Source organism: Pleurodeles waltl, chromosome 6 (assembly GCF_031143425.1).
Source record: "Pleurodeles waltl isolate 20211129_DDA chromosome 6, aPleWal1.hap1.20221129, whole genome shotgun sequence".
Lineage (NCBI taxonomy): Eukaryota > Metazoa > Chordata > Amphibia > Caudata > Salamandridae > Pleurodeles > Pleurodeles waltl.
The window spans coordinates 1160122598-1160194686 of record NC_090445.1 but is presented as its reverse complement, the minus strand read 5'-3'; positions in this window follow the sequence as shown (position 1 = coordinate 1160194686).

Sequence of the window (72089 nt, the reverse complement as noted above, 5' to 3'; positions counted from 1 at the left end):
CAGGTTCCGGTGCACCCATCTAACAGGTGGATCACTGTGCTACTCACCCAAGAAGGTCTGCCAGATAGTAGTGGCATGCTGCATGTTGCACAACGTTGCCCTGAGACTCCATGTGCCTTTTCTGCAGGAGGAGGAAGCTGAAGATACCCGTGTGGCAGCAGTGGACACTGGACAGATGAGGATGAGGAGGCAGAGGATGAGGATGAGGACAACAGAACATCAGTGATCAGGCAATACTTCCAATGACACATAGGTAAGACAGTGTTACTTCACATTTCAATGACATTTGTTTGAATTTCTGTGGCACTGGCATGCTGTTTTTTACACTTCTAGGCCCACTTACTGAACCCTTTGGCAATTCATTTTGCGTATGTTGGTGACCTCACATATACTCCTGGTGTGATCACTGCAGCCAGCTAGAGGTCATTAATCTATGCTCATGTTTTGTACAGTTGAATTGCAATGTTTGTACCTGTTTAAATGAATACATACTTGAAAAATTTGACATACTCTAAATGTCTTTTTTCCCTAAAGGGTCTTTATTGAAGTGAAAATATGGAGGGGCAAGTGCAATGGGGTGTGGTGATGATGAAGGAAATCCAGGGTATTGTTCCAGTCTGTTTGTATCACAGGTGTATTGTCCAAGGGGACATAGGAAGGGGAGCAATGGCAGTTCAAGGTGGAAAGGGTGACTGAATGGGACACAAGGGTGACAATCAGGAGAGTCTCATTTCCTGGCGGGGTCTTGGCAAGTGTCTCTGGCTTCTGTCTGGATCACAGGGAATGTTTGCGGAGTGGTTCTCCTTCAGCAAGGGGAGAGATGCTGGTGGTCTGTGAGTCCTGTGGCGTGGCCTCCTGGCCACTAGTGGCAGCAGAGGTGGAAGGCTGTTCAGATGTCTAGCTAGTGGCAGGGGCCCGCTGGTGTGTGACTGCCTCCCTCATAATATTGGCCATGTCTGCCAGCACCCCTGCTATGGAGATCAGGGTGTTGTTGATGGCCTGCAAGTCCTCTCTGATCCCCTGCTACTGTCCTTCTGGCAGCCGCCTGTTCTCCTGCACGTTGTCCAGGATCTGGCCCATCGCGTCCTGGGATGTTGCTATGCTCCCAGGATCTCTGCAAGTGCCTCTTGGAGAGTCGGTTCCCTGGACCTGTCCTCCCCCTGGTGCACAGCACTCCTCCTTTCAGTTTCCCTGTTGGCCTGCGCCTCTGTCCCCTGAACCGTATGTCCACTGCCACTGACCCCAGATCTCTGACTGTCATGGGTATGAGGTGTGGCCTGGGGTCTCTGTAGAGGTGGACACACTGCTGATTGATGTGTCCTGGGGAACAAGGTATGGGTACGCTGGGTGGGTGCTGTGGTGGTGTTTCTTGATGGGGGAGGCTCTGTGGTGGTGTGTTACTGGGCCTGCGTAACCGGATGTCCTGAGGTCCCTGATGGGGCAAGTTGGTCATCCAGATCCAGAAGACCTGAGTTGCTGTCATCAATGTGGGCCTCTTCTGTTGGGGGACTGGATATTGCTGGCACCTCCTCTCCGGTGACATTGGCTGGGGTACCTGTGGGGATGTAAATGATGTGCTATGGTTTCTCTGTCTGACATATTGTGTATCCGTGGCTTGCCTTCTTTGGTTGGATTTGCCCTGGCAGCTTTCACTTGTGTATGTTGGTGTGTGGTGGGATGATTAGTTCTCTATAGTGTGCATGCTTTTGTGATGAGTGTCCATGCAGGGCTGTGAGTGGTTTCCATGCATTGGTGGAGCAAGCAGGGCTTGGCATTGGGATGAGTGAGATGTGATGGTGTGTGTGGGTAGTGATGGAGTGATGAGAGTGAGGGTGGGGGTATGTGATGCATGCAGGTAGGGGGGTAGTAGTAGTATAGAGTTATCTTACCAGAGTCCAGTCCTCCTCCTACTCCGGCCAGGCCCTCAGGATGCAGGATTGCCAAGACTTACTCCTCCCATGTTAGTTGTGGGAACGGAGGTGGGGGCCCACCGCCAGTCCTCTGTACAGCGAGTTGGTGTCTTGTTGCAATAGAACGTACCTTCCCCGTAGGTTGTTCCACCTCTTCCTGACGTCATCCCTAGTTCTTGGGTGCTATTCCACGGCGTTGACCCTGTCCATGATTCTCCTCCATAGCTCCATCTTCCTAGCTATCGATACCTGCTGCACCTGTGCTCTAAATAGCCATGGCTCTACCTGATTATTTCCCCCACCATGACCCTTAGCTCCTCCTCTGTGAAGCGGGGTGTCTTTGTGGTGCCATGGTTGTTGTGTGAGGTGTGTAGATGAAGGTGTGTTGGGTAATGTGTTGGTGTGTGATGTGGGGTGCGTTAGTGGTGTATAGGTGTGAGTAGTGTGTGGCTCTGGTTGTGTCTGTGGTCTTGCTGTCTCTGTATAGGCATTGATTTGTAATGGTAAAGGGTTGTGGGTAATGTGGGTGTATATTTTATAGTGATGTGAGTGGGTGGGTGTGGATGTATTTGGGTGTCAGGTGTGTATTGTTTGAATTGTCGAATGTGGTGTTGTTTTGTATGTGTGTATAGATTTTGAGTATGGCAGTATGTACCGCCCATGGTTTACCACATTTAAATGTCCCCCGTGGTGATTAGTAGGTCATAATGTGATGGGCATTGTTCTGTTGGCGTAACGGTTTGTGTTTTGATACTGTCAGTTTCTCACTGACCTTTGGGCTGGCGGATTTGTGTATGTGGCTGAATAGTGACATAGTATGGTGAACGGATATCCGCCGCGGCGGAAAGCTGGTGGCAGTCAGAGTGGCGGTAAGTGGGATTTACTGCCAATGTCATAATGAGGGCCTAAGTGATTTGCCCAGAATCACAGATATTGAGCTGACACCTAGAGGGTTGTTGGGAAGGTTGGTAGACATGGACACAGAGGAGATCATATTTCTGCAAAAGGAGACATTCCATTGGGAGACCAATCAATCTTAAGTGCTCTTGTGAGACCCTGGAACTATCTGTTTTCAGTCACACCTGAATTAGACGCCAGCTTCAGGGTAGAAATCCAGCTGTAACAGAGCAAAGAAATACACAAAGGGCCTCATTACGACCGCCAGGGTGGAGGCCGGAGGTAGCACCGCCAACAGGCTGGCGGTGCTACAAAGCCGCGGTCGCCCAGCATGGTCCGGCGGTTTCCCGCCGGATTTCCCCCGGCTGGGGGAATCCTCCCGCCATGGGGATTCCGTGCCTCTTCCCGCCAGCCTGTTCCTGGCGGTTTACACCGCCAGGAAGAGGCTGGCGGGAACGGGTGTCGTGGGGCCCCCTAGCAGGGCCCCATTAAGATTTTCAGTGTCTGCTTGGCAGACACTGAAAATCGCGACGGGTGCAACTGCACCCGTCGCACCCCAGCAAATCCGCCGGCTCCATTCGGAGCCGGCTTCATCTTTACTGGGGCTTTCCCGCTGGGCCGGCGGGCGATCTTTTGAATATCGCCCGCCGGCCCAGCGGGAAAGTTAGAATGGTCCCCGCGATCATTTGACCGCGGGCGGTGTTTGGGCGGTTTCCGCCCGGCGGGCGGTGCCCGCCGCCCGCCGGGGTCGGAATGACCCCCAAAATCTAAACCAAGTTGTAAGACTTGGCATCCTTAGCGTATTCTCCCCAAACTTTTTGCCTCTGTGTCCCAGGTTGTTGATGTGTGCTGGACTCTGTTTGTCCTGTTTTTTATTCTCTGGGTACTTTACCACTTGTATCCAGTGCTAAAGTGCAAGTGTCCCTATGCAAAATGTATGTTTAATTGGGTTTCCATGATTGGCACATTTGATTTACTAGTAAGACCCTAGTACAGTGCATTAGAGGTACCCAGGGCCTGTAAATCATATACTACTAGTGGGCCTGCAGCACTGGTTATGCCACCCAAATTAGTAGCCCTGTAAACATGGCTCAGACCTGCCTCTGCGGTGTCTGTGTGTGCAGTTTTAAAGTGAATAGTCGACCTGGCAAATATACCCACATGCCTGGCCTAAACCTACCCTTTTCATTCATGTAAGGCACACCTAAGGTAGGCCAATGGCAGCCCCATGGGCAGGGTGCTGTTCATATTTAAGGTAGGACACATATTAGTGTGTTTTATATGCCCTAACAGTGAAACACTTCCAAATTCAGTTTTCACTGTGAAAGGCCTATCTCTCTCATAGGTTAACATGGGACTGCCTTTAAATAATATTAAAGTTCAGAATCCCTTTAGGAGCAAATAGAAATTTGGACTTTAGGGTCTCTGAACTCACAATTTTAAAATGCCACTTTTAGAATGTAGGCATTTTCTTGCTTAAACCATTCTGTGACTCTGCCTGCATGTGGATTCCCTGTCTGGGTCAGTTTGACAGTTGGGCTATTTGCACCTCTCCTCTAGACAGTGACTCAAAAGGAGCTAGGGTGCAGCCTGCATATCCTGACGAGCCATCTGTGTTGGAAGGGAGGGGAGGAGTGGTCACTCACACCAGAAAGGGCTGTGCCTTCCCTCACACAATACAGTCTCCAACCCCATTGTGTGTGTCTAGGGCCTGGCCAAGGAAGAATCTTATAAACAACAGAGACTTTCTTTGAAGTAGGCCCACTTCAAAGACAGAAAGGGGTATAAGTAGTGGACTCACAACCCCTGAAAATTAGATCACTTCTGGAATCAAGAGGAACCTCTGCCAAGGAGAAGAGCTGAATAGCTGAGGAGAAGTGCTGCCCCTGCCTGTCACTGTGTTTATTTGGGCTATCCTGCTTTGTTGCTTCTACCTGTGAAAGGGGACAAAGACTGGATTTCTTTGTGCATTCCTGCTTGAGAAGAATCTCTAAGGGCTTGAACTGACCTTGCCTCCTGTTGTTGAAGTCTCCGGGCCATCAAAGACTTCCCCTGCCAGCACTTGGACTGTCTGCTGGGACTACTGCCCTGCCAAGTGGTACCCTATCCAGTCCCTGGGCCCTTGAAAGGTGAAGTTGGCAGCCAAGAACTGAAAATGTACACACAGAATGCCATGTGGGGACATTTTTGACGCACCTATTGCAATGCGGCTAAAATCAACGCTCAACCTGCATTGATGCTGGGAGATCGACGCCTCGCAGCTGGAGAAACGATGCACAACACACGCTTACAGAGGCTGATAACGATGCAAACCCCACACAGCACGTTTTTCATGACACACACACCAATCTGACAGAATACTGCCTCATATACAAATCCGCCAGCCCAAAGGTCAGTGCTAATGTGGCGGTCCCACCACCTATACTGGTACGCCAACAAAACAACGCCTACCACATTATGACCCACGAATCACCAGGGCGGACATTCAACGGCAGTAAACCATTGGCGGTACATAACGCTGTGCTCAGAAAGTACACCCACATACAAAACAACACTACATTGGCCAATACTAAACACACACCTGACATTCATACACACACCACACCCACCCACCCACAGCACTATAAACACACACCCACAGTACCCACAACCCTATACGAACAACAATTATTGCCAGGAGATTGACACGAACAGCACAGAGACAACTAGACGCACACATCACATACACCAATACATCCCTCATGTGCCCCACATCACACACACCACCACATTACTCAACGCCCTCTCACCAACACACACCACACAACACACATGTCCCCACTAAGGCACCCCTGTTTCACTGATGAGGAGTTAAGGGTCCTGGTGGAGGAAACTGTCAGGGTAGAGCCACATCTGTTTGGAGCACAGGGACAGCAAATATCCATTGCCAGGAAGATGGAGCTATAGCGGAGAATCGTGGGCAGGGTGAACGCCATGGGACAGCACCCAAGAACAAGGGACGACATCAGGAAGAGGTGGAACAACGTACGGGGGAAGGTACATTCCGTGGCAGCAAGGCACCAGCTAGCCATACAGAGGACTGGCGGTGGATCCCCACCTCCTCCCCCACAGCTCACAGCATGGAAGGAGCAAGTCTTGCCATTACTGCATCCTAAGGGATTTATTGGAGTTCACGGAGGACTGGACACTGAGAAGTCAACATTTACCATTTATCACCACCCATACCTGCATGCCATCTCAACCCCTCCCTAGCATCACTCCACTCCATCCCACATACTTCACCTACACATGTGACTAACCCCAATGCCAAGCCCTGTATGCCATACCAATGCAAGGATGCCCCTCCCAGCCCTGCATGGACACTAATCACCAAAGCATGCACAGCACAGAAACTAAGAATCACATAATACATCATCATACACAAGCAAAAGGTGGCAGGGCAAAACCAACGATAGAGGGGAAGCCAGAGATGTACAATATGTCACAGACATGAAGCATAATATATCACTTACATCCCCACAGGTGTCCCAGCCAATGTCAGCAGAGAGTAGATGCTATGACTATCCAGTCCCCCAACAGAAGATGCCCCCAGTGATGACAGTAACTCTGGACTTCTGGATCTGGATCAACAACCTGGCCCATCAGGGACCACTGGACAGTCGGTCACCCAAGCCCACGCACAGTCCACCACAGAGCCTCCCCCATCAGTATCCAACACCACGGCTCCCATCCAGTATACCCACACCACTGTCCCCAGGACACGTCAATCAGCAGTGTGCCCACCTGTACAGGGACCCCCGGAAACACCTCAAACCCAAGACAATCAGGGGCCTGGGGTCAGTGGCAGTGGGCACACCGTTCAGGGGACAGAGGCACAGGCCAACAGGGACACTGGGTGGACCACTATGCACCAGGGGGAGGACAAGCCCAGGGAACCGACGGCACTCACTAAGATCCTGGGAGTGTACCAACATTCCCAGGACACGATGGGACAGATCTTAGACAATGTGCAGGAGAACAGGTGGCTGCAGGAGGGACAGTATCAGGGACTTATGTCCCCTGGGCATGGTCATTGGGCATAGTGGCATGTAGGGGGGCACAAATCAGGCCCCCTTATGCCACAAAAAAAACAACAAAAAAACACTTACCTGAACTTACCTTAATGTCCCTGGGATGGGTCCCTCCAGCCTTGGGTGTCCTCCTGGGGTGGGCAAGGGTGACAGGGGGTGTCCCTGGGGGCATGGGAGGGCTCCTCTGGGCTCCTTCAGAGCCCACAGGTCCCTTAACGCCTGCCTTTTGCAGGCGCTAAAAAACGGCGCAAAAGCGGCCGTACGTCATTTTTTTTGACCCGGCCACTCCCGGGCGTGAATTTTGCCCGGGAGCATAAATACGACGCACATGCCTCGGAGTCAATTTTTTAGACGTGAACGCCTACCTTGCATCTCATTAACGCAAAGTAGGTGTCCACGCTAAAAAATGACGCAAACTCCATGGACTTTGGCGCTAGACGCGTCTAAAAAATGGAATTATGACTGTGGCGGAAACCGCCAACATAGACAGCCACTTTAACACTCCCACCGCCAAGGCGGTACAAACAAACACCGCAGCGGTAACCGCCAACAGACAGACGGAAGACAATGTACCGCCCACATTATTACAAGCCCCCAATCCGCCACCTTTTCCGGGGCAGATACAATGCGAACAAAAACACGGCGGAAACAGGACATGGAAGGGAAAACGCTCACCTCTACATATCCCACGAGGAACCAGGACGCTATGGAACCGGAACTTCAGATTCTTCCAGCCTTTATCTTCCTGTTCCTCTACCAGGAGCACGAACGCCGGCGGCGAAGACCACGGTGAGTACTGCACCTACGAAACAGGGGAGGGGGAGGGAAAAAACTGTGACAAACTGTAGGAAAGTACCATCTTGCCTGGCATGTTACCCCCATATTTCACTGTATATATGTTGTTTTAGTTGTACGTGTCGCTGGGACCCTGCCAGCCAGGGCCCTCGTGCTCATAAGTGTGCCCTGTATGTGTTACCTGTGTTATGACTAACTGTCTCACTGAGGCTCTGCTAATCAGAACCTCAGTGGTTATGCTCTCTCCTTTCTTTCCAATTTGTCACTAACAGGCTAGTGACCAATTTCACCAATTTACATTGGCATATTGTGTTGGACCTGGCTTTTTGACAGGGACATCCCCAAACTTTTTGCCTCCTTCCTCCTATTACCACTGCTAACCAGTGCTAAAGTGCATATTCTCTCTGTGTAAATTGTACTACTGATTGGTTTATCCATGATTGACTATTTAATTTACTTGTAAGTCCCTGGTAGAGTGCACTACATGTGCCTAGGGCAGGTAGATTAAATGCTACTAGTGGGCCTGCAGCACTGGTTGTGCCACCCACCTCAGTAGCCCCTTAACCTTGTCTCAGGCCTGCCATTGCAAGGCCTGTGTGTGCAGTTTCACTGCCACTTCGACTTGGCATTTAAAGGTACTTGCCAAGCCTAGAACTCCCCTTTTTCTATACATAAGTCACCCCTAATGTGTGCCCTAGGTAACCCCTAGAGCAGGGTGCTGTGTGGGTAAAAGGCAGGACATGTACTTGTGTGGTTATATGTCCTGGTAGTGTAAAACTCCTAAATTTGTTTTTACACTACTGTGAGGCTTGCTCCCTTCATAGGCTAACATTGGGGCTGCTCTCATACATTGTTGAAGTGGCAGCTGCTGATCTGAAAGGAGCAGGAAGGTCATATTTAGTATGGCCAGAATGGTAAAATAAAATCCTGCTGACTGGTGAAGTCGGATTTAATATTACTATTCTAGAAATGCCACTTTTAGAAAGTGAGCATTTCTTTGCACTAAAACCTTGTGGTGCCCTTCAATCCACGTCTGGCTAGGTTTAGTTTACAGCTCCTTGTGCATTCACTCAGATACACCCCAAACACAGGGTACTCAGCCTCACTTGCATACATCTGCATTTTGAATGGGTCTTCCTGGGCTGGGAGGGTGGAGGGCCTGCCCTCACACAAAGGACTGCCACACCCCCTACTGGGACTCTGGCAGACAGGATTGAACTGAAAGGGGGCTTGGTGCATTTCTTAGACACTCTTTGAAGTCACCTCCACTTCAAAGGCACAACTTAGTATAAAACAGGGCCTCTGCCCTACCTCATCAGACACTTGCTGGAGAAGAAACCTGAACCAGAAACTACATCCTGCCAAGAAGAACTGCCTGGCTGCTCAAAGGACTCACCTGTCTGCTTTTCTACAAAGGACTGCTGCCTTGCTGTTGGCCTGCTGCCTTGCTGAACTCTTGTCTGGCTGTAAAAGTGCTCTCCAAGGGCTTGGATAGAGCTTGCCTCCTGTTCCCTGAAGTCTCAGGACCAACAAGACTTCTCTCTTCCTCTTGGACGCTCCGTGCGCCAAACTTTTCGACGCACAGCTTGTTCCGCGGCAAGAAAAACGCCGCACACCGACGCTGATCAACGCGATGTCTTTGGGACGACCAAAACTTTGACGCACGGCCTCGCAAGGACAACGCCGCCCGACTTCCCGGGAGAAATCGACGCCACGCCTGCCGTGAGATCAAAACTTTGACGCATGGCCTCGCAAGGACAACGCCGCCCAACTCCACAGGAGAAACCGACGCGACGCCTGCCGTGAGATCGAAACTTTGACGCATGGCCTCGCAAGGACAACGCCGTCCGACTTTCCAGGAGAAATCGACGCGACGCCTGCCGTGAGATCAAAACTTTGACGCACGGCCTCGCAAGGACAACGCCGCCCGACTCCGCCGGAGAAATCGACGCAACGCCTGCCGTGAGATAAAAAGTTTGACGCACGGCCTCGCAAGGACAACGCCGCCCGACTCCACAGGAGAAATCGACGCGACGCCTGCCGTGAGATCGAAACTTTGACGCACGGCCTCGCAAGGACAACGCCGCCCGACTTTCCAGGAGAAATCGACGCGAAGCCTGCCGTAAGATCAAAACTTTGACGCACGGCCTCGCAAGGTCAACGCCGCCCGACTCCGCCGGAGAAATCGACGCAACGCCTGCCGTGAGATAAAAACTTTGACGCACGGCCTCGCAAGGACAACGCCGCCCGACTCCACAGGAGAAATCGACGCGACGCCTGCCGTGAGATCGAAACTTAGACACACGGCCTCGCAAGGACAACGCCGCCCGACTTTCCAGGTGAAAGCGACGCGACGCCTGCCCTGAGATCAAAACTTTGACGCACGGCCTCGCAAGGACAACGCCGCCCGACTCCGCCGGAGAGATCGACGCGACACCTGCCGTGAGATCGAAACTTCAACGCGCAGCCCCGCAGAACGACGCACAGCCGGAAAACAAGCAGGAAAATCCACGCACAGACCCGGGACATCTGGTACTCCCCGCAAACCACAGTAAGAGACTGTCCGCGCGCCGGAAGACGACGCCCGACTCCCCGCGTGGAAAATAACGACGCAAGTCCGTGTGTGCTGAGGAGAAATCGACGCACACACAAGTTTTCCTCGCACCTCTTCTCCTGTGGCCCTCTGAGGAGATTTTCCACCAGAAACCAGGTACTTTGTGCTTGAAAGAGACTTTGTTTACTTTCTAAAGACTTAAGACACTCTCTATCACTTTTCAGTGATATCTTTACAAATTCGTATTGCAACTTTGATCGTTTTGACCTGAAGATACCCAGATAAATATTATATATTTTTCTAAACACTGTGTGGTGTATTTTTGTGGTGTTATGCTATGGTGTTGTATGATTTATTGCACAAATGCTTTACACATTGCCTTCTAAGTTAAGCCTGACTGCTCGTGCCAAGCTACCGGAGGGTGAGCACAGGCTGATTTTGGATTGTGTGTGACTTACCCTGACTAGAGTGAGGGTTCTTGCTTCGACAGAGGGAAACCTGACTGCCAACCAAAAACCCCATTTCTAACATTGGTGATCAGCGGTGAGGATAGGACTTGTGTTTGTGCAGTGACATACAATAGCTAAGTATTTCACTACCTACCCACAGTTGAAGGTCAACTTGATTTTTCATCTTTTTTTGGCTGTTGGTTCTCTGATGTCCTCCTGGATATACTATTGATATTTTGGACTTTGAATTTTGTTTTTTGCTGATAAGATCTTATCAGAATGGGATTGTGTACCTACTCATTCTTTGTTCGTACTGACCACCTCACTAAGGCTGACCTAAGGAAGCTTTGCAGAAAATGGGGCCTTCCTGTAGCAAGGAGATCTACTAAGGCAGAGATGCTCCATCACTACATAGTCTGGGGGGAGGAAAGATGGGCAGAGAGAGAGGCAGCAAGAAACCAAATGACTAAGTACCCCTCAGATGAGGAGGAGGACTACGCACCTGAGGAGGAAGACTACTCAGATTTGGACAGTGACCCAGAAATAGATGAATGGCTCCGAGGTCAAAGGCGACAGGAGCAACAATTAGAGGAGTATCTTGCAGAGGTTGAGGCAAAAAGACTCTTAGCCCTGGAAGAAGAAAAGATTGCAGCTCAAGAGCTGAGCTGTAAAGAGCTGAAACTGGAGGCCGGAAGGGCTGAGTCCAGTTCAGATGGTGGCAGCAAAAATCTTGCATCTAGTACTGCTGAAGAAGGGCACAAGCCCAGAGATGTGGTGCCCAACTTGAAGAAGGGAGTTGACACACCCCAGGCGGTTCAAGGGTATGAGGTAGTTCCCGTTATGGACAGGGTCCCTGAAAAGGATTGGGGAACTGGCACAGGAAGTCCTATTCCTACTGGGGGGAGGGACACTTTACTGACTCTAGCAGAGAGTGACAGAGAAAAGGTTTCCCCCCTGGTGGACGTCCTGGATATAGAGTGTAGAGACATCCCAGAAGAGTATGGGTTGAGTGTCAGGGACAGACAGATACTGTCTCACCAGTCTCAGGAGGGTGAAGTAGAGTGCTTTTCCAAGGTTGAGTTACTGGGTGGTTGGGTGAAGGGTACTGTGGTTAATACATGTGAAGGGCAGAGGGATGTAATTGCGGGAGAGCATATGTCTGGTCCTTATTTTCCAGAGCTACGCCAACACCAGGTGGAGTGTGAGTTCTCTGACCCCAGGGAACTTACAATGGAGGCAGACTTCTGGGTGAGTACCAGAGAGTCTGAAGAGGCATTTGGGGGTGCTCCTGAAGGGAGTGGTCTAGGTGGTTCCCAACCGAGTGAGGTGGGAAAGGATTGTAGTGTCCCAGGTAGGTCCCAGGTCCTAGAGGGTTCCATGAGGGAACACCAGGAGGGAAGCCTAGCCTGTACCGTAGGGCCACCTTTTGAGGGAAGCCCCGCAGTGTCAGAAGAACTTGGGGGGGTGACTGTAGCCAGCATCCCAACAGTTCTGGTGTCTGGCAGTACCCCTCCCAGTGAGGGGGTGCAGAAGTCCAGACATAGGGTTGAGAGGGGGTTGCAGACCCCAGTGGAGGACCTTGAGAGTCAGGGGACAGCTCTGAGAGCAGAGTCCCCCAGGAATGACCCAGGTGAAACCGTTTCTGGTTTGGGGGAAACCCAGACTCTGCCGGATGGGCAGAGGTCGGGAGACCTGCGCCAACCAGACTCTTGTGTGGCCCTTGGGAATGGTGTGTCCCTTGTGGGGGGTGAGAGTGCCCCCCAGGAAGTCCTGGCATGCCAGGCAAAGATTCAACCTCAGGGTGGTGACTCTGGGTTGGATACCCAGGTTCAGAGGTTAAACTCTGACCTGGTGGGAGGTAGATGTGCCTCCCAAGAAGTCCTGCTGTGCCAGGCAATTGTCCAACCTCAGGGTGTTGACTCTGGGTTGGATGACCAGGTTCAGAGGTTAAACTCTGACCTGGTGGGGGGTAGGTGTGCCCCCCAGAAAGTCCTGGCGTGCCAGGCAATTGCCCAACCTCAGGGTGGTGACCCTGGGTTAGGGAACCAGGCTCAGAGGTTAAACTCTGACCTGGTGGGAGGTAGGTGTGCCTCCCTGGAAGTCCTGGCCTGCCAGGCAATGGTTCAACCTCAGGGTGGTGACTCTGGGTTGGCTAACCAGGTTCAGGGGATAAGCTCTGACCTGTTGGGGGGTAGGCGTGCCCCCCAGAAAGTCCTGGTGTACCAGGCAGTTGTCCAACCTCAGGGTGGTGACTCTGGGTTGGATGACCAGGTTCAGAGGTTAAACTCTGACCTGGTGGGGGGTAGGTGTGCCCCCTAGAAAGTCCTGGCGTGCCAGGCAATTGCCCAACCTCAGGGTGGTGACCCTGGGTTGGGGCACCAGGCTCAGAGGTTAAACTCTGACCTGGTGGGGGGTAGGTGTGCCCCCCAGAAAGTCCTGTCATGCCAGGCAATTGCCCAACCTCAGGGTGGTGACCCTGGGTTGGGGCACCAGGCTCAGGGGTTAAACTCTGACCTGGTGGGAGGTAGGTGTGCCTCCCTGGAAGTCCTGGTGTACCAGGCAGTTGTCCAACCTCAGGGTGCTGACTCTGGGTTGGATAACCGGGTTCAGAGGTTAAACTCTGACCTGGTGGGGGGTAGGTGTGCCCCCCAGAAAGACCTGGCGTGCCAGGCAATTGTTCAACCTCAGGGTGGTGACCCTGGGATGGAGAACCAGGTTCAGAGGTTAACCTCCGACCTGGTGGGAGGTAGAGGTGCCTCCCAGGAAGTCCTGGAGTGCCAGGTAATTGTTCAACTTCAGGGTGGTGACTCTGAGTTGAATTGCCAAGTTCAGAGGTTAAACTCTGACCTGGTGGAGGGTAGGTGTGCCTCCCAGAAAGTCCTGGTTTGCCAGGCAGTGATCCAGTCTGAGGGTACAGACCCTGGGCTGGAAGACCAGGTTCAGGGTGTCCCCCCGGACCTGGAGGGAGGGGCTACTGATAACAGTGCCCCTACCGTGTTGTCTTCTGAGGAGGCCACTCCTAGTTGGAGGGTGCTGGACCCCAGAAGGGAGGGCAGGGGGAGGGAAGCCTCACCCCGGGCCCTAGTCCAACCTGAAGGTACAGACCCCAGGTTGAAGGGCCAGTTGCATGTTAACAGCCCTGCACTGGTGGAGGAATGGTACAGGGCGACTTCTGTAAGCACCCTGACCATGTTGGACTCTGGGGGTACCGCTCCAGGAGGGAGGGTACAGAGCCCCAGAGGGGAGGACCAGGTTCAGGCTGTCATCCCTGACCTGGTGGAAGGGAGAGTGGTTAAAGGGTGCCCAGCACCTGGGGCTAACGCCCCCCACTCTCCACAGCCACAGTGGTTGGAGAGCTTTGAGAGGCCTGGGGCCTGGCTCTCATCCCTGGCAGCTGTCAGTAATCACTGTGGCTTGCTGTCCGGGTGGACAGAGTTATCCCTGGGGAGGGGACAAGTGTCACACCCCGGGGGTAGAGTGGGCAACACCACTGTGTTGGTCATGGTGGTACTATCCTGCTCCTGGGATACATCTGTGAGCAAAGTAAGGTTAGGTGCTGCACAGATGGGATCCGCAGGTAAGGAGAAAGGTTCCCCATGGGTTGGCTTAGTGGGCCCTGAGAGTATGGACAGAGTGATCCAATTGGAGTCAGGAAGGCGAAGAACTGGAGCATGCCCCTGCTGTTGTGGGCCTGGGTCCTTGTTCTGTCGCCTCAAACAGGGAAGTACATCAGGATAGTGATTGTTCTCCCCTGGCTTTAGGCTGGTAGGGGGTCATGTTGGACCTGGCTTTTTGACAGGGACATCCCCAAACTTTTTGCCTCCTTCCTACTATTTATTTCTGACCTGTTGTTGTTGGCTTTTGACCTCTGGGCACTTTACCACTGCTAACCAGTGCTAAAGTGCATATGCTCTCTGTGTAAATTGTACTACTGATTGGTTTGTCCATGATTGACTATTTAATTTACTTGTAAGTACCTGGTAGAGTGCACTACATGTGCCTAGGGCAGGTAGATTAAATGCTACTAGTGGGCCTGCAGCACTGGTTGTGCCACCCACCTCAGTAGCCCCTTAACCTTGTCTCAGGCCTGCCATTGCAAGGCCTGTGTGTGCAGTTTCACTGCCACTTCGACTTGGCATTTAAAGGTACTTGCCAAGCCTAGAACTCCCCTTTTTCTATACATAAGTCACCCCTAATGTGTGCCCTAGGTAACCCCTAGAGCAGGGTGCTGTGTGGGTAAAAGGCAGGACATGTACTTGTGTGGTTATATGTCCTGGTAGTGTAAAACCCCTAAATTCGTTTTTACACTACTGTGAGGCCTGCTCCCTTCATAGGCTAACATTGGGGCTGCTCTCATACATTGTTGAAGTGGCAGCTGCTGATCTGAAAGGAGCAGGAAGGTCATATTTAGTATGGCCAGAATGGTAATATAAAATCCTGCTGACTGGTGAAGTCGGATTTAATATTACTATTCTAGAAATGCCACTTTTAGAAAGTGAGCATTTCTTTGCACTAAAACCTTGTGGTGCCCTTCAATCCACGTCTGGCTAGTTTTAGTTGACAGCTCCTTGTGCATTCACTCAGACACACCCCAAACACAGGGTACTCAGCCTCACTTGCATACATCTGCATTTTGAATAGGTCTTCCTGGGCTGGGAGGGTGGAGGGCCTGCCCTCACACAAAGGACTGCCACACCCCCTACTGGGACTCTGGCAGACAGGATTGAACTGAAAGGGGGCTTGGTGCATTTCTTAGACACTCTTTGAAGTCACCCCCACTTCAAAGGCACAACTTAGTATAAAACAGGGCCTCTGCCCTACCTCATCAGACACTTGCTGGAGAAGAAACCTGAACCAGAAACTACATCCTGCCAAGAAGAACTGCCTGCTCATAGGACTCACCTGTCTGCTTTTCTACAAAGGACTGCTGCCTTGCTGTTGGCCTGCTGCCTTGCTGAACTCTTGTCTGGCTGTAAAAGTGCTCTCCAAGGGCTTGGATAGAGCTTGCCTCCTGTTCCCTGAAGTCTCAGGACCAAAAAGACTTCTCTCTTCCTCTTTGACGCTCCGTGCGCCGAACTTTTCGACGCACAGCTTGTTCCGCGGCAAGAAAAACGCCGCACACCGACGCTGATCAACGCGATGTCTTCGGAACGACCGAAACTTTGACGCACAGCCTCGCAAGGACAACGCCGCCCGACTTCCCGGGAGAAATCGACGCGACGCCTGCCGTGAGATCAAAACTTTGACGCATGGCCTCGCAAGGACAACGCCGCCCGACTCCACAGGAGAAATCGACGCGACGCCTGCCGTGAGATCGAAACTTTGACGCACGGCCTCGCAAGGACAACGCCGCCCGACTTTCAAGGAGAAATCGACGCAACGCCTGCCGTGAGATCAAAACTTTGACGCACGGCCTCGCAAGGACAACGCCGCCCGACTCCGCCGGAGAAATCGACGCAACGCCTGCCGTGAGATCAAAACTTTGACGCACGGCCTCGCAAGGACAACGCCGCCCGACTCCACAGGAGAAATCGACGCGATGCCTGCCGTGAGATCGAAACTTTGACGCACGGCCTCGCAAGGACAACGCCGCCCGACTCCGCCGGAGAAATCGACTCAACGCCTGCCGTGAGATCAAAACTTTGACGCACGGCCTCGCAAGGACAACGCCGCCCGACTCCACAGGAGAAATCGACGTGATGCCTGCCGTGAGATCGAAACTTTGACGCACGGCCTCGCAAGGACAACGCCGCCCGACTTTCCAGAAGAAATCGACACGACGCCTGCCGTGAGATCCAAATTTTGAAGCACGGCCTCGCAAGGACAACGCCGCCCGACTCCGCCGGAGAAATCGACGCGACGCCTGCCGTGAGATCGAAACTTCGACGCGCAGCCCCGCAGAACGACGCGCAGCCGGAAAACAAGCAGGAAAATCCACGCACAGACCCGGGACATCTGGTACTCCCCGCAAACCACAGTAAGAGACTGTCCGCGCGCCGGAAGACGACGCCCGACTCCCCGCGTGGAAAATAACGACGCAAGTCCGTGTGTGCTGAGGAGAAATCGACGCACACACCAGTTTTCCACGCACCTCTTCTCCTGTGGCCCTCTGAGGAGATTTTCCACCAGAAACCAGGTACTTTGTGTTTGAAAGAGACTTTGTTTACTTTCTAAAGACTTAAGACACTCTCTATCACTTTTCAGTGATATCTTTACAAATTCGTATTGCAACTTTGATCGTTTTGACCTGAAGATACCCAGATAAATATTATATATTTTTCTAAACACTGTGTGGTGTATTTTTGTGGTGTTATGCTATGGTGTTGTATGATTTATTGCACAAATGCTTTACACATTGCCTTCTAAGTTAAGCCTGACTGCTCGTGCCAAGCTACCGGAGGGTGAGCACAGGCTGATTTTGGATTGTGTGTGACTTACCCTGACTAGAGTGAGGGTTCTTGCTTGGACAGAGGGAAATCTGACTGCCAACCAAAAACCCCATTTCTAACATTGGTGATCAGCGGTGAGGATAGGACTTGTGTTTGTGCAGTGACATACAATAGCTAAGTATTTCACTACCTACCCACAGTTGAAGGTCAACTTGATTTTTCATCTTTTTTTGGCTGTTGGTTCTCTGATGTCCTCCTGGATATACTATTGATATTTTGGACTTTGAATTTTGTTTTTTGCTGATAAGATCTTATCAGAATGGGATTGTGTACCTACTCATTCTTTGTTCGTACTGACCACCTCACTAAGGCTGACCTAAGGAAGCTTTGCAGAAAATGGGGCCTTCCTGTAGCAAGGAGATCTACTAAGGCAGAGATGCTCCATCACTACATAGTCTGGGGGGAGGAAAGATGGGCAGAGAGAGAGGCAGCAAGAAACCAAATGACTAAGTACCCCTCAGATGAGGAGGAGGACTACGCACCTGAGGAGGAAGACTACTCAGATTTGGACAGTGACCCAGAAATAGATGAATGGCTCCGAGGTCAAAGGCGACAGGAGCAACAATTAGAGGAGTATCTTGCAGAGGTTGAGGCAAAAAGACTCTTAGCCCTGGAAGAAGAAAAGATTGCAGCTCAAGAGCTGAGCTGTAAAGAGCTGAAACTGGAGGCCGGAAGGGCTGAGTCCAGTTCAGATGGTGGCAGCAAAAATCTTGCATCTAGTACTCCTGAAGAAGGGCACAAGCCCAGAGATGTGGTGCCCAACTTGAAGAAGGGAGTTGACACACCCCAGGCGGTTCAAGGGCATGAGGTAGTTCCCGTTATGGACAGGGTCCCTGAGAAGGATTGAGGAACTGGCACAGGGAGTCCTATTCCTACTGGGGGGAGGGACACTTTACTGACTCTAGCAGAGAGTGACAGAGAAAAGGGTTCCCCCCTGGTGGACGTCCTGGATATAGAGTGTAGAGACATCCCAGAAGAGTATGGGTTGAGTGTCAGGGACAGACAGATACTGTCTCACCTGTCTCAGGAGGGTGAAGTAGAGTGCTTTTCCAAGGTTGAGTTACTGGGTGGTTGGGTGAAGGGTACTGTGGTTAATACATGTGAAGGGCAGAGTGATGTAATTGCGGGAGAGCATATGTCTAGTCCTTATTTTCCAGAGCTACGCCAACACCAGGTGGAGTGTGAGTTCTCTGACCCCAGGGAACTTACAATGGAGGCAGACTTCTGGGTGAGTACCAGAGAGTCTGAAGAGGCATTTGGGGGTGCTCCTGAAGGGAGTGGTCTAGGTGGTTCCCAACCGAGTGAGGTGGGAAAGGATTGTAGTGTCCCAGGTAGGTCCCAGGTCCTAGAGGGTTCCATGAGGGAACACCAGGAGGGAAGCCTAGCCTGTACCATAGGGCCACCTTTTGAGGGAAGCCCCGCAGTGTCAGAAGAACTTGGGGGGGTGACTGTAGCCAGCATCCCAACAGTTCTGGTGTCTGGCAGTACCCCTCCTAGTGAGGGGGTGCAGAAGTCCAGACATAGGGTTGAGAGGGGGTTGCAGACCCCAGTGGAGGACCTTGAGAGTCAGGGGACAGCTCTGAGAGCAGAGCCCCCCAGGAATGACCCAGGTGAAACCGTTTCTGGTTTGGGGGAAACCCAGACTCTGCCGGATGGGCAGAGGTCGGGAGACCTGCGCCAACCAGACTCTTGTGTGGCCCTTGGGGACGGTGTGTCCCTTGTGGGGGGTGAGAGTGCCCCCCAGGAAGTCCTGGCATGCCAGGCAAAGATTCAACCTCAGGGTGGTGACTCTGGGTTGGATACCCAGGTTCAGAGGTTAAACTCTGACCTGGTGGGAGGTAGATGTGCCTCCCAAGAAGTCCTGCTGTGCCAGGCAATTGTCCAACCTCAGGGTGTTGACTCTGGGTTGGATGACCAGGTTCAGAGGTTAAACTCTGACCTGGTGGGGGGTAGGTGTGCCCCCCAGAAAGTCCTGGCGTGCCAGGCAATTGCCCAACCTCAGGGTGGTGACCCTGGGTTAGGGAACCAGGCTCAGAGGTTAAACTCTGACCTGGTGGGAGGGAGGTGTGCCTCCCTGGAAGTCCTGGCCTGCCAGGTAATGGTTCAACCTCAGGGTGGTGACTATGGGTTGGCTACCCAGGTTCAGGGGATAAGCTCTGACCTGTTGGGGGGTAGGCGTGCCCCCCAGAAAGTCCTGGTGTACCAGGCAGTTGTCCAACCTCAGGGTGCTGACTCTGGGTTGGATAACCGGGTTCAGAGGTTAAACTCTGACCTGGTGGGGGGTAGGTGTGCCCCCCAGAAAGTCCTGGCGTGCCAGGCAATTGTTCAACCTCAGGGTGGTGACTCTGGGTTGGATGACCAGGTTCAGAGGTTAAACTCTGACCTGGTGGGGGGTAGGTGTGACCCCCAGAAAGTCCTGGCGTGCCAGGCAATTGCCCAACCTCAGGGTGGTGACTCTGGGTTGGATAACCGGGTTCAGAGGTTAAACTCTGACCTGGTGGGGGGTAGGTGTGCCCCCCAGAAAGTCCTGGCGTGCCAGGCAATTGTTCAACCTCAGGGTGGTGACCCTGGGTTGGAGAACCAGGTTCAGAGGTTAACCTCCGACCTGGTGGGAGGTAGGTGTGCCTCCCAGGAAGTCCTGGAGTGCCAGGCAATTGTCAACTTCAGGGTGGTGACTCTGAGTTGAATGGCCAAGTTCAGAGGTTAAACTCTGACCTGGTGGAGGGTCAGTGTGCCCTCCGGGAAGTCCTGGCGTGCCAGGCAATTGTTCAACTTCAGGGTGGTGACTCTGAGTTGAATGGTCAGGTGCAGAGGTTAAACTCTGACCTAGTGGGGGGTAGGTGTGCCTCCCAGAAAGTCCTGGTTTGTCAGGCAGTGATCCAGTCTGAGGGTACAGACCCTGGGCTGGAAGACCAGGTTCAGGGTGTCCCCCCGGACCTGGAGGGAGGGGCTACTGATAACAGTGCCCCTACCATGTTGTCTTCTGAGGAGGCCACTCCTAGTTGGAGGGTGCTGGACCCCAGAAGGGAGGGCAGGGGGAGGGAAGCCTCACCCCGGGCCCTAGTCCAACCTGAAGGTACAGACCCCAGGTTGAAGGGCCTGTTGCAGGTTAACAGCCCTGCACTGGTGGAGGAATGGTACAGGGCGACTTCTGTAAGCACCCTGACCATGTTGGACTCTGGGGGTACCGCTCCAGGAGGGAGGGTACAGAGCCCCAGAGGGGAGGACCAGGTTCAGGCTGTCATCCCTGACCTGGTGGAAGGGAGAGTGGTTAAAGGGTGCCCAGCACCTGGGGCTACCGCCCCCCACTCTCCACAGCCACAGTGGTTGGAGAGCTTTGAGAGGCCTGGGGCCTGGCTCTCATCCCTGGCAGCTGTCAGTAATCACTGTGGCTTGCTGTCCGGGTGGACAGAGTTATCCCTGGGGAGGGGACAAGTGTCACACCCCGGGGGTAGAGTGGGCAACACCACTGTGTTGGTCATGGTGGTACTATCCTGCTCCTGGGATACATCTGTGAGCAAATTAAGGTTAGGTGCTGCACAGATGGGATCCGCAGGTAAGGAGAAAGGTTCCCCATGGGTTGGCTTAGTGGGCCCTGAGAGTATGGACAGAGTGATCCAATTGGAGTCAGGAAGGCGAAGAACTGGAGCATGCCCCTGCTGTTGTGGGCCTGGGTCCTTGTTCTGTCGCCTCAAACAGGGAAGTACATCAGGATAGTGATTGTTCTCCCCTGGCTTTAGGCTGGTAGGGGGTCATGTTGGACCTGGCTTTTTGACAGGGACATCCCCAAACTTTTTGCCTCCTTCCTCCTATTTATTTCTGACCTGTTGTTGTTGGCTTTTGACCTCTGGGCACTTTACCACTGCTAACCAGTGCTAAAGTGCATATGCTCTCTGTGTAAATTGTACTACTGATTGGTTTATCCATGATTGACTATTTAATTTACTTGTAAGTCCCTGGTAGAGTGCACTACATGTGCCTAGGGCAGGTAGATTAAATGCTACTAGTGGGCCTGCAGCACTGGTTGTGCCACCCACCTCAGTAGCCCCTTAACCTTGTCTCAGGCCTCCCATTGCAAGGCCTGTGTGTGCAGTTTCACTGCCACTTCGACTTGGCATTTAAAGGTACTTGCCAAGCCTAGAACTCCCCTTTTTCTATACATAAGTCACCCCTAATGTGTGCCCTAGGTAACCCCTAGAGCAGGGTGCTGTGTGGGTAAAAGGCAGGACATGTACTTGTGTGGTTATATGTCCTGGTAGTGTAAAACTCCTAAATTCGTTTTTACACTACTGTGAGGCCTGCTCCCTTCATAGGCTAACATTGGGGCTGCTCTCATACATTGTTGAAGTGGCAGCTGCTGATCTGAAAGGAGCAGGAAGGTCATATTTAGTATGGCCAGAATGGTAATATAAAATCCTGCTGACTGGTGAAGTCGGATTTAATATTACTATTCTAGAAATGCCACTTTTAGAAAGTGAGCATTTCTTTGCACTAAAACCTTGTGGTGCCCTTCAATCCACGTCTGGCTAGGTTTAGTTTACAGCTCCTTGTGCATTCACTCAGACACACCCCAAACACATGGTACTCAGCCTCACTTGCATACATCTGCATTTTGAATGGGTCTTCCTGGGCTGGGAGGGTGGAGGGCCTGCCCTCACACAAAGGACTGCCACACCCCCTACTGGGACTCTGGCAGACAGGATTGAACTGAAAGGGGGCTTGGTGCATTTCTTAGACACTCTTTGAAGTCACCCCCACTTCAAAGGCACAACTTAGTATAAAACAGGGCCTCTGCCCTACCTCATCAGACACTTGCTGGAGAAGAAACCTGAACCAGAAACTACATCCTGCCAAGAAGAACTGCCTGGCTGCTCAAAGGACTCACCTGTCTGCTTTTCTACAAAGGACTGCTGCCTTGCTGTTGGCCCGCTGCCTTGCTGAACTCTTGTCTGGCTTTAAAAGTGCTCTCCAAGGGCTTGGATAGAGCTTGCCTCCTGTTCCCTGAAGTCTCAGGACCAAAAAGACTTCTCTCTTCCTCTTGGACGCTCCGTGCGCCGAACTTTTCGACGCACAGCTTGTTCCGCGGCAAGAAAAACGCCGCACACCGACGCTGATCAACGCGACGTCTTCGGGACGACCGAAACTTTGACGCACGGCCTCGCAAGGACAACGCAGCCCGACTTCCCGGGAGAAATCAACGCAACGCCTGCCGTGAGATCAAAACTTTGACGCACGGCCTCGCAAGGACAACGGCGCCCGACTTTCCAGGAGAAATCGACGCGACGCCTGCCGTGAGATCAAAACTTTGACGCACGGCCTCGCAAGGACAACACCGCCCGACTCCGCCGGAGAAATCGACGCGACGCCTGCCGTGAGATCGAAACTTCGACGCGCAGCCCCGCAGAACGACGCGCAGCCGGAAAACAAGCATGAAAATCCACGCACAGACCCGGGACATCTGGTACTCCCCGCAAACCACAGTAAGAGACTGTCCGCGCGCCAGAAGACGACGCCCGACTCCCCGCGTGGAAAATAACGACGCAAGTCCGTGTGTGCTGAGGAGAAATCGACGCACACACCAGTTTTCCACGCACCTCTTCTCCTGTGGCCCTCTGAGGAGATTTTCCACCAGAAACCAGGTACTTTGTGTTTGAAAGAGACTTTGTTTACTTTCTAAAGACTTAAGACACTCTCTATCACTTTTCAGTGATATCTTTACAAATTCGTATTGCAACTTTGATCGTTTTGACCTGAAGATACCCAGATAAATATTATATATTTTTCTAAACACTGTGTGGTGTATTTTTGTGGTGTTATGCTATGGTGTTGTATGATTTATCGCACAAATGCTTTACACATTGCCTTCTAAGTTAAGCCTGACTGCTCGTGCCAAGCTACCGGAGGGTGAGCATAGGCTGATTTTGGATTGTGTGTGACTTACCCTGACTAGAGTGAGGGTTCTTGCTTGGACAGAGGGCAACCTGACTGCCAACCAAAAACCCCATTTCTAACATACCGGAACACCCTTATAATTCCCTAGTATATGGTACTGAGATACCCAGGGTATTGGGGTTCCAGGAGATCCCTATGGGCTGCAGCATTTCTTTTGCCACCCATAGGGAGCTCTGACAATTCTTACACAGGCCTGCCTCTGCAGCCTGAGTGAAATAACGTCCACGTTATTTCACAGCCATTTACCACTGCACTTAAGTAACTTATAAGTCACCTATATGTCTAACCTTTACCTGGTAAAGGTTAGGTGCAAAGTTACTTAGTGTGTGGGCACCCTAGCACTAGTCAAAGTGCCCCCACATTGTTCAGGGCAAATTCCCCGGACTTTGTGAGTGCGGGGACACCAATACACGCGTGCACTACACATAGGTCACTACCTATGTGTAGCTTCACAATGGTAACTCCGAATATGGCCATGTAACATGTCTATGATCATGGAATTGCCCCCTCTATGCCATCCTGGCATTGTTGGCACAATCCCATGATCCCACGGGTCTCTAGCACAGACCCGGGTACTGCCAAACTGCCTTTTCAGGGGTTTCACTGCTGCTGCTGCTGCCAACCCCTCAGACAGGTTTCTGCCCTCCTGGGGTCCAGCCAGGCTTGGCCCAGGATGGCAGAACAAAGGACTTCCTCAGAGAGAGGGTGTTACACCCTCTCCCTTTGGAAAAAGGTGTTAAGGCAAGGGAGGAGTAGCCTCCCCCAGCCTCTGGAAATGCTTTCATGGGCACAGATGGTGCCCATTTCTGCATAAGCCAGTCTACACCGGTTCAGGGACCCCTCAGCCCTGCTCTGGCGCAAAACTGGACAAAGGAAAGGGTAGTGACCACTCCCCTGACCTGCACCTCCCCTGGGAGGTGCCCAGAGCTCCTCCAGTGTGCTCCAAACCTCTGCCATCTTGGAAACAGAGGTGCTGCTGGCACACTGGACTGCTCTGAGTGGCCAGGGCCAGCAGGTGACGTCAGAGACTCCTTCTGATAGGCTCCTTCAGGTGTTGCTAGCCTATCTTCTCTCCTAAGTAGCCAAACCCTCTTTTCTGGCTCTTTAGGGTCTCTGCTTTGGGGATTTCCTTAGATAACGAATGCAAGAGCTCATCCGAGTTCCTCTGCATCTCTCTCTTCACCTTCTGCCAAGGAATCGACTGCTGACCGCGCTGGAAGCCTGCAAAACTGCAACAAAGTAGCAACGACGACTAATGCGACACTGTAACACTGATCCAGCCGCATTCTCGACTGTTTTCCTGGTGGTGCATGCTGTGGGGGTAGTCTGCCTTCTCTCTGCACTAGAAGCTCCAAAGAAATCTCCCGTGGGTCTACGGAATCTTCCCCCTGCAACCGCAGGCACCAAAGAACTGTATCACCGGTCCTCTGGGTCTCCTCTCAGCATGACGAGCGAGGTCCCTTGAACTCAGCAACTCTGTCCAAGTGACCCCCACAGTCCAGTGACTCTTCAGTCCAAGTTTGGTGGAGGTAAGTCCTTGCCTTCCCATGCCAGACTGCATTGCTGGGAACCGCGTTTTTTGCAGCTACTCCGGATCCTGTGCACTTTCTGAGGGAATCCTTCATGCACAGCCAAGCCTGGGTCCCCGGCACTCTGACCTGCATTGCATGACCTCCTGAGTTGTCCTCCGGCGGCGTGGGACTCTCTTGTGCAACTTCGGGTGAGCACCTTTTCACTCCACTTCGTAGTGCCTGTTCCAGCATTTCTGCGGGTGCTGCCTGCTTCTGAGAGGGCTCTTTGTCCTGCTGGGTGCCTCCTCTGTCCCTTGACGTAATTGGCGACTTCCTGGTACCTCGTGGGCCACAGCAGCACCCAAAAACCCCAACTGCAAGCTTTGCAGCTAGCAAGGCTTGTTTACAGTCTTTCCACAGGAAAACATTTCTGCACGACTTTCCACGGCGTGGGACATTTATCCTCCAAAGGGGAAGTTTCTAGCCCTTGCCGTTCTTGCAGAATCCTCAGCTTCTACTGTCCAGTAGCAGCTCCTTTGCATCCACAGCTGGCATGTCCTGGGCATCTGCCCACTCTCGACTTGATTGTGACTTTTGGACTTGGTCCCCTTGTTCCACAGGTACCCTCATCTGGAAATTCATTGTTGTTGCATTGCTGGTTTTGGTCTTTCCTGCAGAATTCCCCTATCACGACTTCTGTACTCTTTGGGGAACTTTAGTGCACTTTGCACTCACTTTTCAGGGTCTTGGGGTGGGCTATTTTTCTAACCCTCACTGTATTCTTACAGTCCAAGCGACCCTCTACAAGGTCAGATAGGTGTGGGGTCCATTCGTGGTTCGCATTCCATTTTTGGAGTATATGGTTTGTGTTGCCCCTATCCCTATGTGTCCCCATTGCATCCTATTGTAACTATACATTGTTTGCACTGTTTTCTATTACTATACTGCATATTTTTGGTATTGTGTACATATATCTTGTGTATATTTGCTATCCTCATACTGAGGGTACTCACTGAGATACTTTTGGCATATTGTCATAAAAATAAAGGGGGTCATTCTGACCCCGGCGGTCTGAGACCGCCAGGGCCAGGGTCGGCGGGAGCACCGCCGACAGACTGGCGGTGCCCCGCAGGGCATTCTGACCGCGGCGGTTCGGCCGCAGTCAGATGCGGGAAACCGGCGGTCTCCCGCCGGTTTCCCGCCGCCCTGCAGAATCCCCCATGGCGGCGGAGCGCGCTCCGCCGCCATGGGGATTCTGACACCCCCTACCGCCATCCTGTTCCTGGTGGGTCTCCCGCCAGGAACAGGATGGTTGTAGGGGGTGCCGCGGGGCCCCTGGGGGCCCCTGCAGTGCCCATGCCCATGGCATGGGCACTGCAGGGGCCCCCGTAAGAGGGCCCCACAAAGTATTTCAGTGTCTGCCATGCAGACACTGAAATACGCGACGGGTGCCACTGCACCCGTCGCACCCCTGCAACTCCGCCGGCTCCATTCGGAGCCGGCATCCTCGTTGCAGGGGCATTTCCGCTGGGCCGGCGGGCGCTCTTTTGGAGAGCGCCCGCCGGCCCAGCGGAAATGTAAGAATGGCCGACGCGGTCTTTTGACCGCGGTGCGGTCATTTGTCGGCGGGACTATGGCGGGCGGCCTCCGCCGTCCGCCATAGTCAGAATCAGGGCCGAAGTACCTTTATTATTAGTATATCTGTGTATTGTGTTTTCTTATGATATTGTGCATATGACACTAGTGGTACTGTAGGAGCTTCACTCGTCTCCTAGTTCAGCCTAAGCTGCTCTGCTAAGCTACCTTTTCTATCAGCCTAAGCTGCTAGACACCCCTATACACTAATAAGGGATACCTGGGCCTGGTGCAAGGTGTAAGTACCCCTTGGTACTCACTACAAGCCAGTCCAGCCTCCTACATTGGTTGTGCAGCGGTGGGATAAGTACTTTGCAACTACTTACCACTTTTGTCATTGTACTTTTCATAAGAGAAAATATACAAAACAAGTTCAGTGTATGTACACCTAACCAAAAAGTTTTGCTTTTCTTTTCTCACTTCTTTTCTAAAGTGCTGAAAAGTACCTCTAAACTTTCTAAAAAGTTCTTTAAAAGTTTAAAAAGTTTTTTCTGTCTTTCCAAAAGTTCTGAAAAACTTTTTTCTCACTTTTTCTATCCCTTAAACACTTTCTAAAAATGTCTGGCACAGGCCAAACTGTTGATCTGTCCAAACTTGCTTATGACCACCTTAGCTGGAAAGAAGCAAGGAGTCTCTGCATAGAAAGAGGTTTAAGTGTAAGGAAGAATCCCTCTAGAGAACTATTGGTTAATATGCTTGTTGAACAAGATAAAGCCAGAGGTGGCACTTCTCGTGAGAAATTAGCTGATGGTTCCCAATCGGACCCTGGGGCACCCCTAGCAAAAGATTTAGAAAGGAAACTTCCTAGCCTGCCCATTAGCAGACAACCTAGCATAGCTGGTACTGATGTAGAGTCACATCACACTGATAGTGTTGTCTCACATCACAGTAAGAGTATTCCTTCTCATCATAGTAGAAGTGCTGTTTCTGTTAGCCAAGCTGTTAGGGTGCCATCTGTTAGGGACAGGTCTCCTTCTGTTCATTCTCACCATACTTCTGTTTCAAGGAATGCCCCACCCACCCACCCTGATGACAGAGTGTTAGAAAGGGAGCTCAATAGATTGAGAGTGGAAAAAACCAGGCTGAAGCTCAAGAAGCAACAGCTGGATTTAGATAGGCAGTCCTTAGAAGTGGAAAGAGAAAGACAGAAATTGGGTTTAGAAACCTATGGTGGCAGCAGCAGTATTCCCCATAGTCATCCTGCAAAAGAGCATGATTCTAGGAATCTGCATAAGATAGTTCCCCCTTATAAGGAGGGGGATGACATTAACAAGTGGTTTGCTGCACTTGAGAGGGCCTGTGTTGTACAGGATGTCCATCAAAGGCAGTGGGCTTCTATCCTATGGCTATCATTTAGTGGAAAGGGTAGGGATAGGCTCCTTACTGTGAAAGAAAGTGAAGCCAATGATTTCAAAGTTCTTAAGAATGCACTCCTAGATGGTTATGGCTTAACCACTGAACAGTACAGGATATAGTTCAGAGAAACCAAAAAGGAGTCTTAACAAGACTGGGTAGACTTTGTTGACCATTCAGTGAAGGCCTTGGAGGGGTGGTTACATGGCAGTAAAGTTACTGATTATGAAAGCCTGTATAATTAAATCCTGAGAGAGCATATTCTTAATAATTGTGTGTCTGATTTGTTGCACCAGTACCTGGTGGACTCTGATCTGACCTCTCCCCAAGAATTGGGAAAGAAGGCAGACAAATGGGTCAGAACAAGGGTGAACAGAAAAGTTCATACAGGGGGTGACAAAGATGGCAAGAAGAAGGATGGTAAGTCTTCTGACAAGGGTGGGGACAAATCTAAAAATGAGTCTTCATCAGGCCCACAAAAACACTCTGGTGGGGGTGGTGGGCCCAAATCCTCTTCTAATCAAAACAAAGAAAATAAACCATGGTGCTATTTATGTAAAATAAAAGGCCATTGGACAACAGATCCCAGTTGTCCAAAGAAAAGCACCAAGCCTCCTACCACTACAACCCCTGCTGCTACACCTAGTGCCCCTAGTAATAGCAGTGGTGGTGGGAACAGACCTACTAATAGCCAATCCAAGGGAGTAGCTGGGCTCACTTTTGGTAACTTAGTTGGGGTTGGTCTTGTTAGGGAGACCACAGAGGCTGTGTTAGTCTCTGAGGGGGCTATTGATTTAGCCACATTAGTTGCTTGACCCCTTAACATGGATAAGTACAAGCAACTACCCCTAATAAATGGTGTTGAGGTTCAGTCCTACAGGGACACAGGTGCCAGTGTTACAATGGTAATAGAGAAACTGGTCCACCCTGAACAACACCTACTTGGTCACCAGTACCAAGTAACCGATGCTCACAACAACACAATTAGCCACCCCATGGCTGTTGTAAATCTCAACTGGGGGGGGGGGTTACTGGTCCAAAGAAAGTTGTGGTTGCCTCAGATTTACCTGTAGACTGTCTACTAGGGAATGATTTAGAGACATCAGCTTGGTCAGATGTGGAGTTGGAGGCCCGTGCAGCAATGCTGGGCATTCCAGGGCATATTTTTGCTTTAACCAGGGCTCAGGCCAAAAAGCAAAAAGGACAGGGTGACTTGGATCCTGGAAGAATGGACCAAGTGCTCCTAAAGCTAGGGCTAGTAGAAGTGAAGCACTACCTACTATCCCTCCCTCTACAGTGGATTCTACTTCTGAGGAAGAAGAATTTCCACCCTGTGCAGAACCTACACCAGAGGAGCTGGAAGCAGACACTGATGAGCTTTTGGGTGAAGGGGGGCCTGCCAGGGAGGAGCTGAGTGTGGCACAGCATACCTGTTCCACACTAGAGGGTCTAAGGCAGCAAGCTGTCAAACAAGCAAATGGGGATGTCAGTGACTCTCACAGAGTTTACTGGGAGGACAACCTCTTGTACACTGAAGCAAGGGATCCAAAACCTGGAACTGCCAGGAGATTGGTGATTCCTCAGGAGTACAGAAAGTTCCTCCTAACTCTAGCCCACGACATTCCTTTAGCTGGACATTTAGGGCAAATGAAAACTTGGGACAGGCTTGTTCCCTTGTTTCATTGGCCTAGAATGTCAGAGGACACAAAAAAAATTGTAAGTCCTGTGAAACCTGTCAAGCCAGTGGCAAGACAGGTGGCACTCCAAAGGCACCCCTTATCCCACTGCATGTGGTTGGGGTTCCCTTTGAAAGGGTAGGGGTTGACATAGTTGGCCCCCTTGACCCTCCTACTGCTTCAGGCAATAGGTTTATCTTGGTGGTAGTGGACCATGCCACCAGATATCCTGAAGCAATTCCTCTAAGGACCACTACAGCTCCTGCAGTGGCAAAGGCCCTCCTGGGAATCTTTTCCAGGGTGGGCTTCCCAAAAGAGGTGGTATCAAACAGGGGAAGCAATTTCATGTCTGCTTACTTAAAGGCCATGTGGAAGGAGTGTGGTGTTACATACAAGTTCACCACACCCTATCATCCACAAACAAATGGACTGGTGGAGAGATTTAACAAAACTCTCAAAGGCATGATTATGGGACTCCCTGAAAAACTCCGCAGGAGATGGGATATCCTCTTACCTTGCCTCCTTTTTGCTTACAGGGAGGTACCCCAAAAAGGAGTGGGCTTCAGCCCCTTTGAACTCCTATTTGGACACCCTGTAAGAGGTCCTCTAACACTTGTTAAGGGGGGTTGGGAACAACCTTTAAAAGCTCCAAAGCAAGACATAGTAGACTATGTACTTGGCCTAAGATCAAGGATGGCTGAGTACATGAAAAAGGCCAGTAAAAACCTTCAGGCCAGCCAAGAGCTCCAAAAGCAATGGCATGACCAGAAGGCTGTTTTGGTTCAGTACCAACCAGGGCAGAAAGTGTAGGTCTTGGAGCCTGTGGCACCAAGAGCACTCCAAGATAAATGGAGTGGACCCCACATAATTGTTGAGAAGAAGGGTGAAGTCACCTACTTAGTTGACTTAGGCACTGCCAGGAGTCCCCTTAGGGTGCTCCATGTCAATCGCCTGAAACCCTACTATGACAGGGCTGATCTCACCCTGCTCATGGCAACAGATGAGGGACAGGAAGAAGAGAGTGACCCTCTCCCTGATCTCTTCTCTTCCACAGAACAAGATGCTCTAGTGGAAGGTGTAGTTTTGGCAGATTGTCTTACTGCTGAGCAGAAAGACCACTGCATAAATCTCCTAGGTCAGTTTTCTGAACTCTTCTCTACTGTGCCAGGTACCACTTCTTGGTGTGAGCACACTATAGATACTGGAGACAGCTTGCCTGTCAAAAGTAAGCTCTATAGGCAGCCTGACCATGTCAGAGACTGCATAAAGCAAGAGGTGCAGAAAATGCTTGAACTAGGAGTGGTTGAGCACTCTGAAAGTCCATGGGCCTCTCCTGTGGTACTTGTACCAAAACCTCATTCCAAAGATGGAAAGAAGGAAATGCGGTTTTGTGTAGACTATAGAGGTCTCAACCAGGTAACCAAAACTGATGCTCACCCTATACCCAGGGCAGATGAGCTAATAGATACACTGGCATCTGCCAAGTATCTAAGCACTTTTGATTTGACTGCAGGGTATTGGCAGATCAAGTTATCAGAAGATGCAAAAGCAAAAACTGCATTTTCAACCATTGGAGGCCATTACCAATTCACAGTAATGCCTTTTGGATTGAAAAATGCACCTGCCACTTTTCAGAGGTTGGTGAATACAGTCCTGCAAGGGCTGGAAGCTTTTAGTGCAGCATATCTAGACGATATAGCTGTCTTTAGCTCCAGCTGGGATGATCACCTGGTCCACCTATGGAAAGTTTTTGAGGCCCTGCAAAAGGCAGGCCTCACTATCAAGGCTTCAAAGTGGCAGATAGGGCAGGGGAAGGTGGTTTATCTGGGACACCTGGTAGGTGGAGAACAGATTGCACCACTTCAGGGGAAAATCCAAACTATTATAGATTGGGTTCCCCCTACAACTCAGACCCAGGTGAGAGCCTTCTTAGGCCTCACTGGGTACTATAGGAGGTTCATAAAGAAATATGGCCCTCATTCTGACCTTGGCGGTCTTTTCGCGAGACCGCCGAGTTACCGCCGCGGTGAAGACCGCCGACCGCGGCGGTATGCCGCTGTGCGCATTCTGACCGCTGGGAGCGTTCCGCCGGAAAACCGCCAGCAGCCACACTGGCGGTCGGCGGGAAAGTGGAGACTGGTCAACCTCCACCGCCACGCCAGCAGAACACCGCCCACAGAATTACGACCCACATTTCTGTGTGGCGGTCTTCTGTTGGCGGTCTTCTGTTGGCGGTCACCTCCCCATGGCTCCTGTCACCTCCCGGAGGACCAACGCACAAGGTAAGTTGATCGTCCGTGAGGGGAGGGGGTGGGGGGGTGTTGTGTGATGTGTGCGTGCATGGGGGTGTGCGTGTGAGTGTGTAGAGGGGGTGTGTGAGTGCGTGCATGCGGGCGGGGAGTGCTGCTGTGCCTATGGGCAATGTGTGTAGTTCGGCGGGTGCGCATGTCGGCATGTATGTGTGCGGGTATGTGTCCCCGTTGTGTATGTGTGTGTGTAGGGGGTGTGTATATGTGCATGTTGGGGGTGTGTGCATGTCGGGGTGCGTGTATGTGCATGTCGGGGTGGGGTGGGGAGGGGGTTCGTACCACCTCTAGGGGGTGGCAGGGGGGTGGAGGGTGTGGGGGGAGGACTCGGGGGGGCAGTGGGGGGTGGGGGAGACCCCTATCAGTGCCAGGGAAGGAATTCCCTGGCCCCGATAGTGCCTACCGCCATGGTTCGCATGGCGGTTCCCGAACGCCAGAAACCGCGGCGGTAAGCAGGGTCATGATACCGTTGGCGGTCTTGGGTCGACCGCCGGACCGGAGTGCGCAGACTCCAGCCCCTCGGTCTTGACCGCCGTGGCTGTCGGAGTGGGGAAGTGGCGGTCGGTCGCGGCGGTGACCGCCGCGGTCAGAATGCCATTTTTAATACCGCCGGTCTGTTCGCGGTCCGACCGCCGCCTCTCCGCCGACCGCCAAGGTCAGAATGAGGGCCTATGGCTCCATTGCAGCCCCTCTTAATGACCTCACCTCTAAGAAAATGCCTAAAAAGGTATTGTGGACAGCTAGCTGTCAGAAAGCTTTTGAGGAGCTGAAGCAGGCCATGTGCTCTGAACCTGTCCTGAAAAGCCCCTGTTACTCCAAAAAATTCATTGTCCAAACTGATGCATCTGAATTAGGGGTAGGGGCAGTCTTATCACAACTTAATTCTGAGGGCCAGGATCAACCTGTTGCTTTTATCAGCAGGAGGTTGACCCCTAGAGAAAAGCGTTGGTCTCCCATAGAGAGGGAGGCCTTTGCTGTGGTCTGGGCACTGAAGAAGTTGAGGCCATACCTGTTTGGCACTCACTTCATTGTTCAGACAGACCACAAACCTCTACTTTGGCTAAAACAAATGAAAGGTGAAAACCCTAAATTATTGAGGTGGTCCATATCCCTACAGGGAATGGATTATACAGTGGAACATAGACCTGGGAGTACCCACTCCAATGCAGATGGACTCTCCAGATATTTCCACTTAGACAATGAAGACTCATCAGGTCATGGCTAGTCTTATTGTCCTTCGTTTGGGGGGGGTTGTGTAGGAAAGTACCATCTTGCCTGGCATGTTACCCCCATATTTCACTGTATATATGTTGTTTTAGTTGTATGTGTCACTGGGACCCTGCCAGCCAGGGCCCCAGTGCTCATAAGTGTGCCCTGTATGTGTTACCTGTGTTATGACTAACTGTCTCACTGAGGCTCTGCTAAACAGAACCTCAGTGGTTATGCTCTCTCATTTCTTTCCAAATTGTCACTAACAGGCTAGTGACCAATTTCACCAATTTACATTCGCATACTGGAACACCCTTATAATTCCCTAGTATATGGTACTGAGGTACCCAGGGTATTGGGGTTCCAGGAGATTCCTGTGGGCTGCAGCATTTCTTTTGCCACCCATAGGGAGCTCTGACAATTCTTACACAGGCCTGCCACTGCAGCCTGAGTGAAATAACGTCCACGTTATTTCACAGCCATTTACCACTGCACTTAAGTAACTTATAAGTCACCTATATGTCTAACCTTTACCTGGTAAAGGTTAGGTGCAAAGTTACTTAGTGTGTGGGCACCCTAGCACTAGCCAAGGTGCCCCCACATTGTTCAGGGCAAATTCCCCGGACTTTGTGAGTGCGGGGCCACCATTCCACGCGTGCACTACACATAGGTCACTACCTATGTGTAGCTTCACAATGGTAACTCCGAATATGGCCATGTAACATGTCTATGATCATGGAATTGCCCCCTCTATGCCATCCTGGCATTGTTGGCACAATCCCATGATCCCACGGGTCTCTAGCACAGACCCGGGTACTGCCAAACTGCCTTTTCAGGGGTTTCACTGCTGCTGCTGCTGCCAACCCCTCAGACAGGTTTCTGCCCTCCTGGGGTCCAGCCAGGCTTGGCCCAGGATGGCAGAACAAAGGATTTCCTCAGAGAGAGGGTGTTACACCCTCTCCCTTTGGAAAAAGGTGTTAGGGCAGGGGAGGAGTAGCCTCCCCCAGCCTCTGGAAATGCTTTCATGGGCACAGATGGTGCCCATTTCTGCATAAGCCAGTCTACACCGGTTCAGGGACCCCTCAGCCCTGCTCTGGCACGAAACTGGACAAAGGAAAGGGGAGTGACCACTCCCCTGACCTGCACCTCCCCTGGGAGGTGCCGAGAGCTCCTCCAGTGTGCTCCAAACCTCTGCCATCTTGGAAACAGAGGTGCTGCTGGCACACTGGACTGCTCTGAGTGGCCAGGGCCAGCAGGTGACGTCAGAGACTCCTTCTGATAGGCTCCTTCAGGTGTTGCTAGCCTATCTTCTCTCCTAAGTAGCCAAACCCTCTTTTCTGGCTATTTAGGGTCTCTGCTTTGGGGATTTCCTTAGATAATGAATGCAAGAGCTCATCCGAGTTCCTCTGCATCTCTCTCTTCACCTTCTGCCAAGGAATCGACTGCTGACCGCGCTGGAAGCCTGCAAAACTGCAACAAAGTAGCGACGACGACTACTGCAACACTGTAACGCTGATCCAGCCGCCTTCTCGACTGTTTTCCTGGTGGTGCATGCTGTGGGGGTAGTCTACCCCCTCTCTGCACTAGAAGCTCCGAAGAAATCTCCCGTGGGTCGACGGAATCTTCCCCCTGCAACCGCAGGCACCAAAGAACTGCATCACCTGTCCTCTGGGTCTCCTCTCAGCACGACGAGCGAGGTCCCTTGAACTCAGCAACTCTGTCCAAGTGACTCCCACAGTCCAGTGACTCTTCAGTCCAAGTTTGGTGGAGGTAGGTCCTTGCCTCCCCACGCCAGACTGCATTGCTGGGAACCGCGTGTTTTGCAGCTACTCCGGGTCCTGTGCACTTTCTGAGGGAATCCTTCGTGCACAGCCAAGCCTGTGTCAACGGCACTCTACCCTGCATTGCACAACCTCCTGAGTTGTCCTCCGGCGGCGTGGGACTCTCTTGTGCAACTTCGGGTGAGCACCGTTTCACTCCACTTTGTAGTTCCTTTTCCAGCACTTCTGCGGGTGCTGCCTGCTTTTGATAGGGCTCCTTGTCCTGCTGGGTGCCCCCTCTGTTCCCTGACGCAATTGGCGACATCCTGGTCCCTCCAGGGCCACAGCAGCACCCAAAAACCCCAAACACAAGCTTTGCAGCTGTCAAGGCTTGTTTACAGTTTTTTCACAGGAAAACACTTCTGCACGACTCTCCACGGCGTGGGACATCCATCCTCCAAAGGGGAAGTTTCTAGCCCTTGTCGTTCTTGCAGAATCCTCAGCTTCTACTGTCCAGTAGCAGCTTCTTTGCACCCACAGCTGGCATTTCCTGGGCATCTGCCCACTCTCGACTTGATTGTGACTTTTGGACTTGGTCCCCTTGTTCCACAGGTACCCTCATCTGGAAATCCATTGTTGTTGCATTGCTGGTTTTGGTCTTTCCTGCAGAATTCCCCTATCACGACTTCTGTGCTCTTTGGGGAACTTTAGTGCACTTTGTACTCACTTTTCAGGGTCTTGGGGTGGGCAGTTTTTTTAACCCTCACTCTTTTCTTACAGTCCCAGCGACCCTCTACAAGGTCACATAGGTTTGGGGTCCATTCGTGGTTCGCATTCCACTTTTGGAGTATATGGTTTGTGTTGCCCCTATCCCTATGTGTCCCCATTGCATCCTATTGTAACTATACATTGTTTGCACTGTTTTCTATTACTATACTGCATATTTTTGGTATTGTGTACATATATCTTGTGTATATTTGCTATCCTCATACTGAGGGTACTCACTGAGATACTTTTGGCATATTGTCATAAAAATAAAGTACCTTTATTTTTAGTATATCTGTGTATTGTGTTTTCTTATGATATTGTGCATATGACACTAGTGGTACTGTAGGAGCTTCACTCATCTCCTAGTTCAGCCTAAGCTGCTCTGCTAAGCTACCTTTTCTATCAGCCTAAGCTGCTAGACACCCCTATACACTAATAAGGGATACCTGGGCCTGGTGCAAGGTGTAAGTACCCCTTGGTACTCACTACAAGCCAGTCCAGCCTCCTACACACACACACGTAACACTCCCACCCCCACCCTCACCCACGACAACACACACACTAATACATCATTATACATCACAGTTACACCCCCTAACCCGCCCGGAAGAATGCAAGGACAAAAGGAAATGAGTCGAATGATTGTTATATATACGAAGACAGTAATCAAAAATATATACATATATTAAGATATTCACACTATAAACAAATATATACACCAAGAATCCAAGTCCAAGGTATTCCACTATCACAGTCCGTGGACCACTGGGCTCAAAAGGCATGGGCGAGGCCCACACTCAATACCCGAACAAGACCGAGAGAACACTGCTGGGGCATCAGATAGAAATAAAACAGGCACCTCAGGGGGAAGGGAAGAGGGGGGCACCTCAGCCGGATGAGTGCACAACGCCAGATCCACGAGGTGGCTCCATGCCCACTGTTCAATCCTGGGGAGTGCAAAGCCACAATCTCTCAAGTCTCTACAGTGGGTGGTTTGCCCACTGCTATATCCTGGGGAGTGCAAAGCCACAGTCTCTCAAGTCTCTACAGTGGGTGGTTTGCCCACTGCTATATCCTGGGGAGTACAAAGCCACAGTCTCTCCAGTCTCTACAGTGGGTGGTTTGCCCACTGTTCAATCCTGGGTAGTGCAAAGCCACAGTCTCTCAAGTGGATAACATTCTCCACTGGTTTCTGGAGGGGGCTTTGTGACCAGAGTGCTTCATCCTGCCAAGGACAGAGGTAGTCGATGTGATACTCCACTGGTTCTGGAGGGGGCTTTGTTCCCAGAGTGCTTCATCCTGCCAAGGACTGGGGTAGTGGATGCTGTTCTCCACTGGTTCTGGAGGGGGCTTTGTGTCCAGAGTGCTTCATCCTGCCAAGGACAGAAGTAGTGGATGTGATACTCCACTGGTTCTGGAGGGGGCTTTGTGCCCAGAGTGCTTCATCCTGCCCGTGGTGGCCTCAGTAGCGTCAGGATCATTGGTGCTCACTGGCCTGCGGTGCTGCTGGTGGCGGTGTCGTGGGCAGCGGTGCTGCTGGCGGCGGGGTCCTGGGCAGCGGGGCTGGTGGCAGTGGTTTCCTGGGCAGCAGTGCTGCTGCCGGCGGTGTCCTGGGCAGTGGGGCTGCTGGCTGGGGGTCCTGGGCAGCGGGGCTGGTGGCGGAGGTGTCCTGGGCAGCGGTGCTGCTGGTGGCGGTGTCCTGGACAGAGGGGCTGGCGACGGCGGTGTCATGGGCAGCGGTGCTGCTGGCGGCGGTATCCTGGGCAGCGGGGCTGGTGGTGGTCTTGTCCGCCGTGCAGATCTTCCCAGACTTGCCGGTTTTACTGTGCCCCTTCCCCACCTTGGATGGTGGCGCAGCTGTCTCCACACCCCCAACTGTACCTCGGGGAGCGGCTTTGGTGGCTGATTTCTTTCCCCTCTCCCGCCGAGCACCGGCCAACTTTTTATGCTTTACAGGTGGGGGACTGTCTGTGCTCTGGCTCCTTGCCACACTGGCTGCCCTGCTGCCTGGCGCACTCCAGAAGCCGGTTATTACTGGCACCACTGGTCCCGCAGATGTTGCGGCTGAGGTGCTGGGTTGGGACCTGGAGTGTTGGGCCCTAGGAGACTGAAGGGGTGGGGAGGTGAGGGAAAGAGGTCAAGGATGGACAGGAAAAGTTTCTTAGGAACACTGGGATGAGTAGATGGAGGGGGTTTGGGAGTGGAGGAAGAGGTAGTGGTTGTAGGAGGTGTACATTTGGTGACTTTGGGTGAAGGTTCATGGGCTGGAGGCTGTTGTGAGGTGGATGGCTGTTGGGTGGGTGTGTGGCTGTGTTTGTGTATCTTAGGAGGTGGCGTCACAGACACAATGGGAGAGGACACAGGGGACGTTTGAATGGTAGTGGGGTGGTGACTGCACGTGAGCGGGTGTGGTGGTGGGTGTGCTGGTGATGGACGTAGTGGCTGAGGATGTAGTGCATGCAGGTATGAGTGAAGACGAGACAGGGAGGGAGGAGGGAGATGAGGAGGAGGGGGACACAGTGGAGGCAGTGGATGTTGGTGTGTCTGCATGTGTGTGATGCTTGTGTGAGTGCCTGTGGGATGTGTGGTGCTTATGTTTGCCAGAGCTTCCCTTGTGTGTTGAGGTGTGTGCATGCTGGTCTTATGGTGTGCTTGGGATAGGCTGAGGTACAGGGGTTTTGGGTCTGGGTGGAGGAAGTGGGAGGGGGGAGGCTAGAGACAGGGACAATGGCTGCCATCAGTGCTGAGGACAGAGTCAGAAAAACTCACTGATGGGCTGCCTGACCAGAGTGAATGCCCTCCAGGTATGCATTGGTTTGTTGAAACTGCCTCTCTACACCCTGGATGTCATTCAAAATGGTAGACTGCCCAACAGTGAGGGACCTGAGGAGGTCAATGGCCTCTTCACTGAGGGCAGCAGGGGTGACAGGGGCAAGGTCTGAGGTGCCTGGGGCGAAGGAGATCCCCGCGTGGAAAATAACGACGCAAGTCCGTGTGTGCTGAGGAGAAATCGACGCACACACCAGTTTTCCACGCACCTCTTCTCCTGTGGCCCTCTGAGGAGATTTTCCACCAGAAACCAGGTACTTTGTGTTTGAAAGAGACTTTGTTTACTTTCTAAAGACTTAAGACACTCTCTATCACTTTTCAGTGATATCTTTACAAATTCGTATTGCAACTTTGATCATTTTGACCTGAAGATACCCAGATAAATATTATATATTTTTCTAAACACTGTGTGGTGTATTTTTGTGGTGTTATGCTATGGTGTTGTATGATTTATTGCACAAATGCTTTACACATTGCCTTCTAAGTTAAGCCTGACTGCTCGTGCCAAGCTACCGGAGGGTGAGCACAGGCTGATTTTGGATTGTGTGTGACTTACCCTGACTAGAGTGAGGGTTCTTGCTTGGACAGAGGGAAACCTGACTGCCAACCAAAAACCCCATTTCTAACATTGGTGATCAGTGGTGAGGATAGGACTTGTGTTTGTGCAGTGACATACAATAGCTAAGTATTTCACTACCTACCCACAGTTGAAGGTCAACTTGATTTTTCATCTTTTTTTGGCTGTTGGTTCTCTGATGTCCTCCTGGATATACTATTGATATTTTGGACTTTGAATTTTGTTTTTTGCTGATAAGATCTTATCAGAATGGGATTGTGTACCTACTCATTCTTTGTTCGTACTGACCACCTCACTAAGGCTGACCTAAGGAAGATTTGCAGAAAATGGGGCCTTCCTGTAGCAAGGAGATCTACTAAGGCAGAGATGCTCCATCACTACATAGTCTGGGGGGAGGAAAGATGGGCAGAGAGAGAGGCAGCAAGAAACCAAATGACTAAGTACCCCTCAGATGAGGAGGAGGACTACGCACCTGAGGAGGAAGACTACTCAGATTTGGACAGTGACCCAGAAATAGATGAATGGCTCCGAGGTCAAAGGCGACAGGAGCAACAATTAGAGGAGTATCTTGCAGAGGTTGAGGCAAAAAGACTCTTAGCCCTGGAAGAAGAAAAGATTGCAGCTCAAGAGCTGAGCTGTAAAGAGCTGAAACTGGAGGCCGGAAGGGCTGAGTCCAGTTCAGATGGTGGCAGCAAAAATCTTGCATCTAGTACTGCTGAAGAAGGGCACAAGCCCAGAGATGTGGTGCCCAACTTGAAGAAGGGAGTTGACACACCCCAGGCGGTTCAAGGGTATGAGGTAGTTCCCGTTATGGACAGGGTCCCTGAGAAGGATTGGGGAACTGGCACAGGGAGTCCTATTCCTACTGGGGGGAGGGACACTTTACTGACTCTAGCAGAGAGTGACAGAGAAAAGGGTTCCCCCCTGGTGGACGTCCTGGAAATAGAGTGTAGAGACATCCCAGAAGAGTATGGGTTGAGTGTCAGGGACAGACAGATACTGTCTCACCAGTCTCAGGAGGGTGAAGTAGAGTGCTTTTCCAAGGTTGAGTTACTGGGTGGTTGGGTGAAGGGTACTGTGGTTAATACATGTGAAGGGCAGAGTGATGTAATTGCGGGAGAGCATATGTCTGGTCCTTATTTTCCAGAGCTACGCCAACACCAGGTGGAGTGTGAGTTCTCTGATCCCAGGGAACTTACAATGGAGGCAGACTTCTGGGTGAGTACCAGAGAGTCTGAAGAGGCATTTGGGGGTGCTCCTGAAGGGAGTGGTCTAGGTGGTTCCCAACCGAGTGAGGTGGGAAAGGATTGTAGTGTCCCAGGTAGGTCCCAGGTCCTAGAGGTTTCCATGAGGGAACACCAGGAGGGAAGCCTAGCCTGTACCGTAGGGCCACCTTTTGAGGGAAGCCCCGCAGTGTCAGAAGAACTTGGGGGGGTGACTGTAGCCAGCATCCCAACAGTTCTGGTGTCTGGCAGTACCCCTCCTAGTGAGGGGGTGCAGAAGTCCAGACATAGGGTTGAGAGGGGGTTGCAGACCCCAGTGGAGGACCTTGAGAGTCAGGGGACAGCTCTGAGAGCAGAGCCCCCCAGGAATGACCCAGGTGAAACCGTTTCTGGTTTGGGGGAAACCCAGACTCTGCCGGTTGGGCAGAGGTCGGGAGACCTGCGCCAACCAGACTCTTGTGTGGCCCTTGGGGACGGTGTGTCCCTTGTGGGGGGTGAGAGTGCCCCCCAGGAAGTCCTGGCATGCCAGGCAAAGATTCAACCTCAGGGTGGTGACTCTGGGTTGGATACCCAGGTTCAGAGGTTAAACTCTGACCTGGTGGGAGGTAGATGTGCCTCCCAAGAAGTCCTGCTGTGCCAGGCAATTGTCCAACCTCAGGGTGTTGACTCTGGGTTGGATGACCAGGTTCAGAGGTTAAACTCTGACCTGGTGGGGGGTAGGTGTGCCCCCCAGAAAGTCCTGGCGTGCCAGGCAATTGCCCAACCTCAGGGTGGTGACCCTGGGTTAGGGAACCAGGCTCAGAGGTTAAACTCTGACCTGGTGGGAGGTAGGTGTGCCTCCCTGGAAGTCCTGGCCTGCCAGGTAATGGTTCAACCTCAGGGTGGTGACTATGGGTTGGCTAACCAGGTTCAGGGGATAAGCTCTGACCTGTTGGGGGGTAGGCGTGCCCCCCAGAAAGTCCTGGTGTACCAGGCAGTTGTCCAACCTCAGGGTGCTGACTCTGGGTTGGATAACCGGGTTCAGAGGTTAAACTCTGACCTGGTGGGGGGTAGGTGTGCCCCCAAGAAAGTCCTGGCGTGCCAGGCAATTGTTCAGCCTCAGGGTGGTGACTCTGGGTTGGATGACCAGGTTCAGAGGTTAAACTCTGACCTGGTGGGGGGTAGGTGTGCCCCCCAGAAAGTCCTGGCGTGCCAGGCAATTGCCCAACCTCAGGGTGGTGACCCTGGGTTGGGGCACCAGGCTCAGAGGTTAAACTCTGACCTGGTGGGGGTAGGTGTGCCCCCCAGAAAGTCCTGGCATGCCAGGCAATTGCCCAACCTCAGGGTGGTGACCCTGGGTTGGGGCACCAGGCTCAGGGGTTAAACTCTGACCTGGTGGGAGGTAGGTGTGCCTCCCTGGAAGTCCTGGTGTACCAGGCAGTTGTCCAACCTCAGGGTGCTGACTCTGGGTTGGATAACCCGGTTCAGAGGTTAAACTCTGACCTGGTGGGGGGTAGGTGTGCCCCCCAGAAAGTCCTGGCGTGCCAGGCAATTGTTCAACCTCAGGGTGGTGACCCTGGGTTGGAGAACCAGGTTCAGAGGTTAACCTCCGACCTGGTGGGAGGTAGGTGTGCCTCCCAGGAAGTCCTGGAGTGCCAGGCAATTGTCAACTTCAGGGTGGTGACTCTGAGTTGAATGGCCAAGTTCAGAGGTTAAACTCTGACCTGGTGGAGGGTCAGTGTGCCCTCCAGGAAGTCCTGGCGTGCCAGGCAATTGTTCAACTTCAGGGTGGTGACTCTGAGTTGAATGGTCAGGTGCAGAGGTTAAACTCTGACCTGGTGGGGGGTAGGTGTGCCTCCCAGAAAGTCCTGGTTTGTCAGGCAGTGATCCAGTCTGAGGGTACAGACCCTGGGCTGGAAGACCAGGTTCAGGGTGTCCCCCCGGACCTGGAGGGAGGGGCTACTGATAACAGTGCCCCTACCATGTTGTCTTCTGAGGAGGCCACTCCTAGTTGGAGGGTGCTGGACCCCAGAAGGGAGGGCAGGTGGAGGGAAGCCTCACCCCGGGCCCTAGTCCAACCTGAAGGTACAGACCCCAGGTTGAAGGGCCAGTTGCAGGTTAACAGCCCTGCACTGGTGGAGGAATGGTACAAAACACCCTGACCATGTTGGACTCTGGGGGTACCGCTCCAGGAGGGAGGGTACAGAGCCCCAGAGGGGAGGACCAGGTTCAGGCTGTCATCCCTGACCTGGTGGAAGGGAGAGTGGTTAAAGGGTGCCCAGCACCTGGGGCTACCGCCCCCCACTCTCCACAGCCACAGTGGTTGGAGAGCTTTGAGAGGCCTGGGGCCTGGCTCTCATCCCTGGCAGCTGTCAGTAATCACTGTGGCTTGCTTTCCGGGTGGACAGAGTTATCCCTGGGGAGGGGACAAGTGTCACACCCCGGGGGTAGAGTGGGCAACACCACTGTGTTGGTCATGGTGGTACTATCCTGCTCCTGGGATACATCTGTGAGCAAAGTAAGGTTAGGTGCTGCACAGATGGGATCCGCAGGTAAGGAGAAAGGTTCCCCATGGGTTGGCTTAGTGGGCCCTGAGAGTATGGACAGAGTGATCCAATTGGAGTCAGGAAGGCGAAGAACTGGAGCATGCCCCTGCTGTTGTGGGCCTGGGTCCTTGTTCTGTCGCCTCAAACAGGGAAGTACATCAGGATAGTGATTGTTCTCCCCTGGCTTTAGGCTGGTAGGGGGTCATGTTGGACCTGGCTTTTTGACAGGGACATCCCCAAACTTTTTGCCTCCTTCCTCCTATTTATTTCTGACCTGTTGTTGTTGGCTTTTGACCTCTGGGCACTTTACCACTGCTAACCAGTGCTAAAGTGCATATGCTCTCTGTGTAAATTGTACTACTGATTGGTTTATCCATGATTGACTATTTAATTTACTTGTAAGTCCCTGGTAGAGTGCACTACATGTGCCTAGGGCAGGTAGATTAAATGCTACTAGTGGGCCTGCAGCACTGGTTGTGCCACCCACCTCAGTAGCCCCTTAACCTTGTCTCAGGCCTCCCATTGCAAGGCCTGTGTGTGCAGTTTCACTGCCACTTCGACTTGGCATTTAAAGGTACTTGCCAAGCCTAGAACTCCCCTTTTTCTATACATAAGTCACCCCTAATGTGTGCCCTAGGTAACCCCTAGAGCAGGGTGCTGTGTGGGTAAAAGGCAGGACATGTACTTGTGTGGTTATATGTCCTGGTAGTGTAAAACTCCTAAATTCGTTTTTACACTACTGTGAGGCCTGCTCCCTTCATAGGCTAACATTGGGGCTGCTCTCATACATTGTTGAAGTGGCAGCTGCTGATCTGAAAGGAGCAGGAAGGTCATATTTAGTATGGCCAGAATGGTAATATAAAATCCTGCTGACTGGTGAAGTCGGATTTAATATTACTATTCTAGAAATGCCACTTTTAGAAAGTGAGCATTTCTTTGCACTAAAACCTTGTGGTGCCCTTCAATCCACGTCTGGCTAGGTTTAGTTTACAGCTCCTTGTGCATTCACTCAGACACACCCCAAACACAGGGTACTCAGCCTCACTTGCATACATCTGCATTTTGAATGGGTCTTCCTGGGCTGGGAGGGTGGAGGGCCTGCCCTCACACAAAGGACTGCCACACCCCCTACTGGGACTCTGGCAGACAGGATTGAACTGAAAGGGGGCTTGGTGCATTTCTTAGATACTCTTTGAAGTCACCCCCACTTCAAAGGGACAACTTAGTATAAAACAGGGCCTCTGCCCTACCTCATCAGACACTTGCTGGAGAAGAAACCTGAACCAGAAACTACATCCTGCCAAGAAGAACTGCCTGGCTGCTCAAAGGACTCACCTGTCTGCTTTTCTACAAAGGACTGCTGCCTTGCTGTTGGCCTGCTGCTTTGCTGAACTCTTGTCTGGCTTTAAAAGTGCTCACCAAGGGCTTGGATAGAGCTTGCCTCCTGTTCCCTGAAGTCTCAGGACCAAAAAGACTTCTCTCTTCCTCTTGGACGCTCCGTGCGCCGAACTTTTCGACGCACAGCTTGTTCCGCGGCAAGAAAAACGCCGCACACCGACGCTGATCAACGCGACGTCTTCGGGACGACCGAAACTTTGACGCACGGCCTCGCAAGGACAATGCCGCCCGACTTCCCGGGAGAAATCGATGCAACGCCTGCCGTGAGATCAAAACTTTGACGCACGGCCTCGCAAGGACAACGGCGCCCGACTTTCCAGGAGAAATCGACGCGACGCCTGCCGTGAGATCAAAACTTTGACGCACGGCCTCGCAAGGACAACACCGCCCGACTCCGCCGGAGAAATCGACGCGACGCCTGCCGCGAGATCGAAACTTCGACGCGCAGCCCCGCAGAACGACGCGCAGCCTGAAAACAAGCAGGAAAATCCACGCACAGACCCGGGACATCTGGTACTCCCCGCAAACCACAGTAAGAGACTGTCCGCGCGCCAGAAGATGACGCCCGACTCCCCGCGTGGAAAATAACGACGCAAGTCCGTGTGTGCTGAGGAGAAATCGACGCACACACCAGTTTTCCACGCACCTCTTCTCCTGTGGCCCTCTGAGGAGATTTTCCACCAGAAACCAGGTACTTTGTGTTTGAAAGAGACTTTGTTTACTTTCTAAAGACTTAAGACACTCTCTATCACTTTTCAGTGATATCTTTACAAATTCGTATTGCAACTTTGATCGTTTTGACCTGAAGATACCCAGATAAATATTATATATTTTTCTAAACACTGTGTGGTGTATTTTTGTGGTGTTATGCTATGGTGTTGTATGATTTATTGCACAAATGCTTTACACATTGCCTTCTAAGTTAAGCCTGACTGCTCGTGCCAAGCTACCGGAGGGTGAGCACAGGCTGATTTTGGATTGTGTGTGACTTACCCTGACTAGAGTGAGGGTTCTTGCTTGGACAGAGGGCAACCTGACTGCCAACCAAAAACCCCATTTCTAACATACCGGAACACCCTTATAATTCCCTAGTATATGGTACTGAGATACCCAGGGTATTGGGGTTCCAGGAGATCCCTATGGGCTGCAGCATTTCTTTTGCCACCCTTAGGGAGCTCTGACAATTCTTACACAGGCCTGCCACTGCAGCCTGAGTGAAATAACGTCCACGTTATTTCACAGCCATTTACCACTGCACTTAAGTAACTTATAAGTCACCTATATGTCTAACCTTTACCTGGTAAAGGTTAGGTGCAAAGTTACTTAGTGTGTGGGCACCCTAGCACTAGCCAAGGTGCCCCCACATTGTTCAGGGCAAATTCCCCGGACTTTGTGAGTGCGGGGACACCAATACACGCGTGCACTACACATAGGTCACTACCTATGTGTAGCTTCACAATGGTAACTCCGAATATGGCCATGTAACATGTCTATGATCATGGAATTGCCCCCTCTATGCCATCCTGGCATTGTTGGCACAATCCCATGATCCCACGGGTCTCTAGCACAATCCCGGGTACTGCCAAACTGCCTTTTCAGGGGTTTCACTGCTGCTGCTGCTGCCAACCCCTCAGACAGGTTTCTGCCCTCCTGGGGTCCAGCCAGGCTTGGCCCAGGATGGCAGAACAAAGGACTTCCTCAGAGAGAGGGTGTTACACCCTCTCCCTTTGGAAAAAGGTGTTAAGGCAAGGGAGGAGTAGCCTCCCCCAGCCTCTGGAAATGCTTTCATGGGCACAGATGGTGCCCATTTCTGCATAAGCCAGTCTACACCGGTTCAGGGACCCCTCAGCCCTGCTCTGGCGCAAAACTGGACAAAGGAAAGGGTAGTGACCACTCCCCTGACCTGCACCTCCCCTGGGAGGTGCCCAGAGCTCCTCCAGTGTGCTCCAAACCTCTGCCATCTTGGAAACAGAGGTGCTGCTGGCACACTGGACTGCTCTGAGTGGCCAGGGCCAGCAGGTGACGTCAGAGACTCCTTCTGATAGGCTCCTTCAGGTGTTGCTAGCCTATCTTCTCTCCTAAGTAGCCAAACCCTCTTTTCTGGCTCTTTAGGGTCTCTGCTTTGGGGATTTCCTTAGATAACGAATGCAAGAGCTCATCCGAGTTCCTCTGCATCTCTCTCTTCACCTTCTGCCAAGGAATCGACTGCTGACCGCGCTGGAAGCCTGCAAAACTGCAACAAAGTAGCAACGACGACTACTGCGACACTGTAACGCTGATCCAGCCGCCTTCTCGACTGTTTTCCTGGTGGTGCATGCTGTGGGGGTAGTCTGCCTCCTCTCTGCACTAGAAGCTCCGAAGAAATCTCCAGTGGGTCTACGGAATCTTCCCCCTGCAACCGCAGGCACCAAAGAACTGCATCACCGGTCCTCTGGGTCTCCTCTCAGCATGACGAGCGAGGTCCCTTGAACTCAGCAACTCTGTCCAAGTGACCCCCACAGTCCAGTGACTCTTCAGTCCAAGTTTGGTGGAGGTAAGTCCTTGCCTTCCCACGCCAGACTGCATTGCTGGGAACCGCGTTTTTTGCAGCTACTCCGGATCCTGTGCACTTTCTGAGGGAATCCTTCATGCACAGCCAAGCCTGGGTCCCCGGCACTCTGACCTGCATTGCATGACCTCCTGAGTTGTCCTCCGGCGGCGTGGGACTCTCTTGTGCAACTTCGGGTGAGCACCATTTCACTCCACTTCGTAGTGCCTGTTCCAGCATTTCTGCGGGTGCTGCCTGCTTCTGAGAGGGCTCCTTGTCCTGCTGGGTGCCTCCTCTGTCCCTTGACATAATTGGCGACTTCCTGGTCCCTCGTGGGCCACAGCAGCACCCAAAAACCCCAACTGCAAGCTTTGCAGCTAGCAAGGCTTGTTTACAGTCTTTCCACAGGAAAACACTTCTGCACGACTTTCCACGGCGTGGGACATTCATCCTCCAAAGGGGAAGTTTCTAGCCCTTGCCGTTCTTGCAGAATCCTCAGCTTCTACTGTCCAGTAGCAGCTCCTTTGCACCCACAGCTGGCATTTCCTGGGCATCTGCCCACTCTCGACTTGATTGTGACTTTTGGACTTGGTCCCCTTGTTCCACAGGTACCCTCATCTGGAAATCCATTGTTGTTGCATTGCTGGTTTTGGTCTTTCCTGCAGAATTCCCCTATCACGACTTCTGTACTCTTTGGGGAACTTTAGTGCACTTTGCACTCACTTTTCAGGGTCTTGGGGTGGGCTATTTTTCTAACCCTCACTGTATTCTTACAGTCCAAGCGACCCTCTACAAGGTCAGATAGGTGTGGGGTCCATTCGTGGTTCGCATTCCATTTTTGGAGTATATGGTTTGTGTTGCCCCTATCCCTATGTGTCCCCATTGCATCCTATTGTAACTATACATTGTTTGCACTGTTTTCTATTACTATACTGCATATTTTTGGTATTGTGTACATATATCTTGTGTATATTTGCTATCCTCATACTGAGGGTACTCACTGAGATACTTTTGGCATATTGTCATAAAAATAAAGGGGGTCATTCTGACCCCGGCGGTCTGAGACCGCCAGGGCCAGGGTCGGCGGGAGTACCGCCGACAGACTGGCGGTGCCCCGCAGGGCATTCTGACCGCGGCGGTTCGGCCGCAGTCAGATGCGGGAAACCGCCGGTTTCCCGCCGGTTTCCCGCCGCCCTGCAGAATCCCCCATGGCAGCAGAGCGCGCTACGCCGCCATGGGGATTCTGACACCCCCTACCGCCATCCTGTTCCTGGCGGGTCTTCCGCCAGGAACAGGATGGTGGTAGGGGGTGCCGCGGGGCCCCTGGGGGCCCCTGCAGTGCCCATGCCCATGGCATGGGCACTGCAGGGGCCCCCGTAAGAGGGCCCCACAAAGTATTTCAGTGTCTGCCATGCAGACACTGAAATACGCGACGGGTGCCACTGCACCCGTCGCACCCCTGCAACTCTGCCGGCTCCATTCGGAGCCGGCATCCTCGTTGCAGGGGCATTTCCGCTGGGCCGGCGGGTGCTCTTTTGGAGAGCGCCCGCCGGGCCAGCGGAAATGTAAGAATGGCCGCCGCGGTCTTTTGACCGCGGTGCGGTCATTTGTCGGCGGGACTATGGCGGGCGGCCTCCGCCGTCCGCCATAGTCAGAATCAGGGCCAAAGTACCTTTATTTTTAGTATATCTGTGTATTGTGTTTTCTTATGATATTGTGCATATGACACTAGTGGTACTGTAGGAGCTTCACTCGTCTCCTAGTTCAGCCTAAGCTGCTCTGCTAAGCTACCTTTTCTATCAGCCTAAGCTGCTAGACACCCCTATACACTAATAAGGGATACCTGGGCCTGGTGCAAGGTGTAAGTACCCCTTGGTACTCACTACAAGCCAGTCCAGCCTCCTACACACACACACGTAACACTCCCACCCCCACCCTCACCCACGACAACACACACACTAATACATCATTATACATCACAGTTACACCCCCTAACCCGCCCGGAAGAATGCAAGGACAAAAGGAAATGAGTCGAATGATTGTTATATATACGAAGACAGTAATCAAAAATATATACATATATTAAGATATTCACACTATAAACAAATATATACACCAAGAATCCAAGTCCAAGGTATTCCACTATCACAGTCCGTGGACCACTGGGCTCAAAAGGCATGGGCGAGGCCCACACTCAATACCCGAACAAGACCGAGAGAACACTGCTGGGGCATCAGATAGAAATAAAACAGGCACCTCAGGGGGAAGGGAAGAGGGGGGCACCTCAGCCGGATGAGTGCACGACGCCAGATCCACGAGGTGGCTCCATGCCCACTGTTCAATCCTGGGGAGTGCAAAGCCACAATCTCTCAAGTCTCTACAGTGGGTGGTTTGCCCACTGCTATATCCTGGGGAGTGCAAAGCCACAGTCTCTCAAGTCTCTACAGTGGGTGGTTTGCCCACTGCTATATCCTGGGGAGTACAAAGCCACAGTCTCTCAAGTCTCTACAGTGGGTGGTTTGCCCACTGTTCAATCCTGGGTAGTGCAAAGCCACAGTCTCTCAAGTGGATAACATTCTCCACTGGTTTCTGGAGGGGGCTTTGTGACCAGAGTGCTTCATCCTGCCAAGGACAGAGGTAGTGGATGTGATACTCCACTGGTTCTGGAGGGGGCTTTGTGCCCAGAGTGCTTCATCCTGCCAAGGACTGGGGTAGTGGATGCTGTTCTCCACTGGTTCTGGAGGGGGCTTTGTGCCCAGAGTGCTTCATCCTGCCAAGGACAGAGGTAGTGGATGTGATACTCCACTGGTTCTGGAGGGGGCTTTGTGCCCAGAGTGCTTCATCCTGCCCGTGGTGGCCTCAGTAGCGTCAGGATCATTGGTGCTCACTGGCCTGCGGTGCTGCTGGTGGCGGTGTCGTGGGCAGCAGTGCTGCTGGCGGCGGGGTCCTGGGCAGCGGGGCTGGTGGCAGTGGTTTCCTGGGCAGCAGTGCTGCTGCCGGCGGTGTCCTGGGCAGTGGGGCTGCTGGCTGGGGGTCCTGGGCAGCGGAGCTGCTGGCTGGGGGTCCTGGGCAGCGGGGCTGGTGGCGGAGGTGTCCTGGGCAGCGGTGCTGCTGGTGGCGGTGTCCTGGACAGAGGGGCTGGTGACGGCGGTGTCATGGGCAGCGGTACTGCTGGCGGCGGTATGGGCCCCATGCAGGCCCAATGGATCCCAGCCCTCATTAGGTAACTCAAATGACAATTTACTCACCTCAACAGTCCAGACGTATCATTCAAGACATGTCACTCCAGTGTCTACAGACCTCTTGGTGATTTGGAGACCATGGTGGAATGTCACATCATTATCAATTATAGTCTCACTCGTGCTACTATCCATGAACTTTGTGCATTCCTGGATCCTGTACTCAGACCAGCAAATCGGAATCAGCATGCCATCCCTACTGAAGTGCAGGGGCTCTCTGTACTCCATTTCCTGGCCACAGGCTCTTTTCAGGTGACAGTGGGCATAGGTGCAGGCTTTTCACAGCCAGTGTTTTGCCTTATCCTGTCCAGATTTCTAAATGCATTTGTACAACACCTGCAGACGTATGTGAAGTTTCCCCAAAGTGCTGACCTACCTGCCATCAAGTGAGAATTTTATGCCTTTGTGAACATTCCCCATGTGATAGGTGCCATCAGTGGCACCCACATAGCTCTCACCCCCCCAAGAGTAAGTGAACAGGTGTACAGAAACAGGAAAAACTTCCACTCTATGAACATACATTTGGTGTGTACTGCAGACCAGTACATTTCACATGTAAATGCCATGTTCCCTGAATCAGTCCATGATTAATTTGTGCAGTGTGCCACACATGATGGAACAACTACAAGGGGACAGAGGATGGATCATAGGTGAGTGTGTTTTATACTCTTACAGTACATAGCTGACAGTCGGGCTGTCTGCAACTGAGGGTAGTTAGTTACAATCCTGTTTCGCCCACTTTTGCAGGTGATTCTGGCTACCCCCAACATTCATTGGCTTCTGACACCAGTGAGGAATCGTAGAACAGATGCTGAGAGGAGTTACAATGAGGCCCATGGACGTACTAGGAGGGTGACAAAGTACACTAAAGGTCTCCTGAAGGCTAGATTCAGTTGCCTCCATCTCTCTGCAGGATTCCTGTGCTATGGCCCTGAGAAGGTGTGTAGAATAGTGGTGGCCTGCTGCATGCTGCACAACGTGGCTGTGAGGAAATCTATCCCCCTACTGTAGGAGGAAGGTGGTGTATATCCAGACCAGCTTCCTCCGAGAGGGGATGAGAGTGATGGTGAGGTTGAAGAGGGTGGAAGATGTTCACTCCATGAACCAACTGATCCAACTATACCTCCAGTGACTATGAGGTATTGTTCACTGATGATGTTGTCTACACTTCATAATGTCAGTCAGACATTTTTCACTATGGGGGTGTGGGGTCTGTAGCCATTGACACTGTTATATGAATTTCAGGTGCCATGTGACATGATGACCAACATGGTGTACATTTCTGTTCACTCCACACAATGCTGTGCGTGGGGTGCCATTCCTGCAATAAAAGTATGATTTTTATACTTACTGGAAACTGCATTCCCAACTACATTTGAATCGACATTATGACAGAGGACATTGAAAGTGGTGTACATGTGTTTTATTAGTTGTCAAGGATGGATTGGTGCTCTTTACAGTGATAGGGAGTGGGCTGATGGTGGTTGTCCATACTGGCTACATGGTCCCAACGATTGGTGGCAGTGGGTATTGGTGCATCTGTATCTTGCAAGTTGTTGCTTTGCTATTGGCCAGGGAGGATGGTGGCACAGTTGAACACTTGGGAGACAGTTCGTGCCAATGTCACTTCTTTGAGGTAGCATTGGTCTTGACAGGTGTTCCAGTGTCAAATCTGGGTCCGAGGGACCGTTTGAGTGGCTGGTGCTGGGCTGGACAGGTAGGGGATCTTGTCTCCTGTGTCCTCAGGCAGTGACACCAGTCCACTTGCTGCTGCCAATGTTGATGGCTGGTCAGTGGCCTGTGCAGTGGTAGGGGCTTCCTGGTTTGGGGGGGGGTCTCAGGCTGGGTTGGGTTGTGGTGCTGCAGCACCCCTGCAATGGTGGCCATGGTGGCATTTAGTTGTTTCCCCTGCTCCATGGCCTCCTGGTGGTGTGCTACCTGCAGCCTTTGACTCTGCTCCAGGGTGGCCAAGATCTGGTCCAACCTGTCTTGGGTATGGTGGTATGCTCACAGGACCTCTAAGATCACCTCCTCGGCTGCAGCATCCGTCCTTTGGCCTTCCCTCTGGGCCACTGATGCCCTCCCGCTGGGCCTAGCCCCCTGTGCCTCTGTCTCCTGCACAGGTCTGGCGGTATCACTTGTACTGGGGCCATCATCATCCTGCCTGTTGGTAGGGGGATACTGTGGCCTCTGTACCTGTGTTCCACTAGTCTGTGGCCTGGATACACTGGTGTGGGGTCGATTGGCATGTGCAGATGTTGTTGCCTGGGTGGTAGGGTAGTCAGTGGTGTCCTGGGTGGGGCTCCTGGAGAGTGACAGTCCAGGACAGTGTGAAGGGCCAGGATATTCCTCAGTGTCCACAGTTCCTTCTCCAGTGTCCTGAGTGGTGCCTCTGTGTCCATGTGGGGTGTTGGCCCTCCTTGCCATTCCGTCAGGGTGGCATGGGTGGTGGTGCCTGTGGGGGGAATAGACATGTATGTTACATTGACTAATTCGGATGAGGGTGCACAGGTCTGGCCTATTTTTTGCACTTTATTCCCCTGTTGGGCCATGCAGGGACCTTTTGTGGGATTGCCATTGCATTTTTTTGGGGATGTGGATGTGTATTGTGGGTGGTGAAGTGGCATTGTGATACCTTGCAGGGGTGAGTGGCTGTGCACAGGGGGAGGGGTGTGAGCCTGTTGGGGTGTTTGTGGGCATGCAAGATGACTGGATATGGTGATTGAGGCCAGGGTGGGGTGTGATCCTGGTGGTAGTTTTAGGGTTGGGGTGGTGCATGCATTACAGGTGTGGTGGATATGGGTTAATTGTAGATGACTTACCCAAGTCCATTCCTCCAGTGAGTCCAGTGAGGCCCTCAGGGTGCAGGATGGCCAGTATCTTTTCCTCTCAGTCAGTGTTTTTGGGGGGTGTAGGTGGGGGTCCTCCACCAGTCTTTTGGACAGCAATGTGGCGCCTCAATGCCATGGGCCTCACCTTCCCACGCAGGTCGTCCCATCTCTTGCGGATGTCGTCCCTCGTGCATGGATGGTTTTCCACTGCGTTGACCTTGTTGACAATGGCCTGCCATAACTCCATCTTCCTGGCGATTGGTGTGTGCTGTACCTATGCCCCAAAGATTTGTGGCTCAACCTTCAGTATCTCATCTACCATTGTTCTTAGCTCCCTTTTTGTGAAGCGTGGGTGCCTAGGGGGTGCATTGGGTGTGTTGTGGCGTTCAGAGTCTGCGTGTAATAGTGTCAGTCTGGCTTATCCTATTGGCGTTGCAAAAGATTGAGGGGTGTCTATGTGAATGTTTTATAGTGTTGTGGATGTGTGTCAGGGGTCTGGGTTTCAAACTTGCCAATGTGTGCATTTCTTGCTGTTGGGTCCCATTGCTGATCGTGACGGTCTGTACCGCCAATGGCCGTTCGGCATCCACTTACCACTGCAGTGATTTGTGCATCATTATTTGGGGGGCGGGGAATTTGTGTGCTTGGCAATGGCAGGGTGGGATGTGCAGCCTTTCTGCCAACATGGCCCTGGCGGTGGCTGGTGAAAACAGAAATGTTGTCAGTTTCTGTTTGGCATCTTTATATGGTGGGTTTCTGGTCACCGCCAATGGTGGTCTTATGTTCACCGTCCCCATGGCGGGTGACGGTGTTTACCGCCATGTTCATAATGACCCCCATAATGTGCTTGTGCCCAGCTCTACTGGATGCTAAAAAAAATATTTAAAGCCCATTTTTAATGCAGAAGGCATACAAATATTATCAGAGGCATTATCATTTTGGTTTAAGGGCAGTACTTCAAGAGCTGTGGGCAGCTCTCTAAATTTCTTGAAGCAGGTCATCAAGCTTTGGGGCGAAAATTGCCCAAACAAATGGCACCACTTTTATTTCATCATGGGTCATATTGTTTTTATTTGTTTTTAAACATTTTAAGGCATTTTCAACCAATAATTTGTGTTAGGTATTTATGTAAATTAACTTCTTGTACAGGTTTATGAAAACTCAATAAAGTACTTACTACTACGTATTATGACAAGACAGAGCAGTTATTCAAGAGGCCAAAAATGAAAATGACCCATATCTCTTTGAAAGATAGATGTCCCCAAGTCCCCTGTGCTAAGAAGATACCTTTAGATGTGGCATTGTCTTTGTTACAGGAGCACAAGGGTTGTCAGAAAACACAGAGTTCCCAAGTGTCATTTAAATAAAAATTAGTGCACTGGAAAGCAAAAAACACGTTGTGTGTGTCAAAGCATATTCGGCTGTGCTGCTATGCCTCTTAAACAAAAATATAAAAGGGTGGTCACTTTTCTGTTCGTCACAATTTGTGGTCACATTTCTGCATAACGTGAAGAGATGTTTTTATTTAAATGGTGCACTGCAATACATATGAACAAAGAGCACAATTTAATATAACGTCTTAAATAAGCTGCATATAATTATCTTCAGAAAGTATGTTATGTTATAATGTTTAGAAGTATTATTTTATATTATCATTTTGTATTTCAATTATAACTAACACAAATCATTTAAACTGCAGAGTATTTGTGTTTCTTTAGCTCGGCTGGAGTGAAGGGCACAATTGGTTTTCTTGCCTAACATCAACGTGAGGCTGTTTTACCATGTTTTTCTATGAACTGCAGGTGCCAGGATCTGAAATTGAACTAATGTAGAGTCTATTGTGCTCAAGAGCTAAGAAGGTTTGCGAGAGGCGCCGTTATCATGAAGGGAGTCATTTGAAATGGTGGCCATAACTCTTCTGAAGCTCCTGGGAATGTGAGGGGGGCGCAAAGTTGGCATGGAGAGTTTCTGAAGTCAACGTTTCAATTAAAAATAATTTATCGGTCTGTTTTTCAGTGAAGATGCTTCCGAAATGATTTAAGCTTTGGAGGATGGGGACTTAACCCCTTTGCAGCCAAGGACGTAATGGTTACGTTCTTGGCTGCGACACTGAGATGCCAAGGACGTAACCATTACGTCCTTGGACTGGCTCGCTTTCCCCACGAGCCTAGCCTCGGTGTCCCCAGTGCAGGGGTGGAAGGGGAATCGCCTCCCCTTCCACCCCTTCCCCCACCCCCTGACCCCCCGGTGTCTGATGACATCAGCACACGATCGCGGGCTGACCTCATCAGAGGCCAGCCCCTCCGCGCTGGAAGCTCAGCTTTCAGCGCCGATCAGAGGAGAATTGCTTGCCTTTTCTTTTATGTCTTTCTCAGCATTTCACAATGCGATCGGGCAGCAGAAATGCCCACTAGACACCAGGGAGTTTTTTAAAAATGTTATTGTCATGAGGGGAGTGGCAAGGGCCGCTTCCCGGGGGGAAATTATTTTAAGGCCATTTCTGCCCCCTTGGGGGCAGATCGGCCTATTTTTATTAGGCTACTCTAGAAAGAAACCACTAGACATCAGGGAATTGTTTCTTTAAATTATTGAATGAGGGGAGTGGCCCCTTGGGCAAGGGCATTCGCCAGGGGGGCAAAATATTTGCAGGCATTTTCTGCCCTCCCCCGGGGGCAGATCGGCCTATTATAATTAGGCTGATCTGCCCCCAAGTGGGAAAGAAACCCCTAGTCACCAGGGATATATATTTTTTTCTTTACTTTATTTTTTTATATATGGGGAGCGACGCCTTAGGCAAGGGTTGCTCCCCTGGGGGGCAAATTGTATTTAGGCCATTTCTGCTCCCCTTGGGGGCAGATCAGCCTGTACACCAGGGATTTTAATTTTCTTGAGTCAATTTTACACAAGGGGAGCGACCCCTTAGGCAACGGTCGTTACCCGGGGGTCAAAATTAGATTGGCCTATTTTTATTAGGCCGATCTGCCCACGGGGTGCAGAAACCACTTAGGCACCAAGGATTGGTGTGTGTGTATGTGTGTGTTTTGTTTGGGGAGGCAGCCCCTTGGGCAAGGGTCGCTCCCCAGGGGGGCACATTACTGATGGCCATATCTGCCCCTCTTGGGAGCAGATCACCCTATTTTTGGAAGGCCCATCTGCCCCCAAGTTGGGCAGAAAGCCCATCAGAGACCAGGGAATATTTTTTTCCAAAATAAGAGGGTGGGGTTATGGCAATACCCCCACCCCAAATAAATGGGGACAAACTTGTTCTGCCCACCAGTGGGCACATAGGGCAATTACCCCCGATCCACACCCGGGGGTGGGGCCGGAAAGTCTACTGATGCCAGGGAATTAAAAAAAAATAGTGGAGTGGTGGCTACCAACCAGTATGGGACTGGTTATGCCCCCACCCCAACTGAAGGGGGTAACAGTCTTTCAGCTGTCCCCCTGCCCACTAAAACATCTTATCCCATGGCAAGCAAGAGGACATTTGATTATTTTGGGTTTCGGTTTTACTTTTGGGCCATGAGAGCTTGGCTAGCTCTCAAAATCGTCCCACTCGGAATGGTGAGGGCTGACCTTTTAGGACTTTGGGACGCTGCCATGTAGAAAAAGCCACAAGATCTAGACACATCTGAAAACTAAACATTTGGGTGAGTCCAGGGTGGTGTGCTTCACATGCACCCCGCACCATTATCTTACTCACAATGACCTGCAAACCTCCAACTTTGCTGGAAATCACATACTTTTTCACAATTTTTGTGATGGAACCTTCCAGAATCTGCAGGAATCCACAAAAATTCTACCACCCAGCATTGTCTCATCTATACCGATGAACATTCTGCCCACTTGTCAGCCTAAAAATGTATTTTGTTTCAACTGCCCCTTTGGACCCGCTTTGGCTCCCGCTCAGTCTCGACATGTTTTTGACTCTTCCCTGTCACAGTGAGGTTTAATTTTCACCAGGAGACTGAGGGGAATGTTTGGTGGTAGGAAATGTGTCCCAGTGCGGTGATCCCACACAGAAATGTGGGAAAAATGAGATTTTTTTTAGCTAAATTTGAGCTGTGCTGAGGATTCTGGGTAAGAAAACACTGGAGGATCCACGCAGGTCACACCTCCCTTGAATCCCTTGGGTGTCTAGTTTTCAGAAATGTCTGGGTCTGGTAGGTTTCCATGTATAGCTGCTGAGCCCGGGACCAAAAACGCAGGTGCCCCACCGCAAAAATAGGTAGTTTGGTATTTGATCATTTTGATGTGTCCAGATAGTGTTTTGAGGCATTTCCTTTCAGGGGCACTAGGCCTACCTACACAAGTGAAGTACCCTTTTTATCGGGAGACAAGGGGAGATGCTGGGTGGAAGGAAATTTGTGGCTTCTCTCACATTCCAGAACTTTCTGTCACTGAAATGTGAGGAAAAATTGTTTTTTTGGGCCAAATTTTGAGGTTTGCAAAATATTCTGGGTAAGAGAACATGGTGAGAGCTCCACAAGTCACCCCATCTTGGATACCCCTAGGTGTCTAGTTTTAAAAAATGCACAGGTTTGGTAGGTTTCCTTAGGTGCCAGCTGAGCTAGAGGCCAAAATCCACAGCTAGGCATTTTCCAAAAAACAGCTCTGTTTTCTTTGCGAAAATGTGATGTTTCTACTCTGTGTTTTGAGACATTTCCTGTTGCGTACGCTAGGCCTACCAACACAAGTGAGGTATCATTTTTATCAGGAGACTTGGGAGAACGCTGGGTGGAAGGAAATGTGTGGCTCCTTTCAGATTCCAGAACTTTCTGTCACCAAAATGTGAGAAAAACGTGTTTGTTTGGCCAAATTCTGAGGTTTGCAAAGGATTCTGGGTAAGAGAACCTGGTGATAGCCCCTCAAGTCACCCCATTGTGGATTCCCCTAGGTGTCTAGTTTTTAAAAATGCACAGGTTTGGTAGGTTTCTCTAGGTGCCAGCTGAGCTAGAAGCCAAAATCTACAGCTAGGGACTTTACAAAAAACACGTTAGAATTCAATGTTAAAATGTGATGTGTCCATGTAGCGTTTCCTGTCGCAAGTATTAGGCCCACCCATGCAAGTGATGTACAATTTCTATTGGGAGGCTTGGGGAAACACAGAATAGCAAAACAGGTGTTATTGCCCCTTGTCTTTCTCTACATTTTTTCCTTCCAAATGTAAGACAGTGAGTAAAAAAGACGTGTATTTGAGAAATGCCCTGTAATTCATATGCTAGTATGGGCACCCCGGAATTCAGAGATGTGCAAATAACCACTGCTTATCAACACCTTATCTTGTGCCCATTTTGGAAATAAAAAAGTTTTCTTGATACCTATTGTTCACTCTTTATATTTCAGCAATGAATTGCTGTATACCCGGTATAGAATGAAAACCCATTGCAAGGTGCAGCTCATTTATTGGATCTGGGTACCTAGGGTTCTTGATGAACCTACAAGCCCTATATATCCCTGCAACCAAAAGAGTCCAGCAGACGTAATGGTATATTGCTTTAAAACATCTGACATCGCAGGAAAAAGTTACAAAGTAAAACGTTTAATTTAATCTGTTATTTTCTGTAGGAAAACCTTGTAAAATGTTCACAAATTACACCTTGCTAAATTTGGAATTTTGTTTATTTTTCAGAAATGTTCAGCTGTCTGGGATCTAGCATTGGTTTCAAACCCATTTCTGTCACTAAATGGAAGGAGGCTGAAAGCACAAAAAATAGTAAAAATGGGGTTTGTCCCAATAAAATGCCAAAATTGTGTTGAAAAATTGTGTTTTCTGATTCCATTCTGCTGTTCCTGAAAGCTGGGAAGATGGTTATTTTCGCACCGCAAACCCTTTGTTGATGCCATTTTCAGGGACAAAACCACAAGCCTTCTTCTGCAGCCCTTTTTTCAAATTTTTTGAACAAAGCAAAATTTTTGCTGTATTTTGGCTGATTTCTTGGTCTCCTTCAGGGGAACCCACAAAGTCTGGGTACCTCTACAATCCCAGGGATGTTGTAAAAAGGACGCAAATTTGGCATGGGTAGCTTATGTGGACAAAATGTTAGGAGGGCTTAAGCGAGAACTGCCCCAAACAGCCAAAAAAAGGCTTGGCACCTCAGGGGCAAAAGGCCTGGCAGCAAAGGGGTTAAAAGTGTGGTCTATCCAGTGAAAGAATCAGATTCCCCTTGTCATTAGCAGAGAGCAGACCTTATTGAGATATACCCTTATATGTAGTTTCTCTCTGGCTTCATGTCCCTGCTCCTCTCTTGACAGAAATTGCTACTGAAGAATTGTTCACTGACTTTTTACTCAGAAATCTATAGTATTAGGAGAGGGAAACTTAGATTAAAGGGTCAGGCAGGAGAATTTGATTTTAGAATTTAAACGTCACTCTTTATTTCTAGTTTTCTGTATTATCACTATGGAGATACTTGTCTTTTATATGCTTGTGAAATTTGACATAGCACAATGCTTTAACTCTCCTTTGGTTATTGTCTATGGTTTTAAGACTCATTTATGTAAGTTTGACTTTGAGTCTATAATAAAGCTCTTTGAAACTTTAAAATGGTCTCTGAGATTTAATGGGTGGCTTCCTGAGTTACACTGTAATTGCTCTGAACATATTTGATGTAGGTTTTCCTTTTCCCTCAGAACTGAGAAGAAAGGATCCTTCCGACTCCAGATTTATAGCTAGGGCCCAGTGCTCCCTAATGAGTAGTAAAATGTAGATGGTTCTTGAACACTAGAGTTGTAAATGTAAGATCTTTTTTTTCACAAATGATAAAGTCTAAGTGACCTTCAATGTAACTGGCTTTACCCATGTGCTTTCAGTCAATTAGTTTAGGGTATTTGATCAGGTGTTTGATGTATGTATCTGTTGGAGAACATTCCCAGATGCCATCTTAATGTTTGCATTTTCCTTTTACCCAGGGCCAAGCCTGGGAGGACTTAGCATCTGCTTTTGGCAGCTATTCAAAGGAGACTCTTTTTTGTAAGAATGATTTTTCAGTTATGAAAAGTTTTCCAATAAAAAAATAACCATCAGGATCTAAGGGAACGTGTGTTTAGATAAATAAACACATCACAAATATTTTAATGTTAATTTGCCACAGAAAACTACTCGAATCGTCAGAGGATTTGTTGTTAGACTCTAGCTAATTTGGCATTTCTTCAACTTGCCACTTTGAATAAATGCTATGGTGTTCCCCTTCTGATATATAGAGTTACCTAAAGTCCCAAACACAGGGACGATTTTTTTTCTCGACACAATGCAGTAAGAAAGCATTCAATTCTAAATCAAATAAAAAGTGGGAACGTAAGTGTGATCAAAAATTCTATATTTTACAGAATTTCTCAAGGTAATCCGACTAGACGAGAAAAACAAAACTAAACAGGATGGGATGAGGTACACATTGAAGTCCATAATGGTATATTTAAAAAATGTAATGCAGTTAACTCAAGTCACCGTTACTCTTATTTGTCAGGTTATTCGTTTGGGCTGAGTAAAAACTTGGTGGTTGAATAAGAAAGTTAAATATAAACATTTCACGGACTTCAGATATATTTTCCCATGAGCAAAGAACTCTTTGTGCCTCATCATTTCCTTTGTGATCAGAAATGTGGGAGGCTCTTACCTCTTTGTTGAGAAGGTTTGAAGAAATGTATGTATATTGTAATTGTATAAAGAAGGAACGCTTGCAAAGCTAGCATTATGACTGGGCTTTTTAATCACCAGCGGTTGATTTGCAAATAAAAACGTGCCGGTGGCCAAAGCTGAAACACGTGGCTGCTGCATTTAAATGTGCGCTGAGGCAGTGTAACCCAAGCCATCTCGGAGCTCTGTAATCCATTTACAGCCACTCCCTACCCCTTCAGCTCACTCTTGCAGATTTCTGCTTTCTCCCTTTCTGATGCTTTTCCATCTTTTTCTGTTCCGTCTTCCCATATGTGTCTTTTGCTCGCAGTAATTGCCTTATGTAGAAAAATAAGTGCTGGCCCTCAGAAATAAGTGTCCGTGCCCCCCACCGGCAACCACCGGCTCAAATTAAGCACTGTGAATCACTCACTGATGGTATGTGCGTGGGTTATGAAGGTCATCAGTTTGACACCTGATATTGTAACTGTATCCTTTAATATTACTATGGTTGCTAAATTGAGTATCAGTAAATTGGGTTACAATAGGACCTCTTATTTATAGGACTTATAAATGACATTGTTTGGTTTTGTCTATAAAAAGAACACATTGTTATTTTATATAGTGCCACAAACTATGCAGGTGCTTTTGGGTGTTCTACCCAAATATACGTTGGTTAATATGGCGGTGCTTTTGAAGGCAGAAGTGCAAGTAATATTTATCAATCCCTGGCAGGATAAGAACACCACTTACGAAGGCATTTGACGTTTCTCCTTTTAGGTCGTTTGAGAGATTTTAGTCTAAATTGGCACGCTAGACAAGTTATATAAATCAAAACTTTGAATGATTTAAATATTATTTTGAATGGGTCTTTTGGGATTTGTCCAAGATTTTCGGAGTAACTGGAGTGGCATAATTTTAGTTCTTTAGAATGCCTGCTCCGAACTCAGATGCTGCCTCATCCTCCTCTCATTTGTTGATTACAAACCCACTTTGTGCATTCAATATCTTCAAAGGTAAAAATATTTTCTTCAGAGGGCAAAAAAAAAAAAAAAGTGTAACTGTGCACTGTGATTCAATTCTGTTTACAATTACACACCGGAAATAGACGTGTGCGAAATTAAAACTATACAGGAGTAATTCATGTAATTTTGTGAAATTTGCATTAAACCTGTTACAAATTTCCAAAATGATGCCATTATGCCACTTCCCATAAATATGCATCATTTGTAGTAAAAATTGACAGTCAAATTTTCCATTCTTGGTATATGTTTACCATGAACTCATGTAAACAACATAAAGCAAGCAATTGTTGCTTGCAGTGCTTTGTTTAAATGCATCCACACACAAAAATGTGACGCAGGGATGCATTTTGCACTAAAATACAGCTCAAAATGACGGATTGTATTTGCATTATTGTATGTAATTGTGTGTAATGCTTTCTTAAATTCAATTATGTGAAAGCAAATTATGCAAATTGTACACTCTCCTTAATTTGGGAAGATTCAAGCTGTAAAAGTGACATTGCCAGTAGCATGCTTGTAATCCTGAAGCTGGCACAGCACTCCAGGAACACACTTCTCAATGCTACTGATCCTAAAAAGTACTTAATCGGCGCCTATTCATATAAATGCTTTTACAGTTACAAATTTATCACTTTTAAGTGAATTTGGCCCATTGTTGTAAAACAACAAACAAGCTAAATGAAAATAAAGGTCTGGATGAGTGAGCTAACAGACACAGTCAAAACAAATGAAGCAACAAGAACAAGGACAAACACTTTATCAATCCAGAATGAGTTCCATTCATAAAGAAATATTGAAGTTCACTGTTGAACCAGACATACTTGGCATGGTTTTCTCCCAACCTCCTGTTTTTGCTGGCCTTGGGACTAAAGTGCTTGTCCTTTCTCCTATAAACATGGTAACCTTGATCTACATTTAAAGTGCATATTTAATTTACTTCTAAGCCTCTGGTAAAATGGTACTACATATACGCAGGTCTTGTAAATTAAATGCTACTAGAGGGCCTGCAGCACTCACTGTGCCACCTATTTCAGTAGCCCTTTAAACATGTCTCAGTCCTGCCACGACAGCCAGTGTGTACAGTTTTAAACTGTCATTTCTACTTGGCAAGATACACCTCTTGTCAGGCCTAAACCTCCTTTTTATTACATATAAATCACTCTTAGGGTAGGCCCTAAACATCCCAGTGGACAAGGTGTAGTGTATTAAAAACATTAGACATGTACTTTTAAGTGTTGCATGTCCTGGTTGGAGAAAAATCCTAAATTCATTGTTCAGGACTGTGGGGCCTACCTCTCTGATTAAATTACATTAGGTTAACTTATTACATTTAATATGTGATAACTTTCAATTGAGAACAGATAGGAAGTTCAAGTTTGGTGTCTACAAAATTTTAATTTAAAGCTCTCTTTAATGGTAAAGTTAAATGTTAATCCTCAATTCTGAAAATGGCACTTCTAGAATGTTGGCATTTTATTGCCCAAACCATTTGGTGCCTACTGTCTGTTTACTGGGTCACATGGATAGGGGTGGCTGGCAGTTGATCTTTGCATATTGCTGACAGAGGTTGAGACAAAGGTGCACTGATGTTTGCAGGATGGGCCATCTCTGACTTATGAGTGGGAGAAGCTATCACCAACTACACTTACACATCACAAAGGGATGATGCTAGTCTATTGTGACTTCAGCCAATCTGGTGCAGGACAGGGAGGCAGAAAATTCCAAACATCATAGTGGGTGAAAACATCCAGAACCTTCTCTTACTTCAAAGTGGGCACCAGGTATAAATATAAGACCTAAATCTTCAGTACACATATGGAATTGTGGAAGGCTCAGAAGGGCTGCTGTGCTGCTGTGCAAGAAGGCCTGCTACTCAGTTGCCCTACTGCTTGAGTGAAGGACTGGACCTGTATCTTGAACCCAGGACTACTAGGGTGACTTCAAGGGCCAGTTGGCTGGCCTCCTAATCAGACGCTTCAGGGACAGAACAGACTCCTCTACTTGATCACAGCACCTGGACTCAGTCTGCTGTGTGTCTCTTTTTCCAAGTGGTGTCACCCCAGTCCTGGACTCTGGGAGTTAGACTTAAAGGTGTCCTGCCAGCCAAGCTATGGTCTTATGGGCAGAACTGACGCAAAGCAAAGTATCTCATTGCGGCTTTACTTCAAAACTGCTGCTGTTCAATGCATCCTTGATGCAGAACCTCGCATTGCAGCCTAGCAGCTCCTTGTAATCGTCGCTGTGTGATGCATTCTCAAAATGGGAGAATGCATCCACAACCATGATTTCAGGTACTCTTGCTCAGTGGGCCTCACTTGGTTCCTGTATTAGGGTTAAGCGCAGTTTAATTTGGGGTTTGCTTCTGTTTCACCCTTACAGAGATTGTGGTTGCTAATTAAGTAGAGTTTCACCCCCCTCAACCAGTCACCCAATTTCCAACATTCATTCTTTCGAATAGCCTTAATATTGTACTCCAAGGTATAATTAGACACTTTGCATGCAGTACCTCCATTTGCTTTACTCATAGCTCAACATCAGATGGAATGGTTGTGTTATGCTGTGTTAAACAAAATGAAGGAGCATGTAAGACCAAAGCTTAGTATCTGCAAGTGGCTGGAAGTAGTGGACAATAACACTCATTTTTGGAGCCGAAGGGTAATTTTTCTTCATCAGACTTTGATCCCAAGCACAAGAGAGAAATACGGAAAGGGAAGAAGAAGGAGAAAGATCTGAAAACAAGAAGAAAAGAATAAAAAGTATGAAAATGTTTGAAAGGATAAGGTGAAGAATAAGGAAGTGCATGGTGGTGGAGCAAATATGCCATCTGTAGACTCAAGACTGAACTAACTATGCAAAAAAGTGATGTATGGAATGCTTCAATTAATCTCAGTCTCTGGTAACCACTCGGGCCGTATCCCAGTTCCAATAGTATTTTGCACACCATGCCACTTCAGTTTAGACCAAGTCGTCTGAAAATCAGACTTGGCCCTGCTCTAATAGGAACATTCCTGTCCAGACTCCCAGGCTAGGTCCTCTCTGAACTTGAACACAAGCAACACAGGACAAGTTTTGCCCTGAGTCTTACGTCTCATCAGCCAGGTATAGTTTGGTTTCAGTGACACAGTGAGCAGGGTACTCACATATAGGCATACCATCTACTTCTAGGAAAACACTTCAAAGTGCACAAAAGTGATGGATGGAATACTTTAAATAATCTCAGCCACTGCTAATCACTCGGCCTCATCCCGGTCCATCGTTATTTTGCACGCTATGCCACCTCAGTTTGGACACAGTCATATGTAAAGTAGTGTTGACCCTGCTCCAATAAGAAAAGTCGAGCCCGAACTGCTAGACCATGTCCCCCCTGAACTGGAACTCAATCAAGCCAGGACCGATTTCATCCTTATCAGGTCTCATCAGCCATATAAAGCTTGGTTCCAGTGACAGTGTGCACAGGATCTACATTTGGGCATATTTGTCCCATTAGAGCGATACATTGTGGAAGTAAGTCTATGTAGCTTTATTTTTCTGCATCTTTAGTAGTGACTAACACTGATGGTGGTGTCCCTTCAAAAACCTTTATCTGATATGCTAAGACACCAGTAATGCACAGTCATAAAATGTGGTACAGAGAAATCTAAGAAAATACAAATATGAAAATGGTGCCATAATGTAAGGAGCGAAAAAATGCCTGTGAGCTAGCAATATCTATAAAGAAGACTTGGTTGTTGTGAAGTTAGATTTATCCTCAACTGCCCCCGACTGTTGCCACCTGTTTCTGAGAATTTATGAATAGATGAAAGAGCATTTATGGATAGCAACATAATCATAGATACTGTGCACCTTGTTGGAGGTAATTGTTCGGATACAAAAGATGATGTTGCTATATGATCTGTGTCAAATTGCATCCATTAGGATATTTGCCAACTCAGTATGCTTTCTTCCTATCACAGCCGACTTGATTGTGGCAAGATGTTGTGAATAAAAAGCCGGATCATGTAATTTATTTAAATGAGCAAAGCTGTGTATAGATAAAGTGACTAATTAGGCCCCCTTTCTCTCTGTTGATCCAGCCAGTGATGCTAATAAGGCAATCTTCCTGACTTCAAGAAAGGTGGCAATTAAATATGGAGAAGCTCTCTGTGCCCTGCCTATCACTAGAAATACATTAAATCATGCAACGTAACAAATATTTCTTTGACATAAAACAGAAATGTGACTCATTTTCACCTATAATAAAGTAATAATTCCCTCTATCAATAAAGATATCTCTTTAATGGTTGTAGCTTAGTATTCAAAACCCATGTGGTCTGTTTCTGAAGACTTTCCCACATCTGCTTCAATAAGCAAAAAAACTAGACATGATCAAAATGCATCAGCACTTCAAATCTAATTGACTAATTGGTAAATAAATACATCTATTTTTGAACCCCATTGACCTGCCGACACTGATAATATTAGGAATAGTGCTTAAAAGAGAGTCATGCACTTTAAAGTTCTCCACATTTGGCCTGAATAATTTAGCTTCCTGATGGTAAGTACACACATGTAGCCTTGGACCTAGAGAAAGACATCAGTTTTATTCTAATCATGGCTTTCCCAGGCAAACTGTTAGCTAGAAATTGGAAAAGGAGAATTTTAGCGATAACGCCAGAATGTTCAATGGAAGAACATGAAACCTTTCATTCAGCTGCAAGATCATTGACAAAGCAGTCTATGGTCAACTCCAAGATCACTTTATTGGTAACCATTTCATGCATGACTACCAGACTGGCTTCAGATCAAGCTACAGCACAAAGACTGCTACCTTACATATTGTAGACAATGCTGACTTGACCACAGATGAGTTTAAGCTCTGTATCCTGATATAGCTGGCCCTCTCAGATGCCTTTGGCACAGTTAACATCCCACCGCCATCTGCACCCTGGGGTCTTGAAGGGATTTATCAATAATGTCTTTCTCTGGTTCCCCTTCTAAATTTCCATACGGTACCAGTTTGCTCACACGGGGACCAATAGTTCTCAAAAAATCTCTATCACCTTCGGAGTACCCCAGGGTTCCATACAGTCTTCTGTCATCTTAAACCTCTGAATGCAGCCACTCGGTTCTACTAACAGGTAACAGCATCATTATTCTCCAATATGCTGATGATAAACAACTCTACTCAAAAGTTTCCTCTGTTTCAGACATCAAAAGCCTCAAACAATGACTGAAGGTCATCTAGAGCTGGATGCCCATTGCCTACCTGAAGCTCACCCAATCAAAACATAGATCCTGTTATTTGCCAAGAACAATAAAATCAACAGTACAAACCTGACACTATAACATGAACATGGACTGCTTCAAAACATAACCTTCATCAAATGCTAAGTCAGTTTGATCCACCCCGAACAACAACCGTTGGCAACACATTGCCAAAAACAAGATAGCCTGGTACAAGCTCTCTCTTCTATAGAAAGTGAAATTGTTATTTACAGAAAATGACTTCAGAAATGCTACTCAAACATCAAGACTCTCTCATCTGGATGGTGGTGACACCCTGCTCCATGGCCTCCCATACTCCACACTGGTACCTCTTAAGGGCATCCTACAAGCTGGAGCCCATCTCATCCAGAGCCTGAGTAAATATGACTACATCACCCCAACCCTGAATGGAACTTATTTGGCTCTCTTTGCTAGTCCTCACAAACATCAAAAACAGCTGCATCTTTTACAAAGTGATAATGACCAGCTCCCTCAATTATCTTGCAGACACGTTCACCGTCCCTTGTGGCTCTCAATGCACCTGCAGTCAGGACACCACTAGGATGCAGACTAAGAAGTGTGAAAAAGTAAAAAACAAGTCAGCAAGCCCTTTCAGTCTATGCCCCCAGAATCTGGAACTGCATCAGCATATCCATCCCATTGTAATGCAATTAAAATACACAACCCAGCTGCTTCACTATCACCCATTGATTTTATGCTTGTCTTTCATCCTGTAAAGGGCTCCTCTGCCTTTTGGTTGGGTTAGTGCTATAGTGCTTAATTTGAGCCAGTGGATGCTGGTGGTGCTTACAGCACTCATATTGGGGGTGGGGAGCAGCACACAGTTTTCTTCATCAAACTTCAACATGAAGAAAGAGAGTGAAAAACACACAAGTGGGAAAGAAAGAAAGATGAAAAAGTTGTAACAAAAGGGGAATGCAGCAACAGTGAGATAAATAGGAAGAAATTATCTGGTGGTTGATTAAAGAGAATGAAATTAAATCTAGACTACACAGCCTTGGTATTCCGAAACCTGACCATCGACAGGCCAGGTGTGGGCTTTTGAGCAAATCTTTGGGCCCTGCACATATTCTTTTACAAATTAAGCAATGGAAATACCATACACATACAAATACATATAAACATGGACATAGAACTGTTGAGTCTGTTTCGTGAGTGAGATCAGAGTCACAAACAGTAACTAGTGAAGGCAAATGGCACCACCCTATTGTTTGTTGTTCAAAATAAAATAGTCTTTCGACTGGGACAGATGTTTACAGGCCCTTCTACAAACCATCTCATATTTGCATCATTAGCATATGCTGGCACTCGGTGCTGAACAATCCACTTTTTCTCTTTGAATTGATGATTGTTTGACGTGGTGAAAGGGTGTCTTGTTGACACTTTAAACCTTGACACAAATACAATAATTATTTGATAAAACTGTCATTGTGGATTTTGGGAACATGAGAGAATGGAATGGCAATAACTCGTCCTTTAGGAACTTTGGTAACTTGACTCCATCATTTGACTAGTAAAGTCACTGAAAATGTGGTCTTGTGACAACTTGAACGATGTGAAGTATGAGACAAGGTGGTCTCACGATCTTATGAGACCTGCATTATGCAGAACTGATATTAAAACTGCCTCATGGGTCATCCTATTTCTCGCAAACTATAGGCAGGTTAAGAATGGGGAATGTTGATCAGGATCTTAGAACACCTTTAGGAATGTGGAGAAGGAGAATGATGAACAGGTGATCCAATAAAAATGTTCTAATACCTATTTTCACATATTTTGATTGATAAGAACCAAGTGGACCATGCACTTGGTTTATAGCTCTCTAATTGACATAGATGAGCAATTTTCCAGGAGGCATTTTGCAGGTTTTGCATCAGATGATTGACTGTCCACCCAGAGCTTGGAGTTCTTTGTTGTTTGAAAGGACGAAGTAGCTGTGTGGCTTTCTGTAGCATTTAAATCAGTTATGCAGGCATCATTTAAAAGGTCTACTTTTCAAGCCAGTTCTGAATTGAGAATAGATGTGTGTGTAACTGTACATTGGAGATTTACGAGTTTAAGGACAATATATTTTACTGATTTGAAATTCTACTTATAGCACATTTAAGTAACTATCTAAAATGATCTAGACATTTGGAACGATTTTAGCTTTTGGTAGACTGACATAAGTAAAAAGGATTATATGTTAAGGTAGTGGCTTTGGAAGCACATGTTTTTTGTAGAAGTGATTTAAACCTACTATCAGGTTATTTTATCAAAAAACGTAAGTTGGAATCAATGGGATTTATCTATATTTCCACTGTTGTCGATGCGTTGTCCTATTGATCTTAGATAGATTTAAACTAACATCTAGATGTGTAAAGCACCTACATATGGTGCGATTTGAGACTAAAATGTTTGAGAGAATGTCCATAAGTAAGTAAATATAAAATGTTAAAAAAACGGGATTGAAATAGAGCAGCTTTCTATGAAAGTCTTCAGGCGCATAGGTCATATGCAATTACATTTTTGTTGATACGGATGTAGGTAAATGCACTTCTACTTAAGGGGAGGCAGATAAATTCTTCCTCATTACATCATTAAGGACACACTGATGATGACATTCCAGCCTTTTCTATTGTGTACTGAGCTTTTATGGGGTACGTTAGCATATTTATAGAGTCCGGGGGGGGGCAGCTTGATCAAAAATTGTCCGAATGGTTAAGGTGAGTATCACATTCTGTTACCCAGTAGGGTATGCTGAATTAGTTATGGTGGGGCCATCAGTAAAATGGGAATAACAATCCACGTCCTGCTGCTGTGTCCTGTGTAGAGAAGAGAAGTTTAGGATGGCAGCCTTGACAACCCCTTCTGGGATGAGTGACTGTACCTGCAAGTCTGGTCAGGTTATGGCCAAGGCTGTGCATGTGTATATGGATGGTCAGGACATCTTGAAATGATTTGTGAGCTGTGAGGTTGCATGTAAGGCTCAGGCCTTGAATGAGGCATCTAAGGCAGTTTCTTTATTGGGGCGCTTGGCATTGGAAGGGACAGCGATCATTGAAAGGATTCCTCTGGCAAATGAAATGGTCTATAATTGTATGAAAGAAGCTCAAATTAGGAGGTTTGGTCTGAAGCAAACTCATTAACATCAAAGATTTAATGAACACAGGAGAGTTGATGGGGTTCTGTTTAAGTCAGGATTCAAGGAGTAATGCATGATTGGTATGAATAAGTGAGGGGAATGAAGGCCAAGTATTTCCAGTCCCTTAACTAATTGGTGGTGACAGAGAGACTCAAGGAAGTGTGCTGTACCTAATTTAGGCAATACCAGTCAGAGCAGACAGAGGCGGCTCAAGGTAAGCTTGAAGTGTTGGCTGACAAGTGGTTAGATGACAGGGTGAACAAGTGTCTAGAACATCATTGTTCTTAGACAAAAAGGGAGAAGAGGTCTCCCCAGTTTTGTGTAAACCTGAGGGTAAGAGCCAGGGTAATTCCCTTGTGTCCTGTGGCGTGTCCAGGAAAAAATGGTAATGGCAATAGTGTGTACGGTAAGGGGCACCATGAGAGAGGAGGACAAGGAAGTTCTTCCAAGTTGAAGGTCATCAAATGTGGTAACTTGCTACAAGTGTCACCAGGTGGGGATTTTTAAAAGGGACTGTCAGGTGAAAGGCCCTCTATCAGTGGCACCCATGAGGGTAAATTGCTCTGTGTGGGTGAGGAGTCCAGTAAAGGTCCAGTTGTGCTCAACCTTTGGACATCTGGGAGAGGGACTCAGATCTGCGGAAACACCTTCATCCTGACATGATAAGGTTTGTGCCGAATGTTAGTATCAATGGGAGGACAGTGCCTATCATGAGAGAGACTGGAGCCTTCCACACAGTGGTCGACAAGAAATAATTTAAGCCTCAGTATATTCTTCCTGGTACCAAGGATAAAGGCACCCAATGGAGAGTGCATGGAATGATGCTTGTCAGGGTTGGAATTGATCTCAATGGCAAGGCTACCATGATTAATGCCAGTGAAAAACAAGATTCTGTTAGCCTCTTAGCAAATGATCTGATTGGCCCTGGCTTGGTGCCAAAACCAGAAGCCTTTACAGCTTGGATCACATCAACTGTGTTGATCAGAGCACAGGATGCACAGCACTCTGGGAGAGACTGGAACATTCTCAATTTGCAGGGACAGGGATATTGTGATTTACAGGAAAGGACCAACTCCAGGAAGGCACTGGTGGTGGAGGTCATTGTTTCTGTTCCAAAAGGAGAGGAGGATGAGTGAATTAGACAACGTGCTGGAGTCTGGGTCACTTTCAATGCTGCAGATTTTGCTAGTTGCTGGGGATCTTCCCAGAATGATTTCCACAAGGCACAGGTAGACTACCCTAAGCTTGTGAGGTTTCAAAAGGAAGCCCAGGAACAGGTCAGCAATGGCGTGGTTGGAAAGTACTATGTTGGCTGGGAGGATGGCCTACTGTGTAGAGAGCCAGGAAATACTGAGACAGAATCTAGCAAGAACCTAGTAGTTCTATTGATGTACAAGAACCTACTGTCATCACTGGCTCATGAAGTGCCCTTGGCAGGTCACTTGGATATTAGAAAAAGCCAGGATAGGTTGGACCCTCTGTTCAATTGGCCAGGGATGTACAGAGTCACAGAGCAGTTTTGTAGATCCTGTCCTTGTATCAGGTAAGTGGTATGTCAGGAGATAGGAAAAAAACACTGTTAGTGTCTCTGCCAGTTGTAGGTGTTTCTATAACAGGTGGGAATAGACATGGGGCATATTTACAAGTCCCTAGCTCCACTTTGTGTCACCCTAGTATATTTTTATTTACGCCAAGGCAGCGTTAAGTTGGCCTTTCTCCAGCACCATGGTGTCGTTAGGTGGGGCAGGGGCAGTGCAAGATAAGGGACACATCGGAACCTATGTACCACTTTCTTGAAAATATGCAGCATAGTTTGTTCATTTGACCACCTTCACAGTTGGACAAAAACATCTTGGTAGTGGTGGATCATGCCACCAGGTACCCAAGGTGGTACCCATGAGGTGCATGACTTCATGCGTGGTAGCGAAAGCTCTCCTCAGGATTTTTACTATGTGGGATTTCAGAGGACGGTAGTCTCAGGCAGGGGAAATAATTGCATCTCATCTTACATGAGAGGGGTGTGGGAGAATGCTGGTGTGACTTATCACTTCTCCACAGTATACCACTCATAAACTAATGGTTTGCTGGAGCAATATAACAAAACACTGAAGATCATGATGGGCACTCTGCCAGAAAACCTTGGGAGGAAGTGGGATCTTCTCCTACCATGTCTCTTGTTTTCTCATCAAGAGGTTCTGCAGAAGGGTGTAGAGTTTAGTCCCTTTGAGCTTCTGTATGGGCACTAGTTTTGAGGCCCACTCACCATAGTAGGAGAAGGATTGGTGGATTACATGATTAGTCTCAGGAAGTTGATGGTACGATACATGAATGAAGCAAAGGAAAACCTTCAGGCTTGCCAAGCGCTGATGAGGAAGTGGTAGAACAAGAAAGCTTTATTAACTGGGTATCAGGAAGGTCACGAGGTGTGGGTGCCAAAGACTATTGGTCCCGGGGCTTTGGAAGAGAAATGGTGTAGGCCACACAAGGTAGTTCAGAAGGTGTCTGTGGTAAACTACTTGGTGGAAACAGGCTCCACAAGGGAACCCGAGAGGGTGTTTCATGTGAACAGGCTGAAGCCTTACCTCCAGAAAAACTACACACTAAAAGCCATGGCTAT